This window comes from Erythrolamprus reginae, unplaced genomic scaffold (assembly GCF_031021105.1).
Source record: "Erythrolamprus reginae isolate rEryReg1 unplaced genomic scaffold, rEryReg1.hap1 H_1, whole genome shotgun sequence".
NCBI lineage: Eukaryota > Metazoa > Chordata > Lepidosauria > Squamata > Dipsadidae > Erythrolamprus > Erythrolamprus reginae.
In genome coordinates, this window is record NW_027248462.1 from 2,772,719 (window position 1) to 2,844,807 (window position 72,089).

At 40.1% G+C, this 72,089-nt stretch overlaps 2 protein-coding genes across 2 annotated transcripts; both read right to left on the bottom strand.

Moving 5' to 3' along the window:
• Positions 1 to 7,869: 7,869 nt before the first annotated feature.
• Positions 7,870 to 18,835, bottom strand: LOC139155315 (vomeronasal type-2 receptor 26-like). The gene is made up of 5 exons (XM_070730435.1): positions 18,815 to 18,835; positions 17,504 to 18,361; positions 14,745 to 14,972; positions 11,565 to 11,691; positions 7,870 to 8,768 (listed from the first exon to the last, which is right to left on the bottom strand). Exons 1-5 carry the CDS (start codon positions 18,833 to 18,835, stop codon positions 7,870 to 7,872), a joined length of 2,133 nt encoding a protein of 710 aa, XP_070586536.1.
• Positions 18,836 to 31,979: 13,144 nt separating this feature from the next.
• On the bottom strand, positions 31,980 to 45,285 carry LOC139155316 (vomeronasal type-2 receptor 26-like). Its single transcript, XM_070730436.1, has 5 exons — positions 45,007 to 45,285; positions 43,346 to 44,179; positions 41,533 to 41,760; positions 40,736 to 40,862; positions 31,980 to 32,881 (listed from the first exon to the last, which is right to left on the bottom strand). The coding sequence occupies exons 1-5, from the start codon at positions 45,283 to 45,285 to the stop codon at positions 31,980 to 31,982; spliced, it is 2,370 nt and encodes a 789-aa protein (XP_070586537.1).
• Positions 45,286 to 72,089: the final 26,804 nt, after the last annotated feature.

A 72,089-nucleotide genomic window follows, 5' to 3' on the forward strand; every position in this document is an offset into this window, starting at 1 on the left:
AAGATGTATAAAAATATATCAGATGAATGATGAAATTATAAAAGTAAAGAAGTGGAGTATGATTCATATTTTAATACAATTTTTTTTAAAAAATGCAGATGAAGATGAATACAGAAACTTTGTGGAAAAAGATTTGAACAACAATAAAAAAGGAACTTTGTATATGGTGACAGCAGTATATGGTGACAGCAGTAAGACTATGGTTCGCACAAAAATGGAAGAACACTTTGATTCCTACCACAGACTAATGGTTGCAGAAGCTGATGGCTTGGCTGAAATGGCAAAATTTACTATTTTGATTAAAGAAAAGAATATACTTTTATTTCCACATGGAGACCCCTTCTGAACTTTGTGCTTGAAGTGTAAAAGAATGAAACTTTGATTTTGGGTTTTACTGACTGAATTGGTAGATTCTTATAGAAATGACTAGTTTATATTATTATGAATTTAAACAAAAAGTTATGATTTGATGTTAATGCTTTTCTTTTACATAATCCTTCCTCGTTTTTCTTTCACCTCACCTTCCTCCCCACTGTTTTCCTCTTTATTTTCATATTTTGTAAGTTATTTTATCTTATAACTCAATCAAAATATTAAACTAAAAAACCTCAAAGAATAATTCCACAACTTGGTTATTCTTTCTTCCCAACTAGCCATCTTTTCCGATAAGAAGAATATAACACACCACTTACTATATGCAGAAGTAATAAAGACTATGTTGAAGAAGCATATGATTTATTTTCTCAAGGACCTGCATCTACTTCTGATGACATGTGTTCCCAAGTTCAACTACGTTGCTGAAAAAGCATTAAGAGTGGTAAATTTAATTTTGTGAAGCTTTTTTTTCCCTGGAAACATCATATTGTTAATTAGAGTTTATAAAACGTATGCTAGACCAATCTTAGAGTATTGTCCAGTGTTTGGAATCCCTAATATATCTGACATCAGTACAATCGAGCAGGTTCAGAATTATTTAATGAGAAAGTTTTGCACTTTTCTGTACACAATAGTTTGAATAACTTACAACTGTATTATTTGTAGTCAGATCTAGGTATTGCATGCAAAATTATATGTAATAATGCTTTACGTGTAAATGACTTTTTTCTTTCTAATTGCAATAACACACATGCGAACAAGTGTTTTAAACTCAATCAATATCATTCTAAACTTGATTGTAAAAATATGATATCAGTAATAGAGTTCTCAAAGTAATCCAGGCATCTACAAATTTTCATAGTTTCAGTTGCAAATTGACTTCTTTGGACCTTACTTCATACTTAAGTGATCAGTAGAGTGAGTGTGCATGAGTGTACAATCATGCCCATTGCCTCTGTTATTGTTTTTTTCCTTTTATTCTTGTTCTCATTTTGTTTGACAAATTCTAATAAATAAAAATAGAATAAAAATAGTAAGGATATTCCCATTTTAATACAGCTGAAAAAGAAAGCTGGCCCATAAACTATCTGTTCTGTCTGGGTTTTCCCAGACCTCCACACCCACTGAAAAAACAGCCAGACACTCTGGTAAAATTCAAAAGTATTTATAACAGGAAAAAATAAGCACAAAGGAAAACCTGTCTTCACAGCAGACAGGTTTCAGATACATACAACAGGGTCCTGATGTCCAGTCAATTCCACAAGCTGCTTGCTGGCACACCCCCCCAAGGTTTCAAGAGTCCAAGGCACAAACCAGGATTGTAGCCACCAAAGTTCACAGTCAGGTCTCACAAATCTCCAAGATAAAACTCCACAAGCCAGGAAGGGAGGGGCCGCCTTTTATCCTTTCCCCAGAGCACCACACCCAAACCCAGCTGTGACCTCTAATGCTGGAAATACCTAGCCAATTGCGTTCTTCTCTCGTTCGCTCTCCTCTGTCGCATATTGATGAAGTCACTCGCATCGTCCCCCAGGGACTCCAGGCTGCTTGCTGAGGAGAGCTCCCCCTGGTGGAACTCTGGCTGTCCTTCTTCTCCAGCCTGGGATTCTGCTTCCTCGTCAGTCTGCAACTCCTGGTCCTCCGCCTCTCCCTCTGAGCTGGACACCGACAGCAAGTCAGCCATTCCCGGAGGGGTCCCAGGCTGAACCACAACACCATCCCCCCGCGGAAGACCCCTCCCCACCTGCCAGCGGAGAGGACGCGGTTTCTGAGGGAACTGGGCGTGAAAAGCCCGAAGAAGATCGGGAGCGTCCAACAACGCCGCTTCCACCCAGGAGCAATCATCCGGATCCCCCTCTACCCATTGCACCTTGTACTGAAAACACCCATCCACCCAACGGGAATCCACAATGTCATGTACCATAGCTTCCGGGAGGTGATCACGAACACACGGGGCAGGAAACACGGGAACATTGGGACGGAGCGGACAATCGGGAGGGACAGGGACTAGCAGCGAACGGTGAAACACAGGGTGAACCCGCAAGTTGTTCGGCAGGGTGAGCCGGTAAGCCACCGGATTAATCACCCGCTCAACGGGAAAAGGACCCAGGAACCGGGGATCTAGTTTGTGCCGGGGTAGTTCAGAGGCTACATACTTCGTGGACAACCACACCTGATCCCCCACCACCAAGGGGGGCACATCCCGCCTGGAGCGATCAGCCACCCTCTTGTAGTCCTCCTTGGCTTTATTCAAGTATCTCTTCACCATCTCGTGAACCGCCTGCAGCTCTGAGAGAAAGTCCTCAGCAGCAGGCACCGGGGAATCTAGGAGGGTCAAGGGAAAGAAACGAGGGTGAAATCCATAATTTGCGAAAAAGGGCGTGAGCCGGGTCGATGAATGACGGGAATTGTTGAACGCGAACTCTGCGACAGGGATAAACCGGGACCAATCCGTCTGGCGATCCGCCACGACACACCGCAGGTATTGTTCCAATATCCCGATCACTTTTTCTGTACCGCCATCGGTCTGGGGGTGCTGCGTCGAGGCGAGGCACACGGACACCTTCAGGGCCGACATCAATTCCCGCCAAAACCGGGCTGTGAACTGTGTGCCCCTATCAGAGACCACTCGATCCGGAAGCCCATGTAACCGAAACACGTGACTAATAAACATTTGAGCCGTGAGTTGGGCAGTGGGCACCCTAGTGCAAGGGACAAAATGCACCATCTTGGTGAGCATGTCCATCACCACCATGACTACCGTGAAGCGAGCAGAGGCAGGCAAATGAGTGACAAAGTCAATGGACACGGCACCCCAGGGTCTCTCAGGCGTGGGCAAAGGTCGCAGTAATCCCGGTGGGGCTCCAGTCACCCCCTTGGCTGTACGACACTGGACACAGGTGGCCACATAGGAACGCACATCATCTTGGAGGCGTGGCCACCAAAATGTCCGAGAGACTAGCTCCAATGTTTTAAACAGCCCAAAATGCCCCGCCACTGGACAGTCATGACACTGGGTCATAATCAACCCTCTCACAGGGCCGGCGGGAACATACAGCTGCCCCCGGTACCGAAGCAGCCCGTCTTGAAACGTCCATGGGGAATTGGGTGTTAACTCCCGCACTCTCTGTGCTACAAACCCATCCCCACGCTGCGCCTCCTGTAAACGGTGACGCAAGTCCACGGGGTCCTGAGTGGCAGCCAACGCTGCAGGGGGTAACACTGTCTGCAGAGGAGCCAGCTCTTTCGGGTGCGTGTATTCTGGCTTGCGCGACAAGGCATCCGCTCGGGGGTTCTGGGCACTGGGAGTGTACCTGATGCGGAAATGGAACCGCGCGAAAAAGAAAGACCAGCGGATCTGTCTCTGGTTTAATTTCCGGGCCGTCTGCAAGTACTCAAGGTTCCGGTGATCCGTCCGTACCTCGATTTGATGACGGGCCCCCTCCAGGTAATGCCGCCAATGCTCAAAGGCGGCCTTCACCGCTAAAAGTTCCTTCTCCCAAATGGTATAGTTCCTTTCCGAAGAAGACAGCTTCCGGGAGAAGTAGGCACACGGAAACAACATGTCACCGGGCCGCTGGGATTGGAGAAGCACTGCGCCAACCGCTACATCTGAAGCGTCGGTTTCTAACACAAACGGCTGAGCGGGATCAGGATGGCGCAGAAGCGGTTCCGCCATGAACGCCGCTTTCAGGGCATCAAAAGCCCGCTGTTCCGCCTCCCCCCAACCAAATGGGACTTGTTTTTGTAACAACCGAGTCAAGGGCGTGGTTAACGTGGCATACCCCGGAACAAAAGCCCGATAGTAGTTTGCAAACCCCAAAAGACGTTGTACGTCTTTCACCCGTCGTGGAGGTTGCCAAGACTGAAGTGCGGCCACTTTGTTCGGGTCCATGGAAATGCCACCTGGAGATAAAATGTGCCCCAGGAATTCGACGGTAGTCTGGAAGAATTGGCACTTCTCCAGCTTGGCATACAACTGCTGCTCCCGCAACCGGAGCAAGACCCGGCGCAAATGGGTCAAATGCAAGGCATGGTTCGGGGAATACACTAAAATGTCATCAAGGTAAATCACCACAAAATGGTCCAACATGTCCCGGAACACGTCGTTCATCAGATGTTGGAACACGGCCGGGGCGTTGGTGAGGCCAAATGGCATCACTGTATATTCAAAGTGGCCGTAACGCGTGCCAAACGCTGTCTTCCACTCATCCCCAGCCCGCATCCTGACCAAATTATACGCACTGCGCAAATCGATTTTGGTGAATACCGTTGCCGTCCGCAACCGGTCCATGAGTTCAGGGATCAAGGGCAAGGGGTACCTATTCTGCACTGTGATGGCGTTAAGGCGGCGATAGTCACAGCAGAGGCGAAGATCGCCTGTTTTCTTTTTCACGAACAAAACAGGGGCCGACAAAGGGGACTTGGATGGCCGAATAAATCCTTTGGCCAGATTCTTGTCCACAAACTCCTTGAGCGCCACAAGCTCCGGCTCGGACATGGAGTACAAACGACCAGCCGGGAGCTTGGCGTCAGGGAGCAGGTCAATGGCACAGTCATACGTACGATGTGGTGGTAGCCGATCCGCCTCCTTTTCGTTGAACACATCGGCGAAGTCCTCGAGGCAACGGGGTAATTGAATCGCGGGAACTACTGGGCCTTGGGCTGCGCACACATGTCGGTGATGGTCCACGCACTGCAAACTGGAGAAGGTGACCAAGTTCTGAGACCACACCACCTGTGGGTCATGTGCACGCAGCCATGACAACCCCAACACGAGGGGAAAATGAAGCCCCTTGGTAACATAAAACTGTAGGGCCTCCTCATGAGTTCCGATGCACAGCCGCACCGGCAGGGTCTGGAAACGGATGGGACCAGCCAACAACACCCGCCCATCGATAGTCTCCACAGTTAATGGCGGGGTAACAGGACAAAGGGGCAAGGAATGACGTTGGGCAAAGGCTTCGTCTAAGAAGTTCGTCGTCGCCCCCGAATCCACGAGGGCCAACGCGGGGTAAGTCCGAGTCCGTTGCGCGATATGCAAGGTCACCGCAAGCGTCAGGTGTCGAAACGGTCCGAGTTCGGGAGTCGTGGAGTCAGACGAAAATGGGAGCCCCGCCCGACCTAGTGTTGCCACCAAGCCGGGCCCCCCTCGTTTCCCGATCGTTCCGGCGACGGGGGACATCCAGACGAAGGCCCCTCCATCGGAGAGTTCAGGGCAGGAACGGGAACACCAGGGGTTGTCGCCGGTAACTGCACAGGGGACGCCATGGGAAGCACGGGAGGGCTGTAGGGTACAGGAACGACGGCAGCCACGGTACTCCGCCTCTTGTGGGGACAAACGACAGCAAAATGTCCCGGGGCCCCACAATAGAAGCACAACCCAGCTGCCCGCCGACGCCCTCGTTCCTCCGGGGTCTGTCGGGGTCGGGCGTAACTTACGTCCATCGGCTCTCCGGCAGCAACACGATCCATCAAGCGTGGAGGCAGCGCTGGTGAAAAACGTCGGGGCGCAGGGACCGGAGCCGGGGTACTTACGGTTGGCAACCCCCGCCGCGAAACAGGTGTCGGCGGGACGCCTGACGCACGGGGGTTGGACCGTCCCGCTCGACGGACTTCCCTGGCCAACAGCCTGGCCTCTATTGCCAAGCAATGCCGCTCCAAACCGTCCAACGTGCCGGGCATCACCTCATGCACTAATGCGTCCAACATCGTGTCAGATAGTCCATCCTGAAAGGCCTCGATCAGGGCAGCCTCATTCCACTGGACTTGCCCTGCCAGAGACCTAAAGTCAGCCATATAGTCCACCAGGGGGCGCGAACCCTGGCGTAATTGCTTCAGCGCCCGCGTGGCCGTTTGTTCCTGCACCGGGTCCGCAAATTGGTGACGCAGCAAGTCACAAAAAGCATTGTAGTCCTGGAGCAGCGGATCATCCCGGGCCAGGTACGGTGCCACCCACGACGCTGCAGGGCCAGCCAATAAACTGCACAGAAACGCCACCTTGTGGTCATCCCCTGGGAAGTGCACCATCTGCGCGTTGATAAAAAGCTGCACCTGGCTCTGGAATGCGGAAAACAGCCGCCGGTCCCCCCAGAACTTTTCCGGCATCGCCACAAAACATTTCCTTCTGGGCACAGGGGCTGGAGGTGGTACCACAGGTGCCGCCTGGGGTGGGGCCGCCTGGGACAAAACCTCCACTTGACGTTGTAAGAACAAGACTGTCTGGGTCAAGTGAGCAATGTCCCCTCGCAACTCTGCAAAGACAGCCTGCATGTCAGCTGCAGCAACATCCATGGTGGCAGGCAAGAACAGGAAGCCGAAAAACAAAAGATGTCCAACCAGGAACCAGCAGCAAAGAGCAAGGAACAAAACAACCAAACCACCCCTCCAAAATGAGCACCAGGTGTCTGGTGGTTGGTGGAGTTTTATTCTGTTCTGTCTGGGTTTTCCCAGACCTCCACACCCACTGAAAAAACAGCCAGACACTCTGGTAAAATTCAAAAGTATTTATAACAGGAAAAAATAAGCACAAAGGAAAACCTGTCTTCACAGCGGACAGGTTTCAGATACATACAACAGGGTCCTGATGTCCAGTCAATTCCACAAGCTGCTTGCTGGCACCCCCCCCCCAAGGTTTCAAGAGTCCAAGGCACAAACCAAGATTGTAGCCACCAAAGTTCACAGTCAGGTCTCACAAATCTCCAAGATAAAACTCCACAAGCCAGGAAGGGAGGGGCCGCCTTTTATCCTTTCCCCAGAGCACCACACCCAAACCCAGCTGTGACCTCTAATGCTGGAAATACCTAGCCAATTGCGTTCTTCTCTCGTTCGCTCTCCTCTGTCGCATATTGATGAAGTCACTCGCATCGTCCCCCAGGGACTCCAGGCTGCTTGCTGAGGAGAGCTCCCCCTGGTGGAACTCTGGCTGTCCTTCTTCTCCAGCCTGGGATTCTGCTTCCTCGTCAGTCTGCAACTCCTGGTCCTCCGCCTCTCCCTCTGAGCTGGACACCGACAGCAAGTCAGCCATTCCCGGAGGGGTCCCAGGCTGAACCACAACACTATCCCATTAATAAATCACAACAAAAACATATAAATTAATTAATTAATTAATAATTAATAATAATTTATTAGATTTGTATGCCGATTCTCTCTGAAGACATGCTCCAAAATAAAGGAGAAATACACAACCCCCAAAATTGTATATATATATAAATAGCAACACTTTTGGTTTGGGCAGCATATGGACATATCTCATTATATTAATTTGCATTAACTGAATAGAACACATCCATTATTTGATCCTGAAAAAGATTTAGTTTAAGGGTTTCTGTTCTCCATCTAAAGTATTATGTATACATTAAGTTAAATCAAGGTCAGGGTAATTTTTCTAAATTCCATCAAGATAAATTACGGTAACATACCATTAACCCTCCCACACAAAAACAGTTCACAATAATCTAAAAATATATCATTTAATAAAACAGAACCCAGTTACTATTCCTTCCTTATTAAATTTTCTTTCTTGTTCATCTCAGGTCTCAGTAAAATGATGTAGCATTTGGGGAAAAATATACACCCCAGTAACCCAGCACTGGAGGATAAGATAGAAAAGATCTCCACAGCTACCATGTATTTCCCTTTGGTGCTCAGGTAGGTTGGAACAAATGACAGCCAAACGCTGCAAAAAACCAACATGCTAAATGTGATGAACTTGGCTTCATTGAAACTGTTAGGCAGTTTCCTGGTTTGGAAAGCAATATTAAAGTTGACTATAGCTAGGAAGCCTATGTATCCCAAGACAGAGTAAAACAGGATCACAGAGCCTTCATTGCATTCCATTATGATTTCTCCCTTCACTGAATGTAGGTCTGTATCTGGGAAAGGAGGATATGTATTCAGCCAAACAATGCAAATTCCCACCTGGATGAAAGAACCTGAGATGACAATAGAATTGGCCAGTCTTCTTCCTATCCATTTCCTCAATCCAGAGCCAGGTTTAGTTGCCACAAATGCCAGAATCACGGTCATGGTTTTTGCCAATACAGATGAAAGGACCACTGAGAAGGTAATGCCAAAAGTCATTTGCCGGAGAAGGCAAGTAATCTTTTTAGGCCTGCCTATGAAGAGGAAGGAGCAGAGGAAGCAGAAGAGAAGGGAAAGGAGGATGGTACAAGTGAGACTCCAGTTATTGGCTTTGACAATTGGAGTCTCTCGATGCATCCAAAATATTCCAAGCACAAGGACTGTAATCAAAGAGAAAACAATAACCAATGTAACAAAGAGAATTCCCAAAGGTTCATTATAAGAGAGATAGGTAAACGCTTTGGGAATACATTGATTTTGGATGTTGTTGGGATATTCATTTTCTGGACATTTCATGCAGACATCCACATCTGGAAAAAAGAAGATATATTTCCAACAAACCCAATTCTCTACCAGTATAGAATATAGAGTGTATAGTTGATGTTAGTACATGTTATATATTTTGTGAAGAGAGGATACCAATTATTTTTAATGATAAATCATACACCAGTCTCATAAAGTAAATTTATCAAGTAAAGAGCTTTCATTATGCAAAGATAACATTGTTAAAAATCAAAAGCAAATAAAAGTGTTTTTTATCCCCTCTCTTCACTTGTTAATTGAGATGGTTACTAAAACTGTAGATTCTTAAGTATCTTCTAGTTTGGATTAGCAATATTTGGAGTTTCAGAGAGAAGTTTATTTTATATATATATATATATATATATATATATATATATATATATATATATGTCACATGGGTTTTTTTGCTGAATTTGAAAATTAAGGGAGACTAGGATAGATCTATTTCGGCCTTATTTTGGCCTCATCAGCTAGCCATACCCTCGGTGGGACTTGTACCTGCAACCTTTGCCTTGTAAGGCAGAGAATTAACCTCTAGGCTACAGTATCCAATCCCTTCAGCTCTGCACCAGGGAAGGGTTACATATTTTTGTGTTGAATCACCCTGGTGTATTGAAGGAACATCACAGCTCCTATTTTTACCTCTCGGCTCAACCTAGGGCCATTTCCAAGGCAGTTAATTTTATTGATAGCTGACAATTCTATCTGTATGTGTCACATGTTTGGGGGTTTGGGGTTTTTTTTGGCTAAATTTGAAAATTAAGGGAGACTAGGATAGATCTATTTCAGCCTTATTTTGGCCTCATCAGCTAGCCATACCCTCACTGGGACACATATATACCAGGGTGATTCGACACAAAAATGTAACCCTTCCCTGGTACAGAGCTGAAGGGATTGGATACTGTAGCCTAGAGGATAATTCTCTGCCTTACAAGGCAAAGGTTGCAGGTTCAAGTCCCAGTGGGTATGGCTAGCTGATGAGGCCAAAATAAGGCCGAAATAGATCTATCCTAGTCTCCCTTAATTTTCAAATTCAGCTTAAACATGTGACACATATAGATAGAATTGTCGGCTATCAATAAAATTAACTGCCTTGGAAATGGCCCTGGGTTGGGCCGAGAGGCAAAAAAGGAGCTGTGATGTTCCTTCAATATACCAGGGTGATTCGACACAAAAATGTAACCCTTCCCTGGTACAGAGCTGAAGGGATTGGATACTGTAGCCTAGAGGATAATTCTCTGCCTTACAAGGCAAAGGTTGCAGGTTCAAGTCCCAGTGGGTATGGCTAGCTGATGAGGCCAAAATAAGGCCGAAATAGATCTATCCTAGTCTCCCTTAATTTTCAAATTCAGCTTAAACATGTGACATATATATATATATATATATATATATATATATATATATATATATAACATCAATATATATATATATATATATATATATATATATATATATATATATAACATCAATATATATATACATATATAACATCAATATATATATATATATGAATGATGAGGCAGCAGCCATCTCGATCACCGGAACATAGAATCTTTAATAAAACCACTTAGTTTTCGTTAGCGTGCTGCTAACTTCGTCAGAGTATTAAAATGCCGTGGGAGACAAACACATTTATAAAGCACCAACAACGACTTAAAGGGGATAGGTCACTAGGATTGGATAAAGCCCCCAACAGAATTCCCCAGGTCAGGCATAGAAACCAGCTAAATGAGGGTGGGACAACCCCCAACGAGAAACAAGGGAACATACTGGAGCAATACGGAGGTAGAGGGGGAGGGGCACAATGTAAGTCTAACATAGGGGACAAGGGGGGTTTAGAACAGTGTAGACCTAAGACGAGGACATGGGTAAAAAAATTGCAAGAGCAGACATGTACCACTATAGAAAGTAACAACGACAATGGGGGGGAGAAAGGAATACCAAACACCTCCGAAGCATTGCCTCATAATTCCACCCCCTCCCTTGGGGAGGGAAAGAGGCAACAGACACGAGTAAAAGCGGTAGATCTCCCTTCAGCCAGCAGGATTAAGCCCACAATTAGGCTTACCGCAGAGGGGAGGGAAGGGTGTGGCCCGGTGACGCGAGCAATGAGCAGACTGAGTAATGCTTTATAAATGTGTTTGTCTCCCACGGCATTTTAATACTCTGACGAAGTTAGCAGCACGCTAACGAAAGCTAAGTGGTTTTATTAAAGTTTCTATGTTCCGGTGATCGAGATGGCTGCTGCCTCAGACCTTAGCTGCCTTCCTTCTATAAATACTGGTGGCTGGGTGTGGTTTGATGGCTCAGCAATTGCCTGCTGTGTAGAAACTTCCTGGTGAGTCAGAGGGGTAACAATTGGGGTCGTTGATGTAGCTGAGGTATGCTGATTAGTTAATGGTTGTAGATTAGGCGTGATGTCCTGAGTAGTTAGAACTTGCAGGCTGCTTGATTGCTTTACAATGTGTGTCCTGAGTCTGGTTTCTGTGGCTGGGATATGTTTGAGAGCTGGTTTCCAGATGTCTGGTAAGCGAGAGGTATCATCCCGCTTGTTCATATTTTGGGGATATGCAATATATATATATATATATGCAATATATATATATGCAATACCACAGCTGTGTTTGCCCTAGAACAAGGACAGAAGCACCAGCCTGAAGATGACAAGTGGGACCTCGTCAAAACGTCACCAGAAATCTCTGAATCCTATATATATATTTGCTGTGGTTCACATGGTTTCCCTAAATAAATCAGAGTTCTGGACTGGAATTTTGCTCAGTAAGCCAAACTTCTTTTTGTCTTACCTATTCCGCCAGAGATCTGTCCTTCTGAACAGGTCACACAATCATAGCAACAAAATTTCTCTCCTTCCTTCTTCTTTCTGCTGGAGCCTGGGTAGCAGTGATCATTGCACACAGAAAGAGGAAGCACCTGGAAAATAACAGGCATGAGATAGGGGTAAGTTCCAATTATTTTTACTACCGGTAGTAAAAATATTACTATGGGTGTGGTTTATTTTGTGGGCATGGCTTCATGATCATATGACTGGGTGGGAGTTGTTTGGCAGTCATGTGACTGGGTGGGAGTGTCTTTGTGGTTATTTGACTGGATGGAGTTACTGAGTGATCACGTGACTGGGTTGGCATAGCCAACTTGACATCACTCACATCAAGGGTTAGGGTTAGAGTGCCTGGCTTCTCCTTGCCTAAAAGGCCTCAATGAGATACAATTTCCCTGTCCATTTATTACCACTGAAAATCCAAAATATACTATTTAATCCTATGTATTTATACTATATATGTACATGCGCAGAAAATATACATTATGTACTATATATATTGTATGTGTATGCACACACACACTCTTCTAAAACTACACATTCAATTTCACTTACTGCATTTGGAGTACAGATGTTCTCCCCTAGCAACCAAAATTTTGGGCTCAATTGTGGTCATAAGTCAAGGACTATTTCTGCCCTCCTCTGCATGGCAGCCTTGTCCTAGTAAACCTCTTCTCCTTTCTGGCAATTTTCAACACTGTTAGAGGCATCAAAATAATCCAGACAATTTAAGGTTTCCTGCTTTTTCTTTCTTCTTTCTCTTTCTTTTTTTCTCTCTCTCTTTCTCTGTCTTTCTCATTCTTTCTCTCTCTTTTTCTTTTTGAAACAGAAAATATGTCCATTGATCATCAGGCATTCTTAGAGCTGCACCATTGATTAGCTTAGAAGGATAACTTAACAGCCACTTACAATAAGCTCTCAACTCAAACTCCATGCAACTGGGGACCCCCCACACCCGATTTTGGGCCTAACAAGCCTCCTTACATCTCCTGGGAGCCAAAAGGGGCACAAGGGGTCAAGAGTGGGCAGCAGGCAGGACGGAGTGGAACACAGTTCCACCAGTGGAAATGTATTCATTTATTTATTGGATTTGTATGCCGCCCCTCTCCAAGGACTCAGGGTATCTCACAACATAAATGAAGCCATAAGTCCAGCTCCAGCTGACAATCCCATCCTCCTCCTCCTCCTTGGAAAGTGGCAAGGAGACCAGCACCAGCAGGAAGTGAAGGGGACCCATTTCCTCCCCCATCTTTCCTCAACAGCTAACTGGCATCCATTCACCTAGCTACCCAGCCTGAAGCAGGGAGTGACCCAGGAAGGAGAGTGTGGGAACCGTGAAGCAAATTGTCATGCCAAAGAGCAACACTGGTGAGGCTGTAAGTCGAGTACTTAACAGTTCACTTGAACGATGATGATCATTCAAGCCACTCTCACCTGGTCACATGGCCGGCAAACCACTCCTACCCAGTTATGTGACCATCAAGCCACTCCCACAAAATAAGCCACACCCACAGTGTGGCAGTAAAAATTTTGGCTGCCCATTACTGCAAGGAGTGCTGCACACCACGTGCAGCCTGTTAAAGCCCTAGCAGGCCTTCCTACATCTCTCTGGAAGCCAAAAGGGAGTGGGGGATAAAGCACTTCCCCACAACCCATTTTGGGCCTAGCAAGCCTTCCTACATCCCCCTGGGAGCCGAAAGGGGCATGGAGGGACCCTCCAAGCAGGGGTGAGTTCTAGCTTACCTCACTGCCAATTCACTTGATTTCCAGCTGCACCATGTTAAGCCAAAAAACACATGCACAATGCCAGAACTTGGCTTCTGCTCATGTTCATAAGGAAAAAAGTTTAATTTTTTTTAAAAATTAAAAAGATGGCAGCACCCACAGACCCGGCACTTACCAATCCAATTTGCTGATGTCATTGTGACATCACCAGTGGGTTGCTACAGGTATGGGTGAACTGTTTCAAACTGGGAGGAACCCACTCCTAGTATGAGAGAATCAGAGAATAAAGTAAAGCAATAGTAAAGCTTTCCAAACAGGACCCCACAACTAGGAGAAAGAAGCGGGAGAAAATGCAAATGAGGAGAATTAAGTTAAAGAGAGGGAAATGGCATTTACTTCTTTGGATGTTCTAGCAGAGGACCTAGAACGGCAGAAAATTATGTTTTCATGGGATCTGACAGGTTTTTGAATTAGTTAATCTTCCCCCCCACCCTGAAGATAAGCAAATGCAATCCAGAGCCTTTTGCAGCCAGACTGTTTAAAACCAGAATGTGGTGCTACAGATAGTCCCAGATATCCAAACAGAATGGGATACAGAATTTCAGTCATAAAATACTGCAGTTCAAAATCAAGACACTGTGTGAAATATTCAATTATTGCAATCATTTTTATGGTTGTAAAGTGAATCACATTGTTAATTTAGTTGCATATTCATTAAGAAAATTTGCCAAAAGGGCACTTTTCCTTTTGCTGGTAACTAGCTATAAATTGTGCAAATCAGGGTTATGTGACTATTGGACACTGCAACTAAATCTGAGCCAGTTGCCATGTGCCAGAAATGTGATCATGTGACAACAAGGAAGGCTGCAATCTCTACTATAGGACAGATCATAAATGGCTTTATTTCGATCCCTTGTCAATTTGAAAGGTGGTTAAATAAACAGTCATATGTCTAGGGAAGTATTGGGCAGCCATTTATGGTGCTACCCAGAAAGTTCTCAGTGGCTGGCATGGGTGCACATGCTCCTGACACATGCATGTATGTACCCTGCATGAGATTTGGTTTTTATGCATCTGCAGAAACAAAAAGCCAGTGATTTTCACCAGGAATCTGTCCATCATGTTGTTCCCGGACCATTTGCACTGGCCGGACGGCATCCCCACCACATGAGGCGAGGAGCCCATGACTGATCTAGGTCTATCTGTAGTTCCATTGGCAAGCACATTGGAAGCATTCGTGATAAACCTGCCATAGACATACTACTCAATTGTGTATATAGAAAATGCTATATCTCACCAGCTTCAAATGTTACAAAAGACTGAAATGTCATTTTCTTCAATTGTTGCCATTTATTTGACAATGGCTCCAAAGAGTGCTTTTACTTCTACTATTAGCTGACAATCTGCAGCTCTTTCTCACCTGGTTAAAGCTTCTGTGCCATACAATTTGATTGTCATCAAGAGTTAATTCTTTGCCTGGTGGAGCCCAAGATTCCAATGTTCCAACCTTCACTCGAGAAACAGAATTATTGGGGAAAGTAATCCAGTTTATAACATCAAAACCTGCAATCAGTTGTCTGTTTTCATCAAATGTAATAGTGTCTCCCATGCTGTTGTTGAATACGATTCTTTTCAAGGCAGAATTGAGATATATATATATATATATATATATATATATATATATATATATATATATATATATATATATATTATACATAAAAGGAAATCAATTAACAGCAAGACTTTGTAATCATAACAATTGCATAAAATTATTTCAAGCTGAACTAGCCTTCTTTGAAAATGCAAAGGAGGATTGAATGTACTTCAAGTCCTTTGATAAGATGTCCATAACTGCTATGTCCTTACATCCTTTCTAACACTAAGTGAGAGAGACTGGTCTAATCTCACCAATTGGCTTTGTATATAAACAGGAGTAGAAGTCACATCTCCCAATATCTAGTCTGTTAGATTAACAAAATGATTGCCATTCTATATCTTGCATACTTTACTTTCAGCTCATAAGCTCATTTAGAGCCATGGAGGTGCAATAGTTAGAATGCAGTACTGTAGACTACTTTTGCTGAGTGCTGGCTGATTGCAATTTGGCAGATAAAATCTCACCAGTTTCAAGGTTGACTCAGCCTGCCATCCTTCCAAGGTTGATAAAATGAGAACTCAATTTGGGAGGCAATTGGGTGACTCTGTAAACTGCTTGGAGAGGGCTGAAAAGCACTGTGAAGTGGTATATAAGTCTAAATGTTATGGTATTGCTATTAATTGTTCACCGTTGATCCTTTTTAACCTGTTACATTAGCTCCAATTTTTCAAAATATCAAATATAATTGTGCTCTTCAAAGCAGATATTTATACTATACAAATTATAATATTTGTTATGATAAAAAGAATTTCCAGGAACATGGGGGAAGTTAACTCACAATGATTTATCTAATTAGAAAACCCACAATTATTTGGCTGTATACAATATGAATTAACTACAGAATATATTCTCAAAAAGTGTTTTTCAAATTCCCCAATTAAGTGGCCAGTCTTCATTGACATATATGGATTATCTATATCAGCGGCTCTAGGACAGTTCGCCTCCTCCTGTTGTCCGCAGATCTTTGTTCTCCAGCCTTCTGCCTTGGACGATCGGGCTCTGCTTTTTCTCCCTCACTGAAAGGCCGCTAGCTGTTAGGCCCACCCTTCCATCACAAAAAACCACATTCACCCCCAGCCTTTTAGCCACATGGGATACTTTGACACCAGCCAATCAGAGTTGTGCTTACAAAAAGTTAATTTGGGAATGAAAGCTCTCCTGCATGAGTGGGAGAAAGGAAGAAGAATTTGTGTTCATTTCTTAGGGAGATGGGGATGAATTTACAGAATTTTAGAAAAGAGAAAGAGGGGAGAATGTGCATGGAGATACATGGAGATACATGGAAAGGAAGACAAGGAAGATGAGGATGAGTTTGCTTGAACAATTTTAGAAAAAGGAAGAGAGGAAGAGGGGAAGGGACCTCTTAACTCGACTTCTGCACCAGGCACAAGGACACATCTCAGGAAGAGATTGTGGAAAAGGAGGAGAGAAAGGGGTGGGTGGGGAATGGAAGCAGAGCCCAATTGTCTGAGGTGGAAGGCTGGAGACCAAAGATCTGCGGCCAACAGGAGGAGGCAAATGGTCCCATTCTGACACCAGAGGTTTCCAAACTCTGGGCCTTAATCAATTACTGGATGGTGAGGGCAGGTGCAGCTCTATTTCCACAAGCAATGGGAATGCGTTCTTATGCATGAAGCCCACTGCTCAGACACATGCACAGATGATAGTTCCTGCCACTTGTGGAAGTGGAACTGTACATCTGCTGCACGCAAATCCATTTCCTCTGCCCCCTCCCCAGTTAACAAAGACATAAATGTTGGGGACTATTGATCTACATTTAGTAACTCAACCAGAACTTTTCAGAACACAATTTTATCTTTACTGCATTATGAAACTCCAAACGACATAGAAATTTAATCTTAACATGTTGTTCTTTTCCATGTCAACCATCTCACTTTATTTTCTATGGTTCTTAGATTCTAAAATAAATTAACATGTAAAACTACAGCTCTCAGAGAAAAGAACAACAGCCATACCCTGTATAAAGGTTTTGGATCTAATAAATTCTCTAGAATAGAAGAACAGAATCCTAAACCAAAAATAATATTTTTAATTAATAGCTATATTTATTCCCAATTAGGCAATAAAGATCCCTACAATTCAACCACTAATATAAAAACTTTTATTTGAAAAAAGAGAAGTGTTTTTATTCAACAGAATTCATTGGTATAACAGTTATGTGTAAAATTATTACAATATTGGGATTCAAACATTTTTACTACTGTTTCAGTAGGCATGGCTTGGTGGGCGTGCCATGGCTTGATCGGAATGGCTTATTGAGTGTGGCAGGGGAAGGATACTGTAAAATCTCAGAAGGAGGCAGAAAAATGAGGGAGGGACCAGCCGGAGGTTGTATTTATCAGTTCTCCAAACTATTCAGATTTCTGCTACCAGTTCTCCAGAACTGGTCATAACCTGCTGAATCCCACCTCTGCATCATTTCCAGGAGCTTTATGTGTAAAGCCCAATATATGATGATACATTTTTTTTAAAAAATTATGTATTAGAAATAAAATAAATACCTGCCATGGTTGTAAATCCTGAAATATTACTTGCTCTTTTCCTAATGCATTTCTACGTATAGATCTGGATTCGAGTAAGACATGCAAAGAATGCACCATGACATAGACAGCATTATAAATGTTGTAGCTGTGTCCACTCATGCTCATTTCAAATAATATACTAGGCACACTCTCCAATTTCTCATCCCCAGTACACAATACCTTGTTATCTTCATTTATACTAGAAATGTGTAAGGGGCAGTCAAATGCTTGCTCCCAAAAATTCTGAATGAAATTGTCTTCTCTTGCCCAAGATGGCCTTACACTGTGAAGAAATTCTTGAAATCTAGGGGGCTCTTTTGACCGAACTGCAAATGACAGAGCACCATAGAAACTCTGTATATCCCATAGTCTCTGAAAGGACATTGATTCAAAATTCCAATGAGATGTAACAATCCATACTTTACTCAAAGGTGGCCATGAAAAAATAGATGCTGCAAGGATGATCATTCTCAGATTTTCCATAGCTGGAATTAGGGCATAAATTAAACACACTTTGACTTTATCATCCACAAAGAGTTTATCATATCTTAACTCCACTGTAATCAGCTGAATATATTCATCTATATATGCCTTCCTTGGGGTTCTACGTATGAAAGCATAACAAATGTTGTTTTGGGAAAGCAAAGGTTCAATTTTCTGCAGAAACATATCCCCATAGTCATCATCCACAGCCAGGATCCCAATCCAATTCCATCCAAAATGCTGAAGTAATTGAATAACCCCAATGTATTGATTCATTTCATCTGGAACCATTTGGAACAAAGATGGGAACAGATTTTTCTCACTATGTACTGATGTAAATGTTCCATAGGCAAGCTGAAATACAACACCTAGCAATTAATCAGAGCCATTATTTATTTATTTAATTTATTATTTGGATTTCTAGGCCTCCCTTCTCCGTAGACTCAGGATGGCTTACAAAGCAGGGATAAAAGAAGTATATAAGAAATCCAACAGAATTTCCCGTTTTGGTGTCACGCTGCTGCTGGGAAGCTTTCGGTTTCTCTGAGGCTGTTCCAACATTCTCAGCATTTTTTTGGCTATCCTCGACCCGTAGAGCCAGTGATCAGATAGGGAAATCCCCAGTGCACCCCAGGGTAGTCAGCAGGCTCATTGGACAGCGAGGAAACTCCCTGGTCAGCATTCAAAGAGATTGTCCCTTTGGCCAATCTGGAAACATGACACTCTGACTTCATCAAGGAAGCTGCAACAAACGACTAGAATACTTTTGGAGTGAAAGGATTAAGAGTGTTTGGGTTTGATCGATACCTGTGGATTGTAAATAGACATTACCCCCTTGTTTTTGTTTTGGCTTTTGGCAAGTGATTGCGCTGGACCAATTAAAAGGCAGCAATTATGATTGTGTTACTGGCAAATGGTGGAAGAGGTCGAGCAGTAACAGGCAGAATAGGCAGAACAAGTGAAAAGATTTTGTATTGTTTCCTGTATTAGATTTTGCTGGACACTGTGCTAAAAACAATCACAGCAGCAGAGCAGTAACAACAAAGGGTAAAAGGTATTTTTGAATGTGTTGATGGTGAGAGAAAGTTATTTTATTTGGATAGATTAACCTATGTGGATTGAGTCGGTGACAAGTTACAAGATCGGAGATCTTCACCTTTATTTTCCACATTTCTAAGTTTACTTTCATTTTTATCCCTACCTCTCTGTTTTTTATGATTGACTGACTTGTGTTGGTGTATCTGTTGGTTTCCTCACCAATTGAAACTTATTGAAATTTATAGAACTTTATAGAACTTGACTGAACTTTAGGACTATTGCATCAAACAAAAGAAGAAGAAGAAGAGCAAAAGTCCCAGAAGTGCTGCTGAAGCTCAACGAACATTTACTTGAACTTTTGTGATTAAAAAGACTACATAATAAATTAACATCAGGGTCATAACTATAACCATACAGTGGTACCTCTACTTAAGAATGCCTCTACTTAAGAACTTTTCTAGATAAGAACCGGGTGTTCAAGACTTTTTTGCGTCTTCTTAAGAAACATTTTCTACTTAAGAACCCGAGCCCAGAAAAGGTTCCCAGGAAATTTGAGAGCGGCACAAAGGCCTGGCCAGTTTCCTGCCATTCCCCCTTGAATCTCGGCCATCTTGGGCTTTTCTGGGCTGCCAGAGGAGCCTTTTGGTGCTTAAGAAGGCTTTGGTAGTCCAGAGAGAATGAAGCATTTTCCTTCTCTGGGTGCTTGGAGAGGGAATAAATCTCTGCCAGTGCACAGAGAAAAGAAATGCTCCCTTCGCTCTGGGCAGCTGAGGAGGTCACCACATTGAAGAAAAGGCACCAGCTACAAAGCGAGCGAGTGAGAGGGGAGCCTTTCAGCATGGGAAGGAAGAGGTGGCAGCAGCAGCCAGTGTATGGGAGGCAGTACATGGGAGGCCGCCTCGCACTGGGTGTATTGGAGGCGCGTGCTCCTGCTCGCCGCCTAAGAGTCCCTTTTTTTCTTTTTTAAGCCTTAAAGTTTTGGATTTTTTTGATCCCCCTCACCTCACCTTCTTCCTTCGGCAGTGACTCTCCTTCTCCTCTTCTTCTTCCTCCTCCTCCAATCCAAATTCTGAGCTTTTATTTCTTTCCTAATGGGTTTGCACATATTATTTGCTTTTACTTTGATTCCTATGGGAAAAATTGCTTCTTCTTAAGAATGTTTCTACTTAAGAGCTTGGTCATGGGACAAATTTAGTTTGTATGTAGAGGTACTACTGTATAAATATATAAATTGGAGATTTGAATAATAACATATAATATTTGGTGCCTGCTTTAACTTTTGTATCTTTATATTCTTGAGTTCTCTCCCTTTTCTTTTCTGCCTTTGTCCTATCCTTCCATTATTTGTAATTACAGTAGATAAGTTTTACAGTCACTTTATTGATTACTACTGGTATTGTTATTATTGCTATTATTGATTACTATTAGTGTTATATTCACTTAGCTATAAATATTCCATGGGCCTATGGAATGATTTACATGTTGATAGATTGATATATAGATATATTGATAGATTGTATACTATTTATAATGCTATTTAATACTATTTATAAATTATTATAATTTGTCAAATAAGTAACTTTTTAGATCTCTTAATTCAATTCAATCCCTCAAACTTTTCTTGATACAGCTATTTAATTCAAATATCAATTTCAATTAATTCAATTCAATTAATTTGAATTCCTTATTAGGATTTTTGTTTATCTCCATATCTTCCTCTTACATCCTATTGATACCTACGTTGATCCTATCCTATGTCTATTTTTAACTAGACCCTAACTTTAACAAATTTTACCTTTAACAAAACTTTATTTTTCAATTTATATTGATTATGACTATGCTACCAGGGTCCAGATCCAGACTTAAAATTGGACAAAATATATAATTGAAATATACTCCTTTCAGTGCATGATCAAATTAGAATAAGTTTGGAATATATTCAAAATGTCATCCTCAACTCTAAATACAATAACCAATGATTGGAAGAAGGCACCACCACAGCCTTCAACTCCAGCTGCTCAACGTAACAGGGAAACACCACCAAATGAAAAAACACCAACTTCACAAACTGCACAAGCACCATATACTATTACTCTAGCCTCACTGCGAGAAATGATGATAAAAATGCAGAAGTCGATAGATCATAATTATAAGGCAATGACAGGTAACTTGGGTGTAATGAAGGAGGATATTAAAAGAATAGAAGACCATGTAGGGCATCTTGATGGACAAATGGAGACTGTTCCTGGGATTCTCCCTCAAAACCACCAAAAATTTAAGAAAATTGAAGAATCAAATGAAAGGATGGAAACACGATTGCAATTCATGGAATGTAGAACAGAGTACATTAACAAAACCTAGAAGAAGCAATAATAAATTTAGAACTTGAAAACTCAGTGTTCTTCTTAATATTCCTAAATGTGACTGAATCAGACGAAAAAGGTTTACCACAGGTAATGTCAGAAATACTTGTGACTCTTACAAATAAAACACCTCAAGAAATGACTCAGCAAATTGATGAAATATATAGAATCCCTATGGGCTTTGCAAGAAGACATTGATTGGCTAGAGAAGTTCACATCAGATTTACTATCTGATCAGTAAATCTGGTTTATAATTTTTCACATCAGGTTTATAATTTATCGAAGGAAAACATGGTAACTTACAAAGGTAAAGAAATAACTGTACTCTGTCAAATCCTGCAATGTGTACAAGAAAAACAAAAAGCATATCAAACCTTAGCTACTAAACTAAACAGAAATAGAATCCCATTCACATGGTTAATCCCTGAAGGCATGCTCGTAACCTTGGTCGATAAAAAATATAAAATTACCTCCATAAATGATCCAAAGATTTTTATGATCAGGTGATTAAGGCCGTTGATGAATAGAACCCTAAAGAAGATGATAGGAAAAATAAAGGCAGCGTAGATGAACTTAGTTCAGATGACAATCTTTTAGATAAAGAAACTGGAACCAAACTAACCAGAGACAACCATGGAAGCGAAGGCCCGACTACAAGAGCACAGACAGAGGCAAGGAAGGAAAAGGGAAGATAACTTACAAACAAATCAGTAACACAATGAAATTAGACTATTCTCAGCCAATATTAATGGACTAAATTCAACAAAGAAAAGAAAGAAAAATTTTCACAAATTCTCTCACATAATATATCTTCAGGAGACCCATATTACAAAAAAATATGGTACCACTTTACATTCTGCCAGCCTCGGGGAAGTCTTTTCCTCCCTAGCACCAGTTAAAAAGGGGGAGTAGCTATCTATGTTAAATCAAAATTAATTCCAAAACTTATGTATGCAGATGAAAACGGCCAATTAATAATTGTACAAATCATGATAGGAATTTTTAAAATTACAATTGTCACAAACTACACCCCCTTGATAAAGCAAGCCACATTCTATGCTAATCTAATCTACATAAAAATATTAGAAATAAATCTCACAAACTTTATTATAATAGGAGATTTTAATGCAATCTCTGATAAAAAGAAAGATTATAAAGGTACAACTAAGACCAAAATAAGAAAACTGGTACCAGCTTCCTTTGAGCAGCTATTGGCTGAATTTGCCTTAAAAGACATATGGAGATCACACAATCCTGATGCTAGAAAATACACTTTTTTCTCCCCTCCCCATAAATCTTGCCCAGCTGCCCCGAGTCTGCGGAGAGGGGCGGCATACAAATATGATAAATAAATAAATAAATAAATAAATAAATAAATAAATAAATAAATAAATAAATAATGTATAGATATGGCTTGGACCAATACAGAAATTTTACATGAAATAATTGATATACAAATACTTACAAACTCTTGGGTAGACCATAATCCGATACTGGTGACATTGAGAGTTTTAAGCAATAAAATCCCCCAAAGAAGGACCATGAATCAAACAATTATAAAAGAAGAACAATTCCAAAAAACCACTACAGCGTGACTTGTCCTGTTTCCTTCAGATAAATAATGATGGTAGTATATCTTTTCAAATTGTATGGGATACATTAAAAGCATATACCCAAGGGATTATTATTATTATTATTATTATTATTATTATTATTAATTAGATTTGTATGCCACCCCTCTCCGTAGACTCATGGCGGTGCACAGCAGTAATAAAACAATTACAATAACAAATCTAATATTAAGGTTTAAAATAGCAATTTTACATTAAAAAACCTAAACAATATAAACAAAATCAAAATAAAATACACATGCTTAATATTAAACTACAACATTTAGAAAAAGATCTTCAACCCCCCCCCCCCCCCCAATAATACTGTTATCTTTGGAGAATTAAATACTGTCAGACATGAAATAAATTTAATGACCCAAGAAGAGCTCTTCCATAAATTGAAAACTGCCAAACAAACATACTTTGGATCAGCAAATAAAACCAGTAGATGGTTAGCATCAAAACTTGAACTTCAAAAAGCAGATAAAACTATAGAAGCTTTATACGATAATTTTGGAAGCCTAAAAACAAAGATTAATGATAAAAAACAGATTATCCAATTATTTTATCAGGAATTATATGAAAAAGGAGAAATAAAAGAAGAACTAATTTCAAAATATTTTAAGCTAATTGAACTAATACCAATAACAGAGAAATACCAATGATAAAATTACCTTAAATGATAAAATTACTCTTTTAGAATTAAACAACACAATTGCAAAACAAAAAAACAATAAAACTCCAGATCCAGATGGGATCCCTTCTGAACTTTATAAATACTTTCAGGACCTCTTTGAACCCATAATGTTATATATATATAATGAAGCCCTTAAGGAAGGTAAACTTCCAAATTCATGGTCCAATGCATACATAACACTAATCCCTAAAGAAAATAAAGACAGAAAATATATTGAAAACTATAGACCAATCTCCCTGCTTAACACTGATTATAAAATTTTTGCTTCTATAATTGCCGAAAGATTTTAAAAAATTCTAAATGTTATAATACATCCTGACCAAAATGGCTTTCTTCCCCTGCGAAACATTGGTAGAAGCACAAGAACAATTTTTAACACTTTAGAATATTATAATAAAAATACCAGCTGCTTTGATATTTGTTGATTTACAAAAGGCTTTTGATAGCTTTTATTGGCAATACTTTACAACCCAAATAGCTAGTATGAAATTCGGAGATAACTTTGTCAATTTAATTAGATCATGTTTGTTTTCTCTTTTTAATGTTAATATGTAATAAACATTTTTTTTAAAAAAAGAAATCCAACAGTTAAAACTAGTCTAAAAACTAATATAAAACCCCAATATATTTAAAACAATCATCCACATCCATTCAATTACAACCATATGAATGACCTAAGAATAGGAAATAGGATTCATATTCATCATAATTAAGGCAAAAAATGGCACTGAAGTGTAGCTTGGAATTATATATGCCAGTTCATATTTTTGCAATATTGTATCAGTTCCAAGGTTGCCCATGTTATGAGCCCATTTTTAACGAATGTGAAAACACTTAAAACATAGCACAAAATTGAAAGTAAGGTATTTATAATCTGTAAAAATCTAATTGTCTGATTACCTGAAAGGTAAGCAGCATATAAGAGAAGCATTTTCTGTATTGGCCCAACTACTTTGAAATTCAATGACAAGACGAGTTTGCTAATCATCTCTTTTTTGTGCATCTGCAAAGAGTCCTTAATTTATAAATTACTCCTCTTCATAGTTTATTTGTACAGTGTTCTCCCAGATTTTTCACTTAGAAAGTGAAGTCTGGAAAGATGTTATAAGAATGGAAGAAATTAAAGATATTGGGGTTTCTAGAAAGTAATCCCAAGGGTCTACCTGTGGAATCTTGTAGTTGGCAAGGACTGTGGCCATGTTGAATGAGGTCTCTGTCAAACGTCCTCCAATAGCAGCAATAAACATTTTCTTTAAATCACAGGTAAAATTGGGAACAAACTTCTGCTTTGTAGAAAGTAAACTCAGGATTGCTTTATAGGTAATCCTTGCAGGGAAACAGTTGTTCACAATGTGGAAACCCAGTGTGGTGTTCTGTAAGAGCTCAGGGTTCCTATTGATCTCCTTGACAGCAAACGCCAAAGCAAGGATGTGTTGATACATCTTTGGCACAGAACTGCAACAAAAACTATCAATTTAACTAAAATATGTCCTATCTTTCTCTTGTACTTGGGTATTCAAATCTATAAAACTGAATGCCTTGAACCATCCATCTATTAACATAGATGCAGTCACTTCAAACTACAGTTGCTGAAACTCATCAGTAATAGGTGGAAGAGACTTTAAAACCCTCAATTAACTGATCTCCTCAAAAGAGTTGCTATGCCTTGTCTCACTGCAAGGAAAAACTCAATGTGACTTCAGATCGGTGTCTGAATGTACTATGAGAAAGCAGTTCCTTGAGTTGACAAAATAATATGTCACAGGAAAGTTGTTTTTTTATTTAATCTCCTGCCATAATTTGTCTTTGGAAAGAAACAGTTTACAACTATTAAACAGGAAATGTGCTTTCAATCCATATCTATTTTTTATACTCCTTGTCTAATATCTAGACTTACTAACAAATCTCATTTCAAGTATGTAAAATCCATGGCATGTATTTGTTAATAATACAGTACATGAATCTTTAGAGCATCATTGATGGTAATATCAGACAAGCATAGAAACAGTCAAAGAAGTAGTTCAGATTCGCAATTGTTGGTGGACTGGTCCATAGAATCACCAAAAGTGAACATTATCACGTTATCCATTCAAGATGCTACCACAAAGAAAATCAGGTTAACCTATTCTCCAAAGCACCTAAAGGTGGGGAAAGAAGCAATGGGTTGAAAATAACCAAAAGAGATCCAATCTAGAACTAGGGGGAAATTTCTTGACAGAACAATTAATCAGTGGAATAGCTTGCTTCCACAGATTGCAATGTTCCAATGCTGTAGATTTTTAAAAAGAGATTTAACAAACATTTGTCTGAAAAGATTGCTGGGCTCAAAGATCTTCAAGGTCCTTTTCAACTATTGCCATTCAAAGCAAAGTAGACTTTCATATACATAAAATTTTCCTATGTCTACAAAATTAAATTTGATAGCATCATTTTTGACTATCCATGTGGCTTCTAAGATAATTATCACAAAACTGGAATGTTTTCTCCAAATACATTCTTTTTTTTTTCACTGTGAGTGTTCTATATGCACGTGTTGCTTGTTTGTACTTCCATCTTTTTCAATTTTTTAATGCTCTTTGAACTAATGCCATTAGGGAGAAAAATAGTTTTGTATTTCAGAAGCTACTTTGCAATCTTCATTTCTTTTTTAGGGAAGGTGAGAAAAGAGATGGGATTTCCATTATTTGACTATAAACTAAATAAGATTCTGTATGGGTTACTATGTCTTATATTTAATAAAACTTCCATTTCTTTACATTCTCCTCTATTATTTCTCCTCATTCTAAAGATAAATTATATTATCTAAAGTGAACTGATCTGCAAATAAAGAGGGTATGACTGTTTTCTATCTTAGTCCTATTAAAGTAATACCAGAATATTATATGAGATCAGAATAAAATGGCTTCAAAATACACATCTCTCTACGCTATTCAACAAATGATACTTTAAAAACAGATAATTCCCAATGACATTGCGGGTATGAAAACTTATCACTGTTATCCTGCTGCTTAACTCTTTTTTCCCAAATTATTTTGCTCTTACTAGTTTGAAGAGAGAAAAAAATAGAATTCCATACATCACTTCATTAATCAAGGTCTGAGAAGGCTCTTCTGTGAAGGAAGGGCTGTTATGAAAGAAGAAAGCTTGTGAGACAATTGCCCCCAAAATAATAGTTCCTGGCTGAGCAAATTGATGAGCTATAGGAAGAGGATCATCAGGTATGCTACAATTCATAGCATTTATTTTGCATGTAATACAGAACAGGAACACAAGAAGCATAATTGCTATCAATTCCATCTCAGTATTGATAATTTCCTAAAACAGGTAGATGTCCCTGCAAAGAAAAATACCCTATCTTTACACTATTAATCTATATGGCATTGATTTTTCCATATCCTTACATATATGGTCTCAAGGTAGTTGCCACAGTACTACAATGAAATAGGAGAGGGAGAAGGGAAAAAAGAAGAGAAAAATTACAGAAACTATTAATAATGAAATAGAGATAAAACAGGTTGAAGCATTTGAATGGGGATCCTTCAAATGATAGCTGTCTATATTCAACAAAATATATTTTAAAGTTAGGTAAATGCATTTGCAGCAGGTTGACTTTCTAAAATTCAGCTTCATAGGGAACCTATAATTTGTACCATTGAGGAAATAATCAAGTATTCTCCATATTTTATAATCTCTCCTGAGAAAAGGACTCGCAAATATGTATTTAATTACAGTAATTTGATTTGATAATTTTTTACACCATGGAAGTGCAATAAACTTTTTAAAAATGAAATGTCTTGACAGATATATAAGGCAAACTTCATATACAATAAATTGATAGAGTGATTAAAACTGAAAAGTATACTAGGTAAATCTAGTACACTGCATTCATTTTTATGCATACATTAATTACTCTAAGATGCTTATCAAATCAAAGAAATCTTTTATCTATCTATCTGAGGTATCATTATACCATTCCAATATATCAACATCTTTAATAACTTTAACGTTAACTTTAATATGAAACTCAACAAACATCATTCATTAAATGGAGGAAGGATTTACCATGTACCACATAGTCCAGCAATACTAGATTCAATCTGTCAGTTCAAAATTCCACAACTGGCTATCGACCTACTCATCAGATAAAAGCCAAACTGTTACAACTGTTTTATTGTATTCAAACAGTGAAATTTCTCTTTTTGTTTTATTGTTGTATTAGGCCAGTTGATATGCCAATTTACATATTGGTAATCAAAACCACTCAGATTTTTTAATTGTGGCTTCCATTTCCACATCCTGAATAGGATTTTCACTCACACACTATCTGCCAGGATTCTCTGTATAAGTGGGGCATAGTATCCATCCCCCTCAGTGTTACTGTGGGATCCCATGTCAAAATGTAAATCACATCATGACCAACTATAAGCTGAGTACATATTCTGGTCCAGACTTTTTTCTTTTAGTAATGTTAATTAATATTATTAGTCCATATAATATATGATATTCCAAGTGTTAGCTACGATTTCCTAAAAGAAATTAGGCAATGAGACAAAGAGGGCAAAAGTGACAAAAGTTTATTTGGATGAGATAATATCTCTCACACACCAAGCAGTTTGCAAAGCACAGTGTGACCCCCTCATGGAGTTCACGCCTTTACAGAAGCAAAAAGCAGGTCAGTTATACCCTAACATACTCCTCCCAGTCCTACGCCAGCTAGCCTGATGTGGTAGGTCACAAACTAAGTTCACTCCCTAAAACACCTGCCCTCTTCTTAAGAAGCCATAGTAAAAATTTAATGATTGTCTGTCTATGTGTTCTTTCAAGTGTATACTTCTTCCTTATCTATAGGATAAACTAAGCCAATAGGCTCTGTCTAATCTCCCCCCACCCTTAACAATAGTTACTCATCCTCTAACTGCAAGGTACATTCTGTTACAAATAGCACTTCTTGCAACTTTTAGTTTAAAAGGTCAGAGGCAAAGGACAAAGGCATTTTACAAGTTAAAAAAACGGACTCTGTTTTAACATCTTTCACTAAGTAAATATTAGCTATTTCCTCCTAACTTATTGATAGTTGCAAATTTCATTAATTTCCCTTCTAGCCACTCATCTAGATCATTTATGAAGTGTTGAAGAATACTGGGCCTAAGAAAGAATCTTCAGGTAAGCTACTGAATGTTTCCTTCCATATGACAGGGGTCCAAATAGTATCCAAAACTAAATCAGAATCTAAGGAAAGTATTCTTCAAAGCTCCAATTTATTAACAGAGCCAGGTTGGTTACATCTGGGTGAAACTTGAAGTCCCTTGGGTTTAACCACCCAGTTGAAAGTTCAAGCCCTTGCCTCCACACCCACAAATCCAACAATTTGTCCAATCTTCAATTACCATGCTGGCAGAGTTCACCCATCTCTTTCTATGCAGGTGCAGAGATGCAGAGACAAAGGCTGACCTTGGTTTCCTAGAAAGAATTTGTTCTGGCTGCATGCCAGCAACTTCAAATAATTCCCCCCTTCCATTCTCCCCCAATACAAAATGCATACTAAAATAGTATAAAGTGTGACAGGCCTAAGATCCCAATTAAAATAGCTTTGGCCTGACAGGTGGTCTCTCATCAGAAGAGAAATATATTTTAAGGGGAGAAAAAGAAAAATAACATAGGGAATTAACACAATATTATTAACCACCCCTGCCCTCTCCCCCCCCCCCCCCCGGAACTCTTTGGCTTGTCCAGATATTCATCATGGAATTGCTTCACTAGCCTTTTAGTTTTTACATTCTATCTTTTACCCAGGTAACTTCTGACAATGGGTATCCTTCCATGTGCTAAATATTGTAACTGACCCCAATAGATTATGGAGTCCAAAATTTTCTTTATTTCATAATGAGTCTCCCCTTGTATAATTACAGGAAAAGAGGGAGGTTGAATTTGTCATCTTAAGTTGATCTAATGACAAGTTTTAATAATTGTCTACTTTGTTTAATTCCTTATTATACATAAAGCTTGTTACTTTGTGCCAGTGTTTTTCAAATAGTGGGGTGGACCCTCCTGTTGGGGGGTGCAAAGCTATTCCAAGGTGGTATGTGTGACCTCGGGGAACATGTGTGGCCCCTCTCAATCAATTTCCCCAGATGGGGAATGTTTTCCCAGTTGCATACTGCTCCAAGCAGTTGTGAGGCGGGGTGCTTGTGTGGGTTCTTGTTGTTTTCAGCAGGTGCCACAGTAGCCATGAATGGCTTGGTAAATCTGTTGCTGGACAAGGAGAAACAACCTTTGCAGCTGGGTTAAAACTTTGAATGGCACCCTAATACCTCCTTCCACACCATTCACTATGAGTGCCCAGCAGAGGTGGTGCTTATGGGCCAGGCCAGTCATCCCAAAACATTGAGTTGATTCATGGATGCCAAGATTCATGGATGCCAAGTGTATCGGTGGTTATTGAAATGGATGTCCATGTGCTGCCTCTATGTTGGTTGAGGCAGGCAGGATTCCCTTGAGCACCATATGTTGGGGGTCAAGGGGAAGGGAGGGTTTTGCCTTCTCTTTCTGCTCAAGATCTCCATGTACAATTGGTAGGCCACTGTGTGACACAGAATGCTGGACTCAATGGGCTTTGGCCTGATTCAGCATGGCTCTTCTTATGTTCTTATTTTCTTATGATTAAGCTCCAAGTCTCCAGAGAGGGGTGGCATACAAATATAATAATAATAATAATAATAATAATAATAATAATAATAATAATATCGTTATCGTTATCGTTATCGTTATCGTTGTCGTTGTCGTTATTATTATTATTATTATTATTATTATTATTATTATTATTATTATTATTATTATTAAGCTGGTCTGTCCCCATGTCAAAAGATGGCCCTAATCACAGTAGCCTATGCCTGCCTAACCAAATACAGCCTCACTGAGTTCAGTGTGACTTACTCCCAGATAAGTGTGTAGAGCCAAGTTTGTTTGCAGTTTACAATAAGTAAAATAATAAATATTAACACCAAACCTCCATTGGAGCAAAGATTGGAGAGTTGGGGGTTTGTGGAATGTTACACCTCCGGGGGGGGGGGGGGGGGCTTAACAAAAAATAATTGAGAAGCACAGCTTTATTTTTATTATTTTTATTCATTTTTCTAAAAACAAATATGTTTTGCAGAATTTAAAGTGTTTCATTATTTTATAAGAATGTGAATATCAAAATGTGCCCCCACCTTAATATCTCCCATCAATATAATCTTGATAGAAATCCACACATGGAAATATTAAACTTAACAGCAAATTTATGGACGTAGTAAATGGTAAATGGAACTAATCTTTGGCTGGGTCCTTTTTCAGTTTGGATTTGTGGTACTTATGTCCAATACCATATGGCGCATGTGCAACAATAGTGCCCAATTGCTGTGCTCCTTCAATGTGAAACATCTTGTCATCAAAGAAAGTGTGAGGTCTGATTTTTGCCAAGATTGGTCCCTTACACTGCTTTATGCACAAATGAAGACAAAGTAAAATTCTTTAAACCTTTCATAGATCAGTAATCCTTCTTCTCTTATTAAAACTTGGTCATTGGGCAAGTGGAATACAAAAACGCTTCTATTTTTTTATAGAATATCAACTATGGGGATTAAACCCTTAAATGAAAAAATGTGTTATTTATGGTGACCTAGTTTAAACAAGAAGAAAGAATTGGGAACAGAAAGACATGTTCATAAGTGGTTAACATATCTACAATTAAGAGATAACTTTAACTTAATTAAGAAAAGATGTGACTTTAAATTTAGAAAAAGTACAATTGCCTGGTGTGTTAATGGTAATCTTGTTAGGGATGAGGTTTACAAAATGTTATTGAAACTGAATTTGAAAAAAGTGATAAAAGTTTCATGATTCAATGAATAATTTTTTCAGCTATAATATAATAATTGTGAAATGGGAAAATATGTGGCTTTTTAGACTGGATTTTATATTGAATTATAAACTGAAAGAAAATTTCTATAAGATTAGGTATTACTGTCAAGTATGTTTAAGTCAAAACTTGCATTCAGGTAATCATCACTCCCATAACAATGAGTAGAATACATCCATTCTTTGACTATTTTAAAGGCTTATTTTTTTCTGTATCAAGTTTTATGTATAAATTAAGTTAAATCAAGATCATGGTGACTTTTTAAAATTATATCAAGGTAAATTAATTTACAAAAAAATCCACAAAAACATTTCACAATAGCCTAAAAAAATTTTAATATTTATTTTTTTAAAGGAAATGACAGTTACTGTTTCATCCTTACTAAATTTTCCTTCTTGTTCATCTCCGGTCTCAGTAAAACAATGTAGCATTTGGGGGAAAATATACACCCCAGTAAACCAGCACTGGAGGATAAGATAGAGAAGATCTCCACAGCTACCATGTATTTCCCTTTGGTGCTCAGGTAGGTTGGAACAAATGTCAGCCAAACACTGCAAAACACCAACATGCTGAAAGTAATGAACTTGGCCTCATTGAAGCTGCTGGGAAGCTTCCTGGCTTGGAAAGCAATGTTAAAACTGACACTAGCCAGGAATCCCATGTAACCCAGGACACAGTAAAACATGATCACAGAGCCTTCATTGCATTCCACTATGATTTCTCCCTTCACTGAGTGTGAGTCTGTATCTGGGAAAGGAGGAGAGGTAATCAGCCAAACAGTGCAAATTCCCACCTGGATGAAAGAACCCAAAAAGACAAGAGAAATGGCCAGTCCTTTTCCTACCCATTTCCTCAGGGCAGATCCTGGTTTAGTTGCCATAAATGCCAGAATCACAGTCATGGTTTTTGCCAATACAGATGAAAGGGCCACTGCAAAAGTAATGCCAAAAGTCATTTGCCGGAGAAGGCAAGTCATCTTTTTAGGTCTTCCGATGAAGAGTAAGGAGCAGAGGAAGCATAGGAGAAGGGAAAGGAGGAGGATACAAGTGAGGCCCCAGTTATTGGCTTTGACAATTGGAGTCTCTCGATGCATCCAAAATATTCCAAGCACGAGGACTGTAATCAAAGAGAAAATAATAGCCAAAGTAGCCAAGTGGATTCCTAAAGGTTCGTCATAAGAGAGATAGGTCAACACTTTGGGAATACATTGATTTTGGATATTGTTGGGATATTCATTTTCAGGACATTTCATGCAGACATCCATATCTGGAAAAAAGAAAAAAAGAAGACATATGTCCAATATATCAAACTTTCCATCAGTATAGAATATATGGAGTGTGGGCCTGGTCTTCTATTACAGTCCTGCTTCGATGCCCTGCTTGATGCACATTCAGATCCTGAGTGGCTACAGTCAATGGGCAGTGAGTTCAGTGATTAACAGAGGAAGGGTTGTATTGGTCTGTGCAACCTGAACCACTAAGAGTGCCTGGGGGGATGGATCCTCCCAGATGGCTTTGTCGGATAAGTCCAAGTTGGGTTGTCCAAGGACGTAGTCTCTGAAAAATGGAGAGAAGCCACCTCCTTGTGGATCCCTTCAGAATATGATGGTCACTCTTCATGCTCCTGGTTATGGGTCTGCCTGCTCCCAAAAGACTTGGCACAAATCTTATCAAGCACCTTTGCCCTGTGAATTTTCATTGCACTAGGCAGACCAGGAAACTTTATCTGGCCTGGTTGATGTTCATGGGTGCAGGCAGGAAGACTGCCCCTTGTGGTCTGTAAGGGCTCCAAGGTAGATGCCCTTATGGAGCTGAGCCTTGTGTTTTGCCTTGCCTACTTCTGCCATAGTGAAGGAGAAGCTTGGCAGCTGTTGAATATTTAGCTTAGTTTAGTTTTATTAGATTTGTATGCCGCCCCTCTCCGAAGACTCAGGGCAGCTCACAACAACAGCAATACAATATACAAAGTACAAATCCAATATAAGTTAAAAGCAATTCAAAACCCCAAAATATTAAAAAATGATCATTACTACACAATCATACCATTCTAATATATTACAGTCAGAAAAAGGTGGTGCTGGGGGAACAAGATAGTTATTCCCCCCATGCCTGGCAACATAGATAGGTTTTCAATCTTGCAGAAGGCAGAAAAAGTAGGGGCAGTTCGAATCTCTGGGGGGAGTTGATTCCAGAGGGCCAGGGCCACCACAGAGAAGGCTCTTCCCCTGGGTCCTGCCAAACAGAATTATTTAGTCGACGGGACCTGGAGAAGGCCAACTCTGTGGGACCTGATTGGCCGCTGGGATTTCTGCAGCAGAAGGCAGCCCTGGAGATATTCTGGTCCAATGCAAGGTAGGGCTTTATAGATCATTACCAGCAATTTGAATTGTGACCGGAAACTGGTCAGCAACCAGTGCAGGCTGTGGAGTGTTGCCGAGATGTGGGCAAATCTGGGAAGCCCCGCAATAGCTCTCACGACCACATTCTGCACAATCTGAAGTTTCCGAACACTTTTCAAAGGAAGCCCCATGTAGAGAGTGTTGCAGTAGTCAAATCTCAAGGTGACAAGGGCATGAGTGACTGTAAGCAGTGACTCTCGGTCCAAATAGGGCCACAACTGGTGCACTAGGTGGACCTAGGCAAACGCCCCCTCACCACAGCTGAAAGATGGTGCTCTAATGTTAATTGTGGAATTGTCCTTGGGAGGCAAGACCCACAGCATCATGCCAGGGTTGAATTTGAGCCTATTGACACCCATCCAGGCCCCAACAGCCTCCAAGCATTGGCACACCACTTCCACTGCTTCGCTGACTGGACATGGGGTGGAGATGTACAACTGGGTATCATCAGTGTACTGATGATACCTCACCCCATGCCCCTGGATGATCTCACCCAGCGGTTTCATGTAGATATTAAATAGTAGGGGAGAGAGGACTGATCCCTGAGGTACCCCACAAGGGAGAGACCTAGATGTTGACCTCTGGGCCCCCACTAACACCAACTGTGACCGACCGGAGAGGTAGGAGGGGAACCACTGAAGAACAATGCCTCCCCCTCCCAACCCCTCCAGCCGGCGCAGAAAGATACCATGGTCAATGGTATCAAAAGCTGCTGAGAGGTAAAGAGGCACCAGGACAGAGGGCAAGCCCCATATCCGGACCCGCCAGAGATCATCCATCAGCACAACCAAAGCAGTTTCCGTGCTGTAGCCAGGCCTGAATCCTGACTGTTGAGGCCTAGATAATCAGCTTATTCCAAGGATCACTGGAGCACCACCACCTTCTTGACAACCTTCCCCATAAAGGGAAGGTTGGAGACTGGACAATAGTTATTAAGTACGGATGGGTCCAGGGAAGGCTTCTTGAGGAGGGGGTGCACAAGTGCCTATTTATAAGGTGCCAGAAAAGACCCCCCTTCAAAGAAGCGTTGACAATCTCCTGGACCCAGCTGCATGTCACCTCCCTGCTGGCCAAAACCAGCCAGGAGGGACACGGATCCAGTAAACAGGTGGCGGAACTCACAGCTCCAATGGACAAGAAGTAAACTTCAGAAGCCGTGTAAAAGCATATGCAAACAAATAAAAGTAGAATGTCTCAAATACCACAGCATACAAGAGGAAAACCTCCTATGCATCAAATCCAATCGAGCCTTCTACAAGGCTCATTTGTTGACAAAACAACAAACTCAAGGACTCTAGACCTATCCCACCTCTCAAAGGACCCAACAACAAAGAATACCACGAAGAGAAGTACAGTAGAGAAGAAGCTGGTAGCTACAGGCCAGTTAGCTTGACATCAGTTGTAGTTAAAATGATGGAGACTCTACTCAAAAAGAGGATGAATCAGCATCTAAAAAACAATAACTTATTGGACCCAAATCAGCATGGCTTTACTGAAGGCAAATTGTGTCAGACTAATCTCATTGAGTTCTTTGACTATGTCACAAAGGTGTTGGATCAAGGTGATGCCGTGGATATTGCCTATCTGGACTTCAGCAAAGCCTTTGATACGGTTCCACATAAAGAGCTGATAGATAAATTAGCGAAGATTGGACTTAATCCCTGGATAGTTCAGTGGATTTCAAGCTGGCTGAAGAATAGACATCAGAGAGTTATTGTTAATGGCGAGTGTTCTGAGCAGAGACAGGTTACAAGCGGTGTGCCACAAGGGTCTGTTCTGGGTCCTATTCTTTTTAATATGTTTGTGAGTGACATAGGGGAAGGTTTGGTAGGGAAGGTTTGCCTATTTGCCGATGACTCTAAAGTGTGCAATAGGGTTGATATTCCTGGAGGGGTCTGTAATATGGTAAATGATTTAGCGTTACTAGATAAATGGTCAAAGCAATGGAAACTGCAGTTTAATGTTTCCAAATGTAAAATAATGCACTTGGGGAAAAGGAATCCTCAATCTGAGTATTGCATTGGCAGTTCTGTGTTAGCAAAAACTTCAGAAGAGAAGGATTTAGGGGTAGTGATTTCTGAGTCTCAAAATGGGTGAGCAGTGTGGTCAGGCGGTAGGAAAGGCAAGTAGGATGCTTGGCTGCATAGCTAGAGGTATAACAAGCAGGAAGAGGGAGATTGTGATCCCCTTATATAGAGCGCTGGTGAGACCACATTTGGAATACTGTGTTCAGTTCTGGAGACCTCACCTACAAAAAGATATTGACAAAATTGAACGGATCCAAAGACGGGCTACAAGAATGGTGGAAGGTCTTAAGTATAAAACGTATCAGGAAAGACTTAATGAACTCAATCTATATAGTCTGGAAGACAGAATGAAAAGGGGGGACATGATCGAAACATTTAAATATGTTAAAGGGTTAAATAGAGTTCAGGAGGGAAGTGTTTTTAACAGGAAAGTGAACACAAGAACAAGGGGACACAATCTGAAGTTAGTTGGGGGAAAGATCAAAGGCAACATAAGAAAATATTATTTTACTGAAAGAGTAGTAGATCCTTGGAACAAACTTCCAGCAGACGTGGTTGGTAAATCCACAGTAACCGAATTTAAACATGCCTGGGATAAACATATATCCATTGTAAGATAAAATACAGGAAATAGTATAAGGGCAGACTAGATGGACCATGAGGTCTTTTTCTGCTGACAGTCTTCTATGTTTCTATGTTTCTAAGATTCATCCAAAGCTAACCTTCTCAGCTCATTCTTTGGCTCTGTCTTTGTCAACAGCAATGGCTCATTCCCCAAAATTCATCACTCATACCTCAAACTCTCTCAATGACCTAACCCAAATAGGCTTCACTGAAGACCGAGTTGAAAAGCATTACGTGACCTTAAACCTTCCCTGTCACATAGACCAGATTGTCTATGTGCATATTTCCTAAAAAATCTCTCTTCTGCTATAGCAAAATCACTGAGCATAATCTTCAAAAAAATCCTTCAGAACCAGCACACTTCCTAAACTATGGTCAAAAGCTACAGTCATCCCCATCTTCAAAAAAAGAGACCCCTCTCCTGTCAATAACTACAGACCAATACCCCTTTGCTGCATCCCATGCAAAGTCATGGAATCAATTATAAACCAATCAATTACTCTTGACCTAGAAACTAATAATCTGCTCTCTAACAAACAATTTGGATTCAGAAAAAAACTATCATGCAATCTGCAGCTCCTCCACTGCAAAAACATATGGGCAACTCATCTTGATGAAGGAAAATCTATAGAGGCAATTTATATTGACTTCTGCAAAGCCTTTGATTCAGTGGTCCATGACAAACTACTTCTAAATCTCAAATCCTATGGCATCTCAGGATCCATCCTCAGCTGGATTGCAGCATTCCTGTCAAACAGACAACAAGTGGTCAAAATAGAAGCTCCATATCCACACCTGTCCCTGTTAAAAGCGGTGCCCCCCAAGGTAGCATACGGGGACCAACGTTCTTCATTCTCTACATCAATGACCTTTGCAATCTCATCACAAGCAACTGTGTTCTATTTGCAGATGATGTAAAACTCTTCAATCCCACCGGTAACACAACTCCTCTCCAAAAAGACCTAGACTCGGTTTCTGACTGGTCTAACACATGGCAACTCCAAATCTCAACCAGCAAATGCTCTGTCCTACACATCGGCAAAAAGAATCAGAACTTCAAATTCAAACTGAATAAACAAATTATCACAGATAATCCCCACTCAGTCAAGGACCTTGGAGTACTAATAACTAAAGATTTAAGTGCCAAAGCCCACTGCAACAATATCACCAAGAAGGCTTCAAGAGTTGTTAATTTAATCCTATGTAGCTTCTACTCTGAAAATCTCACACTACTTACCAGAGCTTACAAAATGTTCGCCAGACCCATCCTAGAATACAGCTCATCTGTTTGGAACCCATACCATATTTCTGACACCCTCGAAAATGTCCAAAGATACTTCACCAGAAGAGCCCCTCACTCCTCTACCCAAAGCAGAATACCCTACAAAACTAGACTTACAACCCTGGGACTAGAAAGCTTAGAACTATGACACCTTAAACATGATCTAAATATTGCCCATAAGATCATATGCTGCAATGTCCTGCCTGTCAAAGACTACTTCAGCTTCAACCACAACAACACAAGAGCACACAACAGATTCAAGCTTGACTTTAAAAAATACAACTTTAGTAATTGAGTTGTTAAAGCGTGGAACTCATTACCTCTCTAGATTCCTAAGAGGTGTACATAACTGCACTAGAGTGCCTTCCATCCCCTGTCTCTCCTATATCTCCTATATCTTCTCTTCTTTCCCTATATCTTTTCTGCTATTCTCTCATACATACATTTTATTCCTATATTTTCTCTTCTATTCTTTCTCTAATACATTTCACTCGAGTATATCCTCTATAATCTTCATTGTGTATTATTGTGTATTGTACAAAATAAATAAATAAATAAAAATAAAATAAATAAAATGGCCATACTTCACTTCCATGAAGACAAGATGGCTTCCACCCTTCAAAATGGCCACCACTCAACATTCTTGGATGTTAGCTCCACCCACTATTAAGAATGTGTACCTCCTTAGCATCAGAGTGTGTTAATATAAGGCAACTAACAGGTGGAACAGAGTTCTTTTCAGGTGGGGAGGGGGAGTAGAATGTTTAAACTCCCAGTCTAAACATGTGTCATATGCTGGCCATGTCATGACCAGTTTAATGAAGGGGTAACATCAAAGCAGGTTAATATAAAGCAAATGGCAGTTAGAACAGTGTTATTTTCAGGTAGGGAAGGGAGTAGAACATATCCTTTCTTAGTGAGCATCTAAAAGCCAAGTTTCAAGTTTGTAGGTTTTAGAGTTCTGGAGATTTTGTGATGATGGAGTGATATTTGGCTTTATATATATAGTTTTATAGCAGCAAGGCTAGCAAAGATGTGTGAAAACCTATCAGCTTAATGTTGGAAATGTAATCAAATCGCAGATTCATATTATCATATGTAGTGAACATGCCCAAAGGCAAAAAAAATTGGACTAAAATGCATACTTGGTTTTTAAAAATGATAAAACAACAAATAGATTTGAAACCAGAAATATTTCTGCTGGGGATACTACCAGAACAGTATAATAAAGGCAATACATATTTTGCATAAAGTAATAGCAGCAAGAATAGTGTTTGCAAACAATGGAAAAATGAAAAGGTCCCAACAGACGAATGTGTAATAAAAAATATTAGAATATGCTGATGTGGATAAATTGACACTTAAGATCAAAGAAAAAGAAGAAACAATACTTTTTAACATAGGATATATTTTATCAATGGTTAACTAACTAAATAAAATTAAAAGTTTTAATGAATCATAGATTACTTTTGTTGGATTCAATTTTATTGGATTTGTTGGATAATTTAGGAAACTCTACATTATCATGTTATTGCAGATGTAAAGAGTAATACTTCACTGAATTATATTTTGTCACATCTTATACATTATACATTAATTTGTCCTTGGTACCAATTTGAGAACGCACATTTTCTTTTCTTGTTTTCCTCCCCAAAAGCTAGGTGCCTCTTATAGGGTATCAGATCATTTATAATCTGGTGTTGTCTTACCCTGTTAATGAATTCCTTTAAAATTTCTTTATGCCTGCTAAATGCACTGTAATATGTTATTATTTTAAAAAAATGCTACTAAGCTGCCTTCCATTGATGTCTTATATACCGCACAAACCACAAGAGCTGTGAAAATATCTACAAACCCCTTGCATCCTGGACATAAACTGTTTCAACTGTCCCTCATAACTACGCTATAGGACATATCTGCTGGTAGGTGAGCCATTGCCCTAACTCAGCTCCAACGTGCATATGTGTGCCGGCCAGCTGATTTTTTGCCTCGCACAGAGGCTCTGGGAGGGTACTTTTGGCTTCCAGAGTGCCTCCTGGGGGATTGGGGAGGCATTTTTACCCTTCTTCGGCTCTAGGAAAGCCTTTGGAGCCTGAGAAAGGCAAAACACGAGCCTACTGGGCCCATCAGAAGTTGGAAAACAGTCAATTTCCAGCCATTAGAAGGCCTCTGGGGTGTGTGGGGGGCATTGAATTATGAATGTGGGCACTCGCGCATGTGTGATAGCATGTGCCCACACTTTTTTGGCATCCGTGGAGAAAAAGGTTTGCCCCCATTGCTATAGGGCATTGCATGCCAGAACAACTAGACAGTTTTTCCCCCAGGCCATCACTCTGCTAAACAATGCCTAATTCCTACAACACTGTCAAACCATTTATAAGGCTGTATTGCTATTATTTTTCCCATCTTTCTATTATCTATTTCCTTATATTCTTATGAATATAATTTAGTTGCTTATGTCTTATGATTTATATTGCTTATCTAGTATCCTAATAGTTTATGCACTGTGTACAAATTACTTGTGTGTCCAATCACACTTGCCAGTAAAAATACTATTCTATTCTATTTTTAAAAAATGTTTAAAATTTTAATTACATATATACATGTATGGGAAGGAAATAAATGAGAGAGCAAGACAGGAGGAAACCAAGAGAGAAAATAAAGAATATTAAGAAGAGGTCTTTTTTTGTATGCTTTTATTATTGCTGTGGTTCATGTGATTTCCTTTAAATAAATCAGAGCTCTGGGTTGGATTTTAACTGGTCAATAAGCAAATCTTTTTGTCCTACCTATTTCGTCAGAAATCTGTCCTTCTGAACAGGGCACACAATCATAACAACAAAATTTCTCTCCTTCTTTCTTTTTTCTGCTGGAGCCTTGATAGCAGTGATCATTGCACACAGAAATAGGAAGAACCTGAACAATAATAGATATGTGAAAATCAATAATTGCATTAATAGAGCTTTCCAACCCAGGAACCCAAAGCAGGATAAAGAAGCAGGAAAAAAAATGAAAATGAAGTAACTTGAGTTAATGGGAGAAAATTCACATTTACTTCTGTTCTAACAGATAATGTAGAATGGCAAAAAATTATGTTTTCATAAAATCTGATAGATATTTGGATTATTTCTAATGGATTTATTAGTGGTTTTTTTCTGAAGATAAGCAAATTCAATCTTCTTCTGGCCTTTTTCAGCCAGAATGTTTAAAACCAGAATGTAGCACTACTGATATTCCCAGAAGTACAAACAGAATGGGATGCAAAATTTCAGTCACAAGATGCTGCCATTCATGGTTAGAATACTGTGTGAAAAATTCAATTTTTGCAACAATTTTACAACAAAAATTCAATATGCAATCATTTTTGCATATACATTAAGAAAATCTACCAAATCAGCATTTTTTTTGCTGGCAACTAGCTAAAATTTTTGCAGATCATTGTTATGTGACTATGGGACACTGAGCCATTTGCCATGTGCCAGAAATGTAATCATGTGACAATTTATTTATCAGATTTGTATGATGCCCCTGCTCCAAAGAGCTCTTTATTTTTATTATTAGCTGACAATCTGCAGCTTTTTCTCACCTGGTTAAAGCTTCTGTGCCATACAATTTGATTGTCATCAACAGTTAATTCTCTACCTGTTGGAGCCCAAGGTTCCAAGGTACCAACCTTCACTCGAAAAAAGGAATTATTGGGGAAAGTAATCCAGTTTACAATATCAAATCCTGTAATCAGTTGTCTGTTTTCATCAAATGCAATAGTGTCTCCCATACTGTTGTTGAATACGATGCTTTTCAAGAAAGAATGTAACTATGTTTAAAGAAAGAAATTAACAGCAAGACTTTGTAATCGTAACAACTACATAAATCTGTTTCAAGCTGAACTAGCCTTCTTTGAAACATGCAAATAATATGCTTCAAATTGTTTGGCAAGATGTCCACAACACCTTTCCCATGCATCCTTTCTAGAACTGGTCTAAGCTCACCAGTTGGCTTTGTGCCTAAACAAGAGTAGAAATCATATCTCCCAATTTCTAGTCTAGTACATTAAATATGAGTGCCCACCACTTGTGCAAGTGGAGCTGCACATCTGCCACTCATGCAGAACATTTCGTTCTCCCATCCTGCCAGTCCGCAAAGCCGTAAAGTTTGGGGATCATTGATCTACAATTAATAATCCGATTGGAAGCTTAGAAGACAGTTTTATCTTTACTGCATTCTGAAACTCTAAACATTATACATAATAATAAAACATAATAAATGTTTAACCTTAACATCTTTCCCACTTCAACAGCCAGAGTTCATAGTTTGCAATGTTTTCTATAGCTCTCAGATTCCAAATCAAATTAATATGTAAAACTACGACTCTTAGAGAAAGCAACAATGGCCATCCCTGTGTAAAGACTGTGGGTCTAGTAAATTTTGTAGAATAGAAAAACTGTTCCTCTTAAACCAAAGATAATTGAAATTAGTACTTATATTTTTCCCATTTATGAAAAAAATACCATATTTTCAGACTATAAGACACATATTAATTTGTGGGGAGGAAAATAGGGAAAAGAATCTGCTTACCAGGTATTCATCTGGCTAGCACATAATTTTATCCCCTGGTTATAGGCTTAAAAAGTAATGATGAAAGAGCTTGCAAGCAGTAAGAGCTGGGAACATCATTAGCATCTGGAAAGAAACCATCTGAAAAAGTAGAGCAATGGAAAAACCCTGCAAAGACCTAGGGCTTGGAAAACATTTTTCTTGACAGACAGTAACAATGAAAGAGCGTGCAATCAAGTAAGAACTGGGGACATCATTAGCACCTGGTTAGGGCTGGAAAGAAACATTTGGAGCAAGTAAAGCAATGAAAAAAACCCTGACAAAACAGGGTTTGGAAAACATTCTTCTTTGCCGAGAGTAACAATGCAAGCAGGTAAGAGCTGGGAACATCATTAGCACCTGGTTAGGACTGGAAAGGAACTTACTCAAAGCAAGTTAGAATAATGAAAAAAAAAACCTGTGAAGACTTAGGGCTTGGAAAACATTCTTCTCAGAGAGAAACAATGAAAGATCCTGCAAGGTAAGAAGCTGGGAAGATCATTAGCAGCTAGTCAGGGCTGGAAAAAAAAAGCTACTTTCAGCGTATAAGAGGCAACCAAATTATCAGCCTCTTTTAGGGAGGAAAAAGGTGCATCTTATACACTGAAAAATATGGTATTCCTACAAAACAGCTACTAATACTAAGCTTTTACTTTTAAAAGAAGTGTTTTGTATTAAACAAAATTCATTGGTATGACATTGCTGTGTAACATTATTCCCAGTAGCATTATGTGTAATATCATTCCCAATATATGATGTTGCAATTAAACAAAGAATTTTTAGGTATTAGAAATAAAATAAAATACCTGCCATGGTTGTAAATCCTTAGCATTTCTATATCTGGATCTGGAGTTGAGTAAGGCATGCAAAGAATGCACCACAACATGTACAGCATTATAAATGTTGTAACTGTGTCCACTCATGCGCATTTCAAATAATATACTTGGCACACTCTCTAACTTCTCATATCCAGTGCATAACACCTTGTTATCTTCATTTATACTAGAAATGTGTAACGGGCAGTCAAATGCCTGCTCCCAAAAATTCTGAATGAAATTGTCTTCTTTTGCCCAAGATGGCCTTACAGTATGAAGAAATTCTTGGAATCCAGGGGGCTCTTTTGACCGAACTGCAAATGACAGAGCACCATAGAAACTCTGTATATCCCAAAGTCTCTGAAAGGACAGTGATTCAAAATTCCAATGGGAAGTAATAATCCATACTTTACTCAAAGGTTTCAGTGAAGTCCAAGATGCTACAAGTATGATCACTCTCAGATTTTGCATGGCTGGTGATAGGGCATAGACTAAACACACCTTAACTTTATCATCCATAAAGAGTTGATCATATCTTAACTCCATTGAAATCAAGTGTATATATTTATCTAGATACGCCTTTGGTGGTGTTCTAAGTATGAAACCATAACAAATGTTGTTTTCAGAGAACAACGGTTCAATTTTCTGCAAAAACATGTCTCCATAGTCATCATCCACAGCCAAGATGCCAATCCAATTCCATCCAAAATGCTGCAGTAATCGAATAACCCCAATGCATTGATGGATTTCATTTGGGACCATTTGGTAGAAGGATGGAAATAGACTTTTCTCACCATGTACTGAAGAAAATGTTCCATAGGCAAGCTGAAAGTTTAGCAAACAATCAGATAAATATCTGAAATGGGATTCATACGTAAGGCACAGGCATTTGTATATGTGCTTGTGCTCACATAGATGTGTGGTGCTTCTGCACATGCACAGAAGCATTAGGGGCAGATGGGCAGAGTTTCCTGTTGATGGTTCATCAATTCGGCCAAATCGGGAGCAACCCACTGCTCATAAGTTATAAAACCAGCACTGAAATTATGCAGCCAGTTTCGTATGCTGGCAATATTACATCAATTAACAGTATTGTCTATCTGTGTCTAAGTACATTTTAACTGAACATAAAAACACTTAAAATATAGCACAAGATTGAAAGCAAGGCATTTATTATCTGAAAAAATCATATTGTTTGATTACCTGAAGGGAATAGAATAGAACAGAAAAGAATAGAATTCTTTATTGGCCAAGTGTGATTGGACACACAAGGAATTTGTTTTGGTGAATATGCTCTCAGTGTAGATAAAGGAAAAGATACCTTTGTCAAGAATCATGAGGTACAACACTTAATTATTGCCATAGGGGTCAAATAAGCAATGGTCAAATAAGCAATTGCCCAACCACTTTGAAATTCAATGTGAGCAGAAGTTGGCTAATCTTGATTGGGGGGAATCTACAGAGTCCTTAATTTCTAAATAATTACTCATTCCTATAGATCATTTGTATTTATATTAATTAAATATACATTACACTCTTCTCCTAGATTTTCCATTATGAAAGTTAACACTGGAAAGGTAATTAAAGGTGCTTTAAGATTGGAAGAAATTAAAGAAACTTTGGATTTTTGAGGAACCATCTCAAGCGTCTACCTGTGGAATCTTGTAGTTGGCAAGAACTGTGGCCATGTTGAATGAGGTCTCTGTCAAACGTCCTCCAATAGCAGCAATAAATGTTTTCTTTAAATCACAGGTAAAGTTGGGAACAAACTTCTGCTGTGTAGAAAGTAAACTCAATGTAGCCTTATAAGTTATCTTTGCAGGGAAATAATTGTTCCCAATGTGGAAACCCAATGTGATGTTCAGTAAGAGCTCAGGATTCCTATTGATCTCCTTGACAGCAAACACCAAAGCAAGGATTTGCTGATACATCTTTGGCAGAGAACTGCAACAAAAACTATCAATATAACTAAATATTGAAAATGTTGCAAGAGGCTAAAAATAATGGTGCCTTTAGGCTACCTGATCGGTAGCTTTATTTGCAAGCTGCTGTATTAACATGGGTGATAGACTTCCTGACTCTCAGCAAACACCAAAGCAAGGATTTGCTGATACATCTTTGGCAGAGAACTGCAACAAAAACTATCAATATAACTAAAGATTGAAAATGTTACAAGAGGCTAAAAATAATGGTGCCTTTAGGCTACCTGATCAGTAGCTTTATTAGCAAGCTGCTGTATTAACATGGGTGAGAGACTTCCTGACTCTATGGTTTTTTCCCCAAACCCCAAAAACTTTAACCTTAGACCATCTACAAGGTCTGTAAGGGATGTGCATAAGGACACCATTATGCCTACCATCCTGTCTTTCTGTCCTATTGTTCAAATTTACCTATACCTACTTTGCTTTTCTTTAGGTTTATATCATCCCTATCATCTTGTATATATTTTGACAAGCAAGCAAACAAACAAACAAACAAATAAATAAGAATGAATTACTAGCCATAGAAGACCACTGTTTTTAGAAGGTCAAAATCTCCCATTAGTATGGCATGCTTTTTATAGTATGACAAAAGTAAAACTCATTAATATTTTCAAACGTATTATATAAGAAATGCTTTTAGCATGGGTAAAGATGAAAGCAAAAATACATATGAAAATGCTTGTTTGGCTCTCTGCAATGGAAGCATTTATCCATCCAATGTAGTAAATCTGGAAAAAATCTTGACATATAAAGATATCTTAAATGTGGAAGAGAAACTTAAAACCAAACAAAAGTTATAGAATCAAGGTGTGAACTAATCACACATGCAAATACATTCAAGATATGAGAAAGATATTAAGAACTATGGTTTCTACAAAGAGATTACAATATTTGGTCCGATAATGTTAGGAGTTAATAAAGTTAATAAAGAAAATGTATACTTTCCTGCTAAGATTAAAAATGGAACATTAACAGCTAAAAGAGAAAATGACATTATGGACAAAAATATTATGATACACTATAGAGAGTGATGGGCTGCCACACTGTGGGTGTTGCTTATTGTAAGGATGTGGCTTGATGGTCATGTATCTGGGTGGGTGTGGCTTGACTGTGATTGGGGATGGTTTAAATGTCATGTGACTGGATGGGAGTGGCTTACCAACCAAAATAAATGGCTCAGGGCCAGACTATTTATGGGGTCCCCTCCTCCCTCATTCCTCACTGTGGGCAGAGAAGGCTCTTCCCCTGGGCCCCACCGGATAACATTGTTTAGTTGACCCGGAGAAGGCCAACTCTGTGGGACCTTATCGGCTGCTGGGATTTGTGCAGCAGAAGATGATCCCGGAGATATTCTGGTCCGATGCCATGTAGGGCTTTATAGGTCATTACCAACACTTTGAATTGTGACTGGAAACTGATCGGCAGCCAATGCAAGCCATGGAGTGTTGAACAAACATTGGCAACCCTGGGTAACCCCACAATGGCTCTCGCGGCCGCATTCTGCACGATCTGAAGTTCCCAAACACTTTTCAAAGGTAGCCCCATGTAGAGAGCGTTGCAGTAATTGAATCTCAAGGTGATGAGGGCATGAGCGACTGTGAGCAGTGACTCCCTGTCCAAATAGGACCGCAACTGGTGCAAACGCCCTCCTCGTCACAGCTGAAAGATGATGTTCCAATATCAGCTGTGGATAGAGGAGGACGCCCAAGTTGTGGACCCTCTCCAAGGGGGGCAGTAATTCTCCCCCCCCCCCCAAGTAATGGACAGACAGATGGAATTGTCCTTGGGAGGCAAAACCCACAGTTACTCTGTTTTGTCCATGTTGAGTTTGAGCTTGTTGACACCATACAGACCCCAACAGCCTCCAGGCACTGGCACATCACTTCCACTGCTTCTCTGACTGGACATAGGGTGGAGATGTATAACTGGGTATCATCAGAATACTGATGATACCTCACCCAATGCCCTTGGATAATCTCACCCAGTTCAAGAATCATCCATGGAGCCAGACCTATAATTAACTGAGAGGCTGTCACTTGAAGATATAGTTGCTGAAACTCAGCAGTCATAGGTGGAAGAGCTGCTGAAACCCTTAAATAACTGAACTCCTCAAAAGAGCTGCTATTCCTTATCTCACTGCAAGTGTTGAAGGAAAAATTATGTGACTTCAGATCAGTGTCTGAATGGACTAGGAGAAAGCAAGTATTCTACCTCCTTGAGATGACAAAATAATGTGAGCTACTTCAAAGAAAAGATTTTTTAAATTTAATCTCCATAATTTGTTTTTGGAATGAAACAGTTTACAGCTCATATAAAGCACATTCAACATGATTTGAATACATATCTAATTGTTACATTTCTATCTATTATGTGTTTTGTGTATAAATACAGTACACAGATACTTGGAGAATAAACTGATACCATCCCCATCCTTTTTTGGATACTATCAGACAAGCATAGAAAAACTCAAAGAAGTAGTTCAGATTTGAAGTTGTGGGCAACTGGTCCATAGAATAAACAATTGTGAACATGACTGAATGGATAAAAGCATCATATTATCCATTCAAGGGGCTGCCACAAAGAAAAGCAGGTTAACCTTTTCTCCAAAGTACTTGAAGAAGGGACAAGAAACAATGGATTGAAACTAATCAAGGAGGGAATCAACCTAGAACTAAGGAGAAATTTCTTAACAGTTAAAGCAATTAATCAGTAGAAAGACTTGCTTCCAGATGTTTTTAAAAAGAGATTTGATAACCATTTCTCTGAAATGATGCAGGGGGTTAAACTTGGAGTCCTTCAAACTCTGTTTCAATTCTATTATAGTGGTACTTCTACTTAAGAATTTAATTTGTTCCATGATCTTAAGTAGAAAAGTTTGTAAGTAGAAGCAATTTTCCCATAGGAATCAATGTAAAAGCAAATAATGCATGCAAACCCATTAGGAAAGAAATAAAAGCTTGGAATTTGGCTGGGAGGCGGAGGAGGAAGAAGAGGAGGAGGACAGTTGCTGCCGAAGGAAGAAGGTGAGGTGAATCATAAAAATCCAAAACTTTAAGGCTTTGAAAAAAAGAGGGACTCTGAGGCTGTGAGGAGGAGCATGCGCCTCCCATATACCAGGTGTAACACTGAATACATACACAGCACCAGAGAGAGAAACCCAGGCAGGCGATAAGGGGGAATGTGTAATTGTTATCTTAGATATTTTAATTATTAGATTTGTTAATATATATTGTTTTTGTTGTTGTTGTGAGCCGCCCCGAGTCTGCGGAGAGGGGCGGCATACAAATTGAATAAATCAAATCAATCAACCTCCTGCTCCTTTGACCAAAAGGTGGCTGCTGCTGCTGCTACCTGCTTCCTCTTTCTTCCCATGCTGAAGGGCTCCCGCTTCTCGTGCTCGCTTGCTTTGTAGTCGGCACCTTTCCTTCACTGTGGTGACTCCTCGGTTTGGCTGAAGCCGACTTGATTTGGCTGGGGCAAAGTGCCCCCTTTTGCCTTTCCGTGCTCTCGGAGGCAACAAAATGCTTTGTTCACTCTGGACTGCCAAAGCCTCCTTAAGCACTACCAAAAGGCTCCTTGGCAGCCCAGAAAAGCCCGAGATGGCCAGCATTAAAGGGGGAATGGCAGGAAACTGACCAGGCCTTCGAGCCGCTCTCAAATTTCCTGGGAAATTTTTCCGGGCTTGGGTTCTTAAGTGGAAAATGGTTCTTAAGAAGAGGCAAAAAGTCTTGAACACCTGGTTCTTATTTAGAAAAGTTCTTAAGTAGAAGCATTCTTAAGTAGAGGTACCATTGTATTCTGTTATTATAATAATCAAAGTTGTTGCCAATCGCCACCAAAAGAAATGCAGATTCCCCTTTAAAGGAGGACAGCTCTTGAAAAAAACTAATCTAAGGGGCACTGGCTATGCCAGTGGTTCAGAGCAATGCATCATTTGCAGTTAAATGGCAATCCATTTTACCTGCTGCAACTAGGAGTTGTTAAAAGTGAAGAAGAAAGACCTTTGTTGATTTTGAAGGGTGGAAGTCTAAGAAAAGTGAGAGTTAAGTAGTTGTGGGATGGGAAGAATGCAGAAAATCCCAGGAGAGCAGATGAGATGGTTGAGAAGACAGGGGCAAATCACTTCTGCATTGTTATCAAGGAAACATTATGGGCTGTCCATGTAGAGTTGACTTTGACTCAAGGAAAATTTAATTATTACACACAGGATGGGAAAATTATGCCAGCTAACATTCTGTTTTATAAATCAGAAATACTGGTTTTTGGGGTTGTTCCCCCACCCTTCTTTGAATGTAACAAAAATCAGCTGTTTTCTTCACTTGAAAAGAATAGCTTTGGAGTGGTGCACAAGAAAAACTGGAAGATTTGGTAAATTTATAGATTTGGATGTGGTGATATCCTCTTTTTTAGCAGGATGTTTGCAGAGTTGTTGAAAAAAAGTCACGGGGAATCCCCCACCATGCCATCCAACCCCCGCCTTACCTTTTTAATGTTTATCACAAAGCACCCTGAGTGGTGCTTATATTACCATACATAGAAGGAAGATATGTTGATTTTTAACACCTGGAATAGTATTCCTGACTCGTATAATCAACTGAAAAAACTAGTGTTTGCTGTTCTTTCCTTATTGGGTCTACATATTTATGCAAATAATTATTTTCAAGCATGAACCTTATCAAGAAAAAATTGAGAAGTTGTCTTATTGATGAGAACATGGAATTCTGACCAAAATTAAAAACAACAATATGCAAACCTGACTTACCCAAACTTTCCAAGGAGCTGAAAAGCCATTGTTCACATTAATGTTCATCAGTCATTGCATGACTTAATTTTATGGATAATGTAAGGTAAATTGTAAGGAATGTAATTATATCAATAAATAATAACATTATTAAGTATGATATCAAATTTTATTCCACGTATCTATAGTTTAATAATAACAACAACAACTATTATTATTATTATTATTATTATTATTATTATTATTATTATTATTATTATTTAGATTTGTATGCTGCCCCTCTCTGAGGACTTGGAGCGGCTCACAAGTAAAACACCATCTACAAATCCAATGTTAAAACAGTTTTTAAAACCCCTATTAAAAACAATCATACAACCCAAACACACCATAATGTCAAGACAGCTAAGGATATATCAATTCCTCCATAGATGAGTTTTCAAAAGTTTGCAAAAGGCAAGGAGGATGTGGGCAGTCCTAATCTCTGGGGGGAGCTGATTCCAGAGGGCTGGGGCTGCCACAGGGAAGGCTCTTCCCCTGGGTCCCGCCAGATAGCATTGTTTTGTCGATGGGACACAGAGAAGGCCAACTCTGTGGGACCTAATCATTCGCTGGGATTCGTGCGGCAACAGGCAGTCCTGGAGGTATTCTGGTGTGATGCCATTTAGGGCTTTATAGATCATAACCAACACTTTGAGTTGTAACCGGAAACTGATCGGCAGCCAGTGCAGGCTGTGGAGTGATGATGAAACATGGGTATATCTGGGAATGGCCATAATAGCTCTTGCAGCCGCATTCTGCACCATCTGAAATTTCTGAACACTTTTCAAAGGTAGCCCCATGTAGAGAGCATTGCAATAGTCGAACCTTGAGGTGATGAGTTTAATTAAGACTTACAACTTTAACACAGAGATACTGTATATAGAGAGGGGGAGATAGAGATGGAGGGAGAGACAGACAGACAGACAGACAGAGATACAGAGGGGGAAGAGAGAGATACAGAGAATGGGGAGAGAGGGATGAGATAGAGAGGGAGAGGGGGAGAGGAAAATACAAAGGAGTAGAGCGAGACACACAGAGAGAAAGAGTAATACAGAAAGTGGGGAGAGAGGGGGGAGGGGAGAAAGATACAGAAAAGTGGAGAAGATAGAATGAAAAACAGAGACAGAGGGGGGAGAGAGAGACATAGATAGAGAGAAGGGGGGAGAGAGTGAATGAGTGAATGAGAGAGAGAGAAGAGTTGGCCACACCCACCCAGGTTTTATGGCTCCCAGTGCTTTTTTTCCTGTGGGAAATGGGTCCAAATAGCTCTTTGAGTGTTCAGGTTTGCTGCCCACTGGTGTAGGGGGCTTAATTTGGAGAACTAAAAAGTTCCTTTCAACTCTTTTATTCTGTTATTATCATCATCAGAATTGTTGATAATTGCTACCAAAGGAAATATAAATTTTCTTGTACATAATTTTTTTCTATGTCTATCAGATTAAATTCCATGGCATCATTTCTGATTATTCTTACATATACTATTCTAAGACAGTTGCCAGAGTACTGGAATGTTTTCTCCAAATATATTATTTTCTTTTCCACTGTGAATTTTCAGTCTGTATTTTACGCCTGTTTTTATCTTACTCTTATTAGAGTAATATGGAAAGTATGACTGTTTTCTATCTTAGTCCTATTAGAGTAATACCAGAATATTATATGAGGATTAGAATAGAAAGGTTTCAAATGACACTTCTCTATACACTATTCAACAAGTGATATTTTGATTATAGGTAAAAGCATTGCTATTATTAGCCTGACCTCCTGACAACTTAACATTAACTATTACAAATGATTTATTAACCGTAAGGTGAACATCAATAGAATCATATATAAATTTGGTGCATAGTGTGAAAACATATAGAGAAAGAGAGAAAACTAATTAAAAGAAAATTCCCAATGATATTATAGGTGTGAATATTTTTTCAAAGACTTATCACTATTATCCTGATGTGTAAGTGTTTTTCCCCCAATTATTTTGTCCTGAAGAAAGAAAAAAGTAGAGTTCCTTACATCACTTCATTGATCAATGTCCGAGAGGGATCTTCTGTAAAGGAAGGGCTGTTATGAAAGAAGAAAGCTTGAGACACAATTGCCCCAAAGATGACATTTCCTGGCTCAGCAAATTGATGGGCTATAGGAAGAGGGTCATCAGGTATGCTACAATTCATAGCATATGTTTTGCATGTAATACAGAACAGAAACACAAGAAACATCATTGCTATCAACTCCTTCCCAATGTTGACAATTTCTATCCTGAAAAAGCTTGATGTCCCTATACAGAAAAATATCCTCTATCTACCCTATTAAACTACATGGCATTGATTTTTCTTATAGTATCCTTACATATATGGTCTCAAAGACAGTTTCCATAGTACTTCAAAGAAATAGTAGATGGGAGAAGGGAAAAGAAGATAAAAAATTATAGAAACTATTAAGAATGAAATATTGATAAAACAGGTTGGAACATGAAATGAAGATTTGGATAGAGATCCTTCAAATGATAGCTGTCTATATGCAACAAAATATATTTTGAAGATAGATAAATGCACTCACAATAAGCTACCTTTCTGAAAATTCAGTTTCATAAGAGACCTATAATTGGGGAAATAATCAAGTCCTCTCCAATTCTAAATATTTTGTAACCTCTCCAGAGAAAAAGGCTCCAAGTGTGTATTTAATTACTGTAATTTGCTGTGATATATTTTTACACCGTGAAAATGCAATAAGCCTTTTTAATCAAATTTCCTGACAGATACACAAGGCAAATTTCATATACAATAATTTAATAGAGTGATTAAAACTGAAAAATATACTAGGTAAATAAATACACTGGATTAATTTTTATGCATAAACAAATTACCCTAAATTGACCATCAAAATAAAGAAATATAATCAGCAATGATACTTGTAAATTCTTCTATCTAAATATATCTGTAATTTAATTCCATGTTTTAATATTGTTATTTTGAAATAAGGTACAATTCATATTTGTTATAACATCATAGCACAGACACACCAATGTTCTGTTTTACGACCAGTACACATCAATAGATTCAAGATTCAGAAAGACTGATAGATTTGAACACTTGTAACAAAATGCAACTCAGTAGTGACAAAAATAAGATCATACACTTACCAAGGAAAACCAAATAGACAAATACAGATTAGATAACAGCAGACAACTACAGACTTTGACAGCAGAAACTATGAGAGAGATAGTAGACCACCACGTCAGCAGTGTGATACAGCTGCCAAACAAGCTAATGCAGTACTAGGTTGCATCAGGGATAGTTCACAGTACTGCTTTAAACTGCACTAGCTGATTACCCTGTGTTACCTGGGTATTCATTTATCACAATCTTGTATTAGACAGGAAAAGGAATGAATAATATCTAGAGTGTCAAATAAAAGGAATTTTATTTACAGGGTTTTAAAAGTATAGAGACCTTGTTTAAATCCAAGAACCTGCGACCAGCTGGGGGATTTAGAAGCACATACACCTCACCTCTACCACCTCCTATTTTACTATTTCCTCAAACTGGACCTGAGTTCCTGAGCTGGCCCATGCTCCACCACTTCCACCCCTTGCCTCCATACCTGTTTTGCCTCAGTTGGGGTTCCATTCTTTGCATGATGAGTTGGGGCAAAGGGCAATCCTGGGAACATAAGCCGAAGCTGTGAGGTGAGGGTGGACAATCCACTGAAGCCATGGCATGCTCAATCAAAGCCCTCTGTATTGACCTAATCAGGCTCCCTTTGTGTTAAATCTTTAGTATTGAGGCAGACAAGTAGGCATAATGAAGCAGAACACCTTTATTTTTTATTTTTTATTATTTTTTATGCTGCCCTTCTCAGGGCCGCCGATAGGGGGGTATTACTGGTAGTGGTGTACCGGGCCCGGCCATGAGGGGGCCCCGGTTTTGCCCGCCGTCGCACATGCGCAGTACCGGCCCTCTCTTGCCGGCTGCCTGCCTCACCAACGAAAAAGGCGGGCCCTCTGGCCCTCGTGAGGCAGGACTCGAAGAAGCGCCGACGGAGCCTTAGGCAGCGCGGTCCTCCAGTCCCAGAGCGTGCGGCGAAGGTAGGAGCCCCTTTGGGGTGGCGGTTGCAACTTGCGCTTGTGTTAAATTTTGTTTCTTTCCTAAGCAGCCTTCTGTGTAAAAAAATCCATTTGGGAACGAGTCATTCCCAAATGGATTTTTTTACACAGAAGGCTGCTTAGGAAAGAAACAAAATTTAACACAAGCGCAAGTTGTAGGCTTCGCACGCGTGCGCCAGCGTCCCCCAAAAGGCCCCCCGCACACCCTTTTCCAAGGGCGCGCACAAAGCCCCGGCCGCCCCCGCCTCCCCCGTGCCTCTAGCCCCCTCGCGCCCCCGTGGCTACTCGCCACTGCCCTCTTCCCTGCAGGCATTCTCACAGCGGGGGCCACCGCGCTCTCTCCATCTCCCTGCTAGCCTGCCCGGAGCATTCAAAGTAAGAGCGGTTTTTCTTACTTTGAATTTTCCAGGCAGCAGGGGGGTGGAGAGAGCGCACGTCAATCCACGCGCCCGACATTCCAGGTGCCGTCCCCTGACCCCGGTTTCCTGGATTCCTGGTGGTGGCGACCGAGCCCTGACCAGCGGGCTCCCGACCGAGCCCTGCGGCGGGAACAAAGCGAGTGGGGCGCTCCCCGCCCGGCTGCGGCTCTTGTAACTCAGCCCGGGATGGGTGTGACTCTACGGGCTGCCCTCGTCGGGGAAAGAGAGGGGAGGGGAAGAGAGGGCCAGGAGGACACAGAAGGGAAGGAAGGAAGAAAAATAGGGAGGGAAGGAAGGGAAAGACGGAGGGGAAGGAAGGGGAAGAGGGAGGAGAAGGAAACAGGAAGAAGAGATAGGTTGGTTGGAATGAAGGAAGAAGGGAAAGAAGGAGAAAGGGGAAGGGAAGGAAGGAAAGGAAAAGAGGGAGGGGGAAAGGAAGAAGGGTTGATTGTAATTGAAAATTACAATTGAAAGTAATTGAAAATTACTTTCACCAGCCTCCGGAGAACGAGAGAGAGTGAGAGCCACGACAGAACAAGATAGAAAGTGAGAGAGAGAGAGAGAGAGAGAGAGAAATAGGGGGAGAGAAAGAGATAGCAAGAGAAAGAGAACGAGAGAGAGAAAGAGTGTGAGAGAGAAAGCAAGAGAGAGAGAAAGAAAACAAGAGAGGGAAAGTGAGAAAAAGAGAGAGAGAGAAAGAAGGGGAGAGATAGAGAAAGAGAGAGAAAGAAAAGAGAGAGAGATCAGAGAGGAAGGAAGAGTGAGAGAGAGGAAGAAAGCAAGATAGAGAAAGAGAGAGAGAGAAAGAAAGTAAGAGAGAGAGATGAGAGAGGAAGGAAGAGAGAGAGAGGAAGAAGGCAAGATAGAGAAAGAGAGAGAGAGAAAGAAAGAGAGAGAGGGGGGGAAGAAAGCAAGAGAGAGAAAGAGAGAGAGAGAAGGAAAGAAAGAAAGAAAGAGATGAGAGAGGAAGGAAGAGAGTAAGAGAGAGGAAGAAAGCAAGATAGAGAAAGAAAGAAAGAAAGAGATGAGAGAGGAAGGGAGAAAGAGAAAGAAAGCAAGAGAAAGAGAAAGAAAGAAAGAGATGAGAGAGGAAGGAAGAGAGTGAAAGAGAGGAAGAAAGAGAGAGAGAGAAGAGTGGAAGGAGGAAGAGATATGATAGAAGATATGATAGTGGAAGAGATATGATAGAAAAAAGGGGAGAAAAAAAGAGAAATGAGAAAATGATTGAGGCAGAGAATGACAGAAAAGAGAGAGAAACAGAGAGAGAAGTGATTCTTGATTTAAAGCATATGGTAAAAGCACTTAAATAATAACAGAGAAAAAAATCCAGCCCTCACCTGTTTTTATTAATAGTTTTGCTGGTTGTTTTAGTTTTAATAGTAATGGATTTTGGTTTTTTAAAATTATTATTGACAAAATTGAACGGGTCCAAAGACGGGCTACAAGAATGGTGGAAGGTCTTAAGCATAAAACATATCAGGAAAGACTTCATGAACTCAATCTGTATAGTCTGGAGGACAGAAGGAAAAGTGGGGACATGATCGAAACATTTAAATATGTTAAAGGGTTAAATAAGGTCCAGGAGAGAAGTGTTTTTAATAGGAAAGTGAACACAAGGACAAGGGGACACAATCTGAAGTTAGTTGGGGGAAAGATCAAAAGCAACCTGAGAAAACATTATTTCACTGAAAGAGTAGTAGATGCTTGGAACAAACTTCCAGCAGACGTGGTTGGTAAATCCACAGTATCTGAATTTAAACATGCCTGGGATAAACATATATCCATCCTAAGATAAAATACAGGAAATAGTATAAGGGCAGACTAGATGGACCATGAGGTCTTTTTCTGCCATCAGTCTTCTATGTTTCTATGTTTCTATTAATTTCTTTTAATAAAAAAGAAGGGATTTATTTATTTATTTATTTTTTATTTCTATGTCGCCCAGTCCCAAGTTTTTCCTTATTTCCAGATTGCATTTCTTCTTGGTGAGGTTCCGCCCATTGCTTCTTGTGCTACCTTCAGGTGGCATGGAGAATAAATAGATGCCATCTGCTCTGTGGCAGCCCTTTAAGGATTGGGAAACTACTATTATATTCCCCCTCAGTTTTCTATTTATTGAGTTAAACATACTCATTCTCTTAGCCCTTGTTCATATGATTTAGCCTCTAGGCCAGGGGTGTCAAACTCAATTTCATTGAGGGCCACATCAGGGCTGTGTTTGACCTCAGAGGGCCGGGGGAGGGCTTGCCCAGGGTGTGTGGCCATGGTGGGCATGGCACCGGATTTGGGGGGCAGTAGTTTTAAAATGGCCAGGGGGGGCAGACACTTAGGCTGTATGGGGCCCCAAAATTCCTGATGGCGGCCCTGGCCCTTCTCCGTAGACTCAGGGTGGCTTACAACATGTTAGCAATAGCACTTTTTAACAAAGTTAGCATAATGCCCCCACAATCTGGATCCTCATTTTACCCACCTCGGAAGGATGGAAGGCTGAGTCAACTTTGAGCTGGTGATGAGATTTGAACCGCTGACCTACAGATCTATAGTCAGCTTTAGTGGCCTGCAGTACTGCACTCTACCTATTGCGCCACCTCAGCTCTTTATTGAGGCAACAGACAAACTAACCTTGAACAATGTAATCACTATGGAGATTGCCTGACTTTATATGGAGCTCTCAGGAGCAGCGGCCAATCAGGAGAGCAGGATCTCCCACCAAAAGAACAACCAATGGCACATGACTCGGCTGTTGCCAGGATGCAACACTCCTCACCACCTGGCATGGCAAACAAAGTTGTCAAGATATGCCATGCACCTGCATGGTCTGGAGGAGCACCAGAGTTTGCTTAGTACTGTAACAATTCCCGGGATGGATTTCCTGACTGGAGAAGGCTGCTCCTGAGAGATTGGACTGGGTGGAGGCCAGGAGACCTGATGAGACAGCAGCTGGAACCCAGGTAAGGGTGACATCGGTTGTGATGTAGGAATTTTCGATGGGCTGGGTGGACCAAAAACAACCCTGGGGCATAGACTCGAGATGGCTTACAAAGCAGGGATAAATACAAAATAAATCCAACAGTTAAAACTAGTCTAAAAACTAATATAAACCCCCAATATATTTAAAACAATAATCCACATCCACTTGATTACAACCATAAGCATGACCTAAGAATATGAAATAGGATTCATATTCATCATAATTAAGGCAAAAAAATTGGCATTGAAATGTAGCTGGAAATTATGTATGTCAGTTCATATTTTTGCAATATTGTAACAGATACAATGGCCGCCTATGTTTCTGAGTCCATTTTAACTGAATGTGAAAAAACGTAAAACATAGCACAAATTGAAAGGAAGGTATTTTTTTTATCTGCAAATGTTTTCTTTCATTACTTCATTCTTTCAATACATAATTTATGTATTTATTAGATCTATGTGCCGCCCCTCTCCATGGACTTGGGGCAGCTTACAACATTTTGATAAAAAGATACTATATATATATATGTGTGTGTGTGTGTGTGTGTGTGTGTGTGTGTGTGTCACATGTTTAAGCTGAATTTGAAAATTAAGGGAGACTAGGATAGATCTATTTCCGCCTTATTTTGGCCTCATCAGCTAGCCATACCCACTGGGACTTGAACCTGCAACCTTTGCCCTGTAAGGCAGAGAATTATCCTCTAGGCTACAGTATCCAATCCCTTCAGCTCTGTACCAGGGAAGGGTTACATTTTGTGTCGAATCACCCTGGTATATTGAAGGAACATCACAGCTCCTTTTTTGCCTCTCGGCCCAACCCAGGGCCATTTCCAAGGCAGTTAATTTTATTGATAGCCGACAATTCTATCTGTATGTGTCACATGTTTAAGCTGAATTTGAAAATTAAGGGAGACTAGGATAGATCTATTTCGGCCTTATTTTGGCCTCATCAGCTAGCCATACCCACTGGGACTTGAACCTGCAACCAATCCCTTCAATGACAACATGAGTTTTCTAATCTCTTTTTTGTGCATCTGCAAAGAGTCCTTAATTTCTCAATTACTCATCTCCATAGTTTATTTTTACAGTGTTTTCCCAGATTTTTCATTAGGAAAGTGAAGTCTGGAAAGGTGCTTTAAGAATGGAAGAAATTAAAGAAATTGGGATTTCTAGAGAGGAATCTACCTGTGATCAATCCACAGGATCTACCTGTGGAATCTTGTAGTTGGCAAGGACTGTGGCCATGTTGAATGAAGTCGCTGTCAAACGTCCTCCAATAGCAGCAATAAACATTTTCTTTAAATCACAGGTAAAGTTGGGAACAAACGTCTGCTGTGTAGAAAGTAAACTCAGGATTGCTTTATAGGTAATCTTTGCAGGGAAATGGTTGTTCAAAATGTGAAAGCCCAATGTGATGTTCAGTAAGAGCTCAGGGTTCCCATTGATCTCCTTGACAGCAAACACCAAAGCAAGGATGTGTTGATACGTCTTTGGCACAGAACTGCAACAAAAACCCTCAATTTAGCTAAAGTATGTCCTATCTTTCTCTTGTACTTGGGTATTCAAAGCTATAAAACTGAATGGCATGAACCAGCCATACAATTAACATACAAGCAATATCATCCGCAACCAGCATCCTCAAACAATTGCCCCAATGACATCTTAGAGCAGTGTTTCCCAACCTTTTTTGAGCCGCGGCACATTATTCACATTTACAAAATCCTGGGGAACATTGAGCACGGGGGGGGGCACTAAAAAGTTTGGACAAAAAACCCTCTCTCCTTCCCTTTCACCCTATTTCTCTCTCCCTCCCTCTTTCTTTCTCTCTCTCTCTCCATCCCTCTTTCTTTCTTCCTTCCTTCCTCTCTTTTTTGCTCTTTCTCTCTCCCTCCTTCCCTCCCTCTTTCTCTCTTTCTTGCTTTCTCTCTTGCTTTCTCTCACACACACTCTTTCTCTCTCTCTCTCTTCCTTGCTTTCTCTCTCCCTCTTGATTTCTCTCGCTTTTACTTCTCTCTCTTTCTTGCTTTCTCTCCTCCTTTTTCTCTCTCTCTCTTTCTCTTTCTCTCTCGTGCACCACACCAGCAACAGAGAGAGAAAGAGAGAGAGCGGAGAGAGAGTGGAGGGCGGCTTGCCGGTCCGCGGCCCCCTGGATCAGCAGCCCCGCATGGCCCCAGCATGGACTCCGCCGTTGCCTTCGCCTCCACCTAGGAGGCAGCAGCCACATTCACCCCTTCGCCCTTCCAGGTGTCCATGGCGCTCAGCGCCCGGCCACACACCACCTCCGCCTCCCGGTACCCCGCCTGACTTCTACCTGCAGGAACGGGTGGTGGGGCGCCACGAAGGGCGGCGCTTGAAAGCCACCATGGCGCCATTGTTGTCATCATGGCGCAAAGCCACACAGTCCCGGATCGCTTGCTTCTCCGGCCAGCAAGCCGGCTGCCTGGGAAAGCGGCACGCTTTTAAAATGCGCGTTTTTCAAACGCGCCGCTTTCCTAGGCAGCAGACTTTGCTGGCCGGAGAAGGGGGCGATTCAGGACTGCATGGCTTTGTGCCACTTCAAAAATTTCTGCGGGGGGTTTTCCTAATGGCTGTGGGGGCGCATGCCCACGCAGCTTAGAAGCAACAGTGGCTGGTGCCCTCCCACCGGGCCCCAAAAGCTCACGCTGTCACCGCCAGGGAAGCTCCAGCCAGGCCAGGCTTGCGGCACACCTGACCATGTTCCACGGCACACTAGTGTGCCGTGGCACACTGGTTGGGAAACACTGTCTTAGAGGTCACAAGAAACTGCCCTCACTGAGGTACAGTGATGGATCAATGGCTCCCCGATTTTGCAGAATAGTCTGCAAAAGTAAAACTACCAAACAACAGTTCATCAAGACCATTAACTCCATCGCCAGAAATAATGCCGAATACAACAACCTCAGATCCAGACCAAATCTAACTCTACTTCAGTGCATCCACTCTCGTGAACTACGGGCTGAACTTAAGAGACGCCATAATCATGGTGAAACTAACCTATACATAGACTCCCGCTCTGAATGCATCATAACCAAAACCCACAACCCTCCCTTCATCTCCCAACCCACTGTCCCTCCTCAACTATCCTACACTTCTCCACCTACCATCCCTTATCAACAAATGGACATCCCCAGCACTTCCAGCAATGAATAGGAAAGCGCGCCCCTTACTACCTCAATTCAATACAATTTCATTCCTGAACACAAATTCAATCTCAAATGTAAACTAATCAATGCAAGAAGTATTACCAACAAGTTGTCTGAATTCCTCCTACTACTTGACATCAACCTATTTGACATAATCTTTGTTTGTGAAACATGGCTGAATACATCCTATCCTGACTCCATCATCACACCAAGTAACTACTTTGTTTTCCGGTCGGACTGTGAATCTTGCAGAGGAGATGGTGTAGCTATATTCTATAAAAGTTCACTCAATCTAAAAAACATTCCAAGTTGCACATGATCTTATCCTTCCTGAAACCTTAATATGTGATTTTTCCCTCAATACTACACTCTGCTTCCTACTTTGCTGCAGAGCTCCAAATTACGACATTAATCATGTAACAAAATTAACCTCCCTACTAACATGGGCAACCTCCTGCCCCTATCCCATTATCTTCCTTGGTGACCTCAACCTACCACACATCAACTGGACCCTAAATGAATGCTCCACAGAAACTATACATACCGCCCTTTATAACGCCGTCACCAGCCTGAGACTTGAACAATTAGTATCAAACAACACCAGACTCAACAACTGTCTTCACCTCATATTCTGTAATAGCAAAAGTGCTATCTATGGACTGCATATAAAAGAACCCTTCTCCAACAGCGATCATAGTATGATTAACTTCAACCTCAATCTATATCATCCTAACACTCACCTGAATAACGTGACACCTAAGTACAATTTTAGGGAAGCCAACTATGAACTCATGGATGCCAATCTCTCAATTCTTAACTGGCAATCTTTGTTCTCTAACTGCATCATAACTGATGATCTCTACAACACATTCTTACTCCAAATTAAAAGACTCACTTCATCCATAGGTAAACGAAAAAATAACTTACCTGTCTCAATAAAGAAATTACAAACCAAAAAAAGATCTCTCTGGTGTAAAAGCAAAAAAGGCCAAGTAGCCAACTTCAAAAGCCGCTACAAAAGCATATGCCAACAAATAAAAGCAGAATGTCTCAGCTATCAAAGCAAACAAGAGGAAAACCTCCTCCGCACTAAATCTAATCGAGCCTTCTACAACTTCGTCAACAACAAACTCAATGACTCTAGACATATTCCACCTCTCGTAGGACCCAACAACAAAGAATACCATGATGATCCATCCAAAGCTAACCTCTTCAACTCTTTCTTTGGCTCTGTCTTTGTTAATAGTAATTGCTCATCCCCCATCTTTGCAAATCGCACCTCAAACTCTCTCATCAACATAACGCAAATCGACTTCACTATAGACTGTGTTGAAAAAGCAATCCGTGACCTCAAACCTTCCCTATCAGTCAGACCAGATGGTCTCTGTGCATACTTCCTAACCCTGTTGTGCTGTTCGATCAAACTCCCTAATGTACTGTTCCCAGGTCTATTTGACCCGGACCGCAAATTGTTCATTGTAGGTACTTATATTTGGTCTTTTTGAAAGCTTTTTTCACTTGGAAACAGTTTGAACATTTCTGCACACATTGAAATGAAAATTGAAATGATAAAATTAATGCTTATAGGTTTATTTTGCTGATTAAATGTGCGCGCCCCCCATTTTTGTGAAACCTTTTCAATTTATGGATAGTTTTGCTTACAAAATGCATTCTATTTTACTAAACTTGCTGTGGGATTGGTAGCTTGAACCTTTCTGAACATAATGATATAAAAATTGAACTGGAAAAATTGATGCATATTTGTTTATTTTGCACATAAATGTCTCTCCCCCCTTCTGTTTTAATTTTTTCAGCATCAATTTTTTCAGTTCAATTTTGATATCATTATGCTCAGAAATGTTCAAACTTCTTTCCCAGTGAGAAAAGTTTTCAAAAAGACCAAATTCAAGTACCTAAAAGATTTTTTTTGTTTCGGGTCAAATAGACCTGAACAGTACAAGTGTTATGAATAACAAATGTACTATTCCTGGGTCTATTTGACCCAGACCGCAAATTGTTCATTTTAGGTATTTATATTAGTTTTTTTTTAAAGCTTTTTTCATTTTGAAACAAGTTTGAACATTTCTGCACACATTGAAATGAAAATTGAAATGATAAAATTAATGCTTATTGGCTTATTTTGCTGATAAAATGCCCCCCCGTTTGTGAATTTGTTTTCAATTTATGGATAGTTTTGCTTGAAAAATGTGTTCTATTTTACTAAACCTAGTGTGGGATTGGCAGCTTGAACATTTCTGAACATAATGAACTGGAAAAATTGATGCATATTTGTTTATTTTGCACATAAAAGTCTCCCCCCTCCTGTGTTCAATTATTTCAATTTATATAAAAATTATGCTGTTAGTTTCAAACTTACATACTTGTTTTTAGTAAAATGGATTTCTTTCATAAAGGTAGTTGTCTGGCTATCATATGCTTGCTTTTCAAAAGGATATTCCAAATATTTCTAGCCAAGTATATATATAAAGTGAACATAATGGCACACAGAAAGGCCGAGGGGGGTGGCCCTTTTGTGGCCAAAATAAACAAATAAGAATCATTTTTTTCCAGTTCATTTATATTTTTCATATGATCAGAAATGTTCAATTTAGTATATCAAAACTTTTGGGGGGAAATTCCTTAGAGATTTGTAGCCTAAAAAAATATAAATTGACATGAAATTCAGAAAAAAATGGGGAGGGGCTTTTTGATCAAAATAAAAACCAATCACCATCATTTCTTTCACTTCATTTATATTTTTCTTATGTTCAGAAATGTTCAAACTACCAATCCCATACCAACTTTAGTAAAATTGAACCCATTTTGCAAGCAAAACTATCCATAAATTAAAAAAACAATTCACAAAAATGGGGGGGCGCATTTTATCAGCAAAATAAGCCAATAAGCATTAATTTTATCATTTCAATTTTCATATAATTGTGTGCAGAAATGTTCAGACTACTTTCCAAGTGAAAAATGTTTTCAAATTGACCAAACATAAGCACTTCAAATGAAGAATTTTCAGTCCGGGTCAGAGTGACCCGGGAACAGTACAAGTGTGACTTTTTTTCACCAAGAAAGAAACCCCCCACCCCCAAGAAAATCTCATAGAGAGAACCCCTGAAATGATGAATAGTCATGAAATTTCAAGTTTCAGATATGCAGGGAAAATTTTTTAGAGGGTCTCAAACTTTTATTTCGGGTCTCACAAACCCGAACAGCACAGCAGGGCTAAAAAAGCTTTCTTCTGCCATAGCTGAACCTCTAAGCATTATCTTCCAAAAATCCTTCAGGACCAGCACACTCCCCAAGCTGTGGTCAAAAGCAGTAGTCATCCCCATCTTCAAGAAAGGAGACCCTTCACTCATTGAAAAATACAGACCAATATCACTATGCTGCGCCCCTTGTAAAATCATGGAATCATTTATAAATCAATCAATCACCCTTTACTTAGAATCTAATAACCTACTCTCTAACAATTTGGATTCAGAAAGAAATTATCCTGCATCCTACAACTACTCCACTGAAAAAACATATGGACTACCCACCTAGATCAAGGAAAATCCATTGATGCAATTTATATTGACTTTTGCAAAGCCTTTGACTCAGTGGTTCACGACAAATTACTCCTAAAACTCAAATCCTATGGCATCTCAGGATTCCTCCTTAGCTGGATTACTCCATTCCTGACAAATAGGCAACAAGTTGTCAAAACTGGAAGGGCCATTTCCACTCCCGTCCCTGTCAAAAGTAGCGTTCCCCAGGGCAGCGTACTAGGTCCTACTCTTTTCATTCTCTTCATCAACGACCTTTGCAACGACCTGTGTTCTTTTCGCCGACAATGTAAAACTATTCAACACCACAGACAACACATCTACTATCCAAAAAGACCTCGACCTTGTCTCAGATTGGTCTAACACCTGGCAACTTCAAATATCAACCAACAAATGCTCTACCCTCCACATTGGCAAAAATAATCCAAACCTCATATATAAACTGAATAAACAAAATCTCACAGCCAACTCCCACTCAGTAAAAGACCTTGGAATACTAATATCAAATGACCTAAGTACCAAAGCCCACTGCAACAATATAGCCAAAAAGGCTTCTAGAGTTGTTAAGCTGATCGTACGCAGCTTCTGCTCCGGCAATCTCACACTACTCACCAGAGCCTACAAAACTTTTGCCAGACCAATCATTGAATACAGTTCATCTGTCTGGAACCCATACCACATCTCGGACATCAACACCCTAGAAAATGTCCAAAGATACTTCAACAGAAGAGCCCTTCACTCCTCCACTCGAAACAGAATGCCCTACGAAAGCAGACTATCAATCCTAGGTCTAGAAAGCTTAGAACTATGACGCCTAAAACACGATCTAAGTATTGCCCACGAAATCATATGCTGCAACGTCATGCCTGTCAATGACTACTTCAGCTTCAATCGCAACAACACAAGAGCACGCAACAAATTCAAACTTAATATTAATCGCTCCAAGCTTGACTGTAAAAAATATGACTTTACCAATCGAGTTGTCGAAGCGTGGAACTCATTACCGCACTCAGTAGTGTCAACCCCTAACCCCCAACATTTCTCCCTTAGACTATCCATGATTGACCTCTCCAGGTTCCTAAGAGGCCAGTAAGGGGCATACATAAGTGCACTAGCCTGCCTTTCATCCCCTGTCCAATTGTCTCTCCTTATCTCATATCTCATATATCTTTTCTTCCTTTCATATATTTTCTCCTCTACTTTTAGATCTTTTCTTTATATATAATACTTCATGTCTATCCTCTTCAATATGTATTGTGTATTGGACAAAATAAATAAATAAATAAATAAAATAAATACTTCAAGCAACAGTTGCTGAAACTCTGCAGCAAAGGTGGAAGAGATGCTGAAACACTTAAATAACTGAACTTCTCAAAAGAGTTGCTATGTCTTGTGTAACTGCATGTGTTCAAGGAAATACTCAATGTGACTTCAAATCAGTGTCTGAATGGACTAAGAGAAAGTAATTCCTTGAGTTGACAAAATAATTTGTCACAGGGAAGTTGTTTTTATTTTATCTCCTGCAATAATTTGTCTTTGGAAAGAAACAGTTTACAGCTGTTAAACAGGAAATGTGCTTTGAATCCATATCTAATTTTTATACTCTTTGTCTAATATGTAGATTTACTAAGAAATCTCCTTTCAGGTATGGTACAATTCATGGCATGTGTTTTCTCTATAATACAGTATACGAACACTTAAAGCATCATTAATGCCATCCCCATCCTATTTTTGGTAATATCAGCTAAGGATAAAAACATTCAAAGAAATAGTTCAGATTCACAGTTGTAGGTGACTGGCCCATAGAGTCACCAAGATCCATTCAAGATGCTACCACAAAGACAAACATGTTAATCTATTTCCAAAGTACCTGAAAGTGGGACAAGAAGCTAGGGATTAAAACTAATCAAGGAGAGATCCATTCTAGAACTAAGAAATTTCTTGACAGAACAATTAATCAATGGAATGACTTGCTTCCAAAAGTTGTGATGCTCCAATGCTGTAGATTTTTTTAAAGAGATTTGACAACCATTTATCAGAAGTTATTGTAGGGCTTGAAGACCTCCAAAGTCCTTTTCAACTCTAGTATTCTGTTGCCATCATCATCAAAATTGTTGACAATTGCCATTGAAGGAAAAGTAGACTTTCCTATACATAAAATTTTCCTATGTCTAAAAAATTAAATTTGATGGCATCATTTTTTACTATCCTTATGGTCTCTAAGACGATTACCACAATACTGGAATGTTTTCTCCAAACATATTCTTTTTTTTTTCTCACTGTAAGTGTTCAGTCTCTCTATATGCATATGTGGTTTGTTTGTACCCTTTTCCACCTTTTTCAATTCTTTAATGCTCGTTGAACTAATCCCATTAGGGAGGGAAAGAGGTTTGTATTTCAGAACTACTTTGCAATCTTTATTTCATTTTTAGGGGAGGTGAGAAAAGAGATGGGTATTCCTTCATTTGACTATAAGCTAAATAAGATTCTGCATGTGATACTTTAACAAAACTTCCATTTCTTTATATTCCCTTCTATGATTTCTCCACATGCTATAGATAAATTATATTATCTAAAATGATCTAATCAGAAAATGCAGAGAGTGTGACTGTTTTCTGGCTTAGTCATAGTAATACCAGAATATTATTTGAGATCAGAATAAAAAGACTTCCAATGACACCTCTCTACACTATTCAACAAATTATATTTCGAAGATAAGTAGAAGCAGGATATTATAAACCTTACCTTATGACAAATTATCATAGAGTATTATAAATGGTTTATTAATCACAAGTGGAAAATCAATAGAATCGTACACAGATTTGCTGCAGTGAATGAAGGCACATGGAGTTTTCTCTGTAGTACCCAACTTCTTATATTTCAAAAAGAGAGAAAACTAACAGAAAATTCCCAATGACATTATAGGTATGAAATTTTTCAAAGTTTTATAACTATTATCCTGCTGCTTAATTCTTTCCCCAAATTAATTTGCACTTACTAGTGTGAAGAAGGGAAAAAATAGAAATCCTTACATCACTTCATTGATCAATGTTCGAGAGGGATCTTCTGTGAAGAAAGGGCTGTTATGCAAGAAGAAGGCTTGAGGGATAATTGCCCCAAAGATAACATTTCCTGGCTGAGCAAATTGATGGGCTATAGGAAGAGGGTCATCAGGTATGCTACAATTCATAGCATAAGTTTTGCATGTGATATAGAATAGCAACACAAGAAGCATCATTGCTATCAACTCGATCCCAGTGTTGATAATGTCCTAAACAAGATAAATGTCTCTGCACAGAAAGATATTTTATCTCTATCCCATTAAACTACATGGCATCATTTTTTCAACATCCTTACATATATCATTTCCTGCTACAGCTTGGCTTTATGGCATCAATCCTCCACCACAGGGAGGCAGAACTGATTAAATGGTTCTACCCTAGACACCTAATGGACCCAGAGGGCGCTTGGGAAAATTCCTGACTAGCTTATACACAATCTGGCCTATTTGAGGAGGTAGGAGTTCAAAGGGAGAGGGAAGGGAGATGGTTATTTGTTAAAGGGAAAATGAATCAAGAGAAATTAACATTGGCAACAATTTACTCTCCAAATGTGAATCCAAAACAATTTATAATACATGCAAAGAGACAGTTAGATAATTGTATGGAGGGCACAACATTTTTGGCAGGAGATTTTAATATGCAATTAACAATGGGAATAGAAGAAGGCTGCATTTAAACAGACTTAATATGGTAGATCTTCATGCAGATTTATCAAACAGAAGTATTTATTCAGCAAGACATAATACATTCAGCTGCATAGGCTATATACTAACGAATAGGATGGTAAATGTACAAGTTTAAAAAATCAGAAATTAAAAGTATATGGTTATCAGATCACACCCCACTACTAGAAGTGGTAAAATGGGTCAGGAAAGAAATCAAAGAATTTGGAGATACAATATGGTTGTAACCTCAAATGAACATGATAAACCTAAATTGCAAACAGAATTATGTGAATATTTTAGAATAAATGATATAGGGGAAATACAGCAATCAATTGTTTGGGATGCATGTAATGCATTTATGAGAGGGCAATGTATTAGTATGGAAGCAGATATAAGGAAGAGATGGGGTAGAGAAAGAGGGTAACATAAGGGAAATAGATCTGATACAAGAGCAATTGAGAGTTACAAGAAGGGAATGGAATACCTCATTGAAATTGAAGAGGAAACAATTGTTTGATGAGATACAATGGAATAAAATGAAAATGGCAATGAGACAAAAAATTATTGGTTGGGGGACAAAATCAATGAAACAAAGGACAAAATATTTAAAGAAGAGAAAAGAAAAATCATATATATTAGCATTAAGAGACCCTAGTGGTGAGGTAAGATATGGCAAAGAGCAGTTGGAGAAAATAATGAGGAATTTTTATGAGGATTTGCCCCGGAAGCGGAGTAAAGATGCTGAGACAGTGTATGGGTTAACTATAGGGTCACTTTATTAAATTAGCATAAATTTAAATAATGTAACTTTAAATATGTAAATTAAAATATTCAAATTAAAATATTCAAATTTAACTATAAACAAAGGACCTGCAGAAGCCAAAAACTAACAGGGCAGAAATTCCTGCCATGAACCTTCCTGGGCAACATTGGGCAAAAAACTCCTTGCTGAACCAGGTGAAGGTAGCTACCTTCACCTGGATCCAAGCCACGCCCTTCGGGGTGTGGGAGGAGCTCACCCTCCAATCCCTGAGGGAAATTGGATCCAGTGAGTCCCATGGGCATCCTCTCTCCAATCCCCGATGTTGTAACAACCTCTAGTTCATGGAGAGAGGCGGTCCATCATCCATTTAAAAGATGCCCAAAGGAGCATGCGCAGTCGCTTCTACTGCCCATTTCTGCCCCTAACCTGCCAACCCCAGTGACCAGAGGGAAGCCTAATTACAAAATCTATATAGCGCCGCACCCCCTAACCATTCCATCCGTACCGTCAATGTGGAATAGGCAAAAAAACAGCCATCTCTAAAAACAGATGCCTTCAGACACACTGTTGATAGCAGAGGGCGTAAGGGTGTTTGCTTCGGGACTTCGGCAGGGCAAGGAGGGGGTCCTGCTTGGACTGTCCTTAAATATGGCAATCCAGGACCTCCCCCCAGGCCCTGCATGCAGCGCGTCACCTTGGCATGCTGCCAAAAGCTGAACTTCCGGTTTCACCAGAAACCGGACGTTCGGAGCTCCGCAGAGCTCAAACCAGCGTCCCCCAGCTCTGGGGGCAATTTCAGCCAGCAGTTTAAGCCACCGATTGGGCATTTGTATAAAGAAGAGCAAGTGAATATGAGGGGTATTAATACTGGGCAAATAGTAAGTGAAGAAAATAAACAAATGTTGAACGCAGAAACTACACAAGATGAAATAGAGTAATTTAAAGGGTTTAAACCAGTCAAAGCACCAGGCCCTGTTGAAATCTGCCCAGTTTGGGGCCCATTCTATGAGTTCTGCTATTGTGGCCATGTGAATACACTGGCTATGCAGTTGGCCAGCAATATGGCTACACAAATTGTGTCTGGCTTCCACTCCTATCCTGGGTCAGTCACTATTTAGGGTGGCACTGGATCCCATTGTGGTTGAGTCAAGGGACAAGCAGAAAAAACTACTCTCCTCATACAAGTCCACATTCTGATCATCCTTCTCTAGAAGGAGCCCCACAGACACAAATCAACCTTATGGGTGGGCTTCTGGACAGTATGGAACTCACCAATGTCAGGTTCCCAACAGGTCCTACAAGGGCACTCCACTTAAGCAGCCCTTTCAAGGAACCGGTAGTCACCCTTTTCACCAGATCAGATAATTTGGAACCTGAGTCTCCCATAGGTGGTTGTCTAGCCTTGTCCACCAGTCAATGCGAGGGGATCACCAACATCACATTGGTTCAGGAGATCCTGTCAACTGGTCTCTCACTTAAATTCCTCTCTATCCCCCAGATATTTTTGTCTGCTGCCTCTTGTCTTCTAATTCCCCTCCTCATGAAGAAGGTCATTCAGCAACTGCTGGACATTCAAGACATTCAGTAGGTGCTGAGGATCAGCAGGGGCAAGAGTTCCATTCCATATTGTTTATGTTATCAAAATCATTGGGTGAGTGCAGAGCTATTCTAGAAATGAAACTCCTTAACAGGTACATAGCCTATAAAATATTTAAGATACATTCTTTGCAATTCCTCCTGGCAGGTATTAGAAGGGAGATCTGATTACATCTATCCATCTCTCAGAGACATATTTCCATATCCCCATTTGGAATTCCCCTTGCCAATATTTGGGCTTTTCTTATGCATGGGTACATTACGATTAGCAGGCGCTCCCACTTATCTTTCCTTCTGTGCCAAGGGTTTTTACTAAGATCATGGCTGCCCTTAAAACAATACCCATGTGTCTCCAGTGTTACCTGGACAACATCCTCTTTCAATCCTCTTCTCAGCTTCAAGCTGAGCAGAACGTCCAAGTAACTTTTAACACTCTCAGACACCATAGGTTTCTGGTCAACTTGGCCAAGAGCCAGCTGTTGCCTCCAGGCTGTTGTCTCCAGTCTATTGGACATTGTCCAACAAGTTCAGGGCCAAAGAAAGATGATCTCTGCCATCTGCATCATGCCTTGGGCTCATCTGCCCTCCAGAGACTTGCAATGGTTTCTTCTCCTATTTCAGTGATCAGGATGCAGCACTCCTCTGGCCAGAGTCTGTCTCTCAACTGCTGTCCAAAGGTTCCTCAAATAGTGGACATCACTAGCCATTGACAAGAGGACTTCTTCCTGGAGCTCCACAGACTGACTGTGACTACCGACACCAGCACTTTGAGCTGGGGGGGTGGGGCATGTATTATCAGAGGTAGCACAGAGGACCTGGTCTCCAGAGGAGACAATGTTTAGCATTAATCTGCTAGAATTATGTGCTGTCTCTCTGGCACTCAAGTGTTTCAAGCCTTTCCTGACAGGCCAGCATGTGATGGTATTGACAGATAATGCAGAAGCCGCTTTATTTGATTATGTTAATCAACATTTACATTATTTACATTAAACTCGATAGGACACATCCATGCTTTGGTCTTGAAATACATCTCCTTTTATATAATTCTTTCCAACAATCTGGGTTCTCATTTTACCCACCTCAGAAGGATAGAAGGCTGAGTCAACCTTGACCTGTTGGTGAGATTTCAACTGCTGAATCACAGCTTAGCAGTTAGCTGAAGTAGCCTGCAGTGCTGCACTCTAACCATTGCACCACCCCGGCTCTTCAAATAAGGCCAAGCGCTTATTTCAGGGTTAATATATATATATATATATATATATATATATATATATATATATATATATATATGTAGATTGTTCTGAGTTCGGGTTTTGCCCTGTGTAATGTTTTGCATGTCTATGCGACGTTTCGGTGAAATCTCATTCACCATCTTCAGGCTGGAGTTCCAATCTTTGTGTTGTTGTAAATGAAATATTTGCAACTGACTTTTCTTCCTGGTATGTAGTGTGGGGGTGGAGATTTGCTTTGAATGTAGCAAATAGATTGGGTGACTATGCTTCAGTGATCTGATTGGTTGGTGTACTCATAGTTATTAGAAGGAATGACATGAAGATTTTATGAAGATTTTATGAAGGCTGATTTCCAAATGTAAAATTCTAAAATCATAATAATTAAAAGGATTGACATGTTGATTATTATGAAGTGTTTATTTTGTTTAAGGCTGGTTTCCAAATCTCTG

Coding starts and splice junctions, on each gene's coding strand:
- LOC139155315 (XM_070730435.1), bottom strand. CDS start 18,835: ATGTCTATTTACAATCCACAG. Junction 11,692..14,744: donor GGCACAGAAGCTTTAACCAG/GTGAGAAAGAGC, acceptor GTTATTTTCCAG/GTGCTTCCTCTTTCTGTGTG. Junction 8,769..11,564: donor ACAGATCTCTGGCGGAATAG/GTAAGACAAAAA, acceptor TCTTTTTTCCAG/ATGTGGATGTCTGCATGAAA.
- LOC139155316 (XM_070730436.1), bottom strand. CDS start 45,285: ATGTATCAGCAAATCCTTGCTTTGGTGTTTGCTGTCAAGGAGATCAAT. Junction 41,761..43,345: donor AGGATTTACAACCATGGCAG/GTATTTTATTTT, acceptor CTTTAAACATAG/TTACATTCTTTCTTGAAAAG. Junction 40,863..41,532: donor GGCACAGAAGCTTTAACCAG/GTGAGAAAAAGC, acceptor ATTATTGTTCAG/GTTCTTCCTATTTCTGTGTG.